Source organism: Leucopleurus acutus (assembly GCF_964270905.1).
Source record: "Leucopleurus acutus genome assembly, chromosome: 9".
Classification (NCBI taxonomy): domain Eukaryota; kingdom Metazoa; phylum Chordata; class Mammalia; order Artiodactyla; family Delphinidae; genus Leucopleurus; species Leucopleurus acutus.
Window position 1 is genome coordinate 63,235,282 of NC_139144.1, and position 60,948 is coordinate 63,296,229.

At 41.6% G+C, this 60,948-nt stretch overlaps 1 protein-coding gene across 1 annotated transcript; it reads left to right on the forward strand.

Annotated features, from left to right (window-relative positions):
• Positions 1 to 20,597: 20,597 nt before the first annotated feature.
• Positions 20,598 to 60,454, forward strand: GARS1 (glycyl-tRNA synthetase 1; the record flags this gene model as incomplete). Its single annotated transcript, XM_082846141.1, has 17 exons — positions 20,598 to 20,819; positions 26,667 to 26,768; positions 27,660 to 27,762; positions 28,791 to 28,932; positions 30,125 to 30,213; positions 30,930 to 31,006; positions 34,358 to 34,503; positions 36,613 to 36,762; positions 39,390 to 39,552; positions 40,907 to 41,071; positions 47,063 to 47,207; positions 47,974 to 48,112; positions 52,992 to 53,077; positions 54,692 to 54,801; positions 57,297 to 57,390; positions 58,400 to 58,590; positions 60,168 to 60,454. The coding sequence occupies 17 exons, from the start codon at positions 20,598 to 20,600 to the stop codon at positions 60,291 to 60,293; spliced, it is 2,250 nt and encodes a 749-aa protein (XP_082702267.1). The 3' UTR covers positions 60,294 to 60,454.
• Positions 60,455 to 60,948: the final 494 nt, after the last annotated feature.

The following is a 60,948-nucleotide window of genomic DNA, read 5'->3' on the forward strand; positions in this document are numbered from 1 at the left end:
CTTTGCCATGCAGATTATTTTGAGCTGAAAACAATCAAGGCCCAATCAGGAAGAGACTTTGATCTGACTAACTGCCTGAAAGAATTTAGATAGAGGCCCTGTTCCTGGAATAGAGCTATCGCCAGGGATATCTGCAAAGAATATGGGCCAGGGGGCTTTCCTGGTGGTGCAGTGGTTGAGAGTCCGCCTACCGATGCAGGGGACACGGGTTCGTGCCCCAGTCCAGGAGGATCCACATGCCTCGGAGCGGCTGGGCCCGTGAGCCATGGCCGCTGAGCCTGCGCGTCAGGAGCCTGTGTTCCGCAACGGGAGAGGCCACAACAGTGAGAGGCCCGCCATCTGGTTATCAAACAGTTGCTTTTCTATCTCCATATGAATTGCCTTCCTCCCCTTTGTAGCCCCAAACCACTTCCCCCAACGTTGTCTTTTGTCTTTAGCTGAAGATAGTACTTAAGGTGAGGCTTTCACTCTTGGAGAGTTACTCAGCTTTCCTGGGGCTCACCCATCTATACATGTTATTAAACTTTTGTTTGATTTTCACCTGTTAATCCGTCTCATGTCCATTGAACTCCTACACCAGCCAGAAGAACCTAAAAGGGTAGAGGAACATTTCTCCCTCCCTGACTGTGGGAATACAGCAGCTCCATAACTGACACTGGCCAGGCCCTTACGGCCCTTGAAACAAAATTGGGTCTCGTTTTCAGCTTTCTACACCATCTACGGTCGAAAATGCAAAGACCGCTGTCGAAGGATCAGGGGAATGGAAAGTGCCCATTGAACTGAGAAGGTATCTTGAGACAAAAAAGTAAGGCAGGCAGCTCCGTATAATCAATGGATCAGTTGATTATAGGGTAACTTACTCACAGGGTGGGATCTGGATCAGGTGGACCACAATCCAGAGCATTTACAGTTGCACTCACACCACCGAGGGGCCACAGGGACAATTTTGTAGTTAACCTAAGATATGGGGGTAGGTGCTTGGAAACAGGACATGCATTCCCAAGGCAAGATTTATGAATGGGTAATTAGTCTCATGGGTGCTAGGAATAGGTCAGCAAAGGTTTTCATCATTGTTTGGGGACTGACTGAGCATAAAGGCCACCTGGTCTTAATGATTATTAAACAGTATCTATTAACTACAAAGCCCTGGATGACACAGAAGTGATTTACTGGACAGTACAGTCCTGGGTAGGGTCAGCAGAAGGAAAGGAAACTGTAAGGTCTCAAGATGGGGTCAGTTATGCTAACAGCCATACAACCACCCAACAGAGGACCCACAGTCAAGGTATTCCATGGACCTCTCCTGCTCCCTCCCATTGACAGGCATCTGGTATGACCCAGCATTGGAATAGCCTCTTCAAAAATGAATCTTCCCAAGACTTCTAACTTTACCTTGTTATCTCCTCCACACCTTGGTCACTGTTATGGGCTGAATTGTGTCCCCCCACGCTGCAGTTTTTAGGATGAAGCCCTAATCTCCCCAATGTGACTGTCTTTGGAGATATGGCCTTTAGGGAGCTAATTAAGGTTAAATGAGGTCATAAGAGTGGGGCCCTGATCCAATATGACTGGTGTCCTTATAAGAAGAGGAAGAGACACAGGAATGGGTGCACACACAGAAGAGGCCAGGTGAGGACACGTTGGGAAGGAAGCCAGCTACAGGCCGGGTAGAGGCTCTTAGCTGAAACCGAATTTGTGGCACCTTGATTGTGGACCCCTAGCCTGCAGAACTGTGAGAAGGTAAATGTCTATGGTTTAAGCCACCCAGCCTGTGGTACTTTATTACTACAGCTCAAGCAATCTATGTAATACAGTCACTGAATTAGATAGATTACAATCTATCTAATACAGATGCCCAGAGAGGGACCATCTCCTCTTTTTGTTTCCTGGGTAATGATCAGAACAAAAGTGGTGGTGAGCCATATAAGCTTATTTTGAAATTTTGAGATTCCACCCTGACCATTCCTAGGCATGATGTTTCTTTTTTTTCCCTAGATGCAACACCAGGCCAGGCTGGTGTGTACCCTCCTGGTGGCAGATCAACCAAAAAGGGACTGAGGGGATCCAAACTGAATTCTGGTTCAGCCACGCAGATTTTCTTCTTGGCTTGAGATGGTCCTAGAGCATAAAGATAATAGCTACTTGGTTGAGAGCCCTGCTTGGGGCTCCTCCTGGAGCAGCCCATGTAAGCACTCTTGTGGGTCTCTGTGAATTTGGTAAAAATGCCCTTGTCCCTCTCGTATGTGACCCTTCTGGACGGAAGGTCTGGGCAGGTTGTGGGGATGACTGAAGGAAAGATGAAGGTATAGGCACTGGAATAGGGTGTGCCAATTTTGCAGTGGTAGAGGAAGAACAATAACCCTGGCATCCATGGAGGGCACGCCTTGGACCCTGGAGCTGTTGAGTTGCAGGGTCAGGGGTGCAATTAATGGCTCCTTGTCCACAAGACCTGGCACAGTCACACTGTCTGCCTAGACCAGGCAGCAGCTATTACTACAACGTGCCCTTCTGTGGGTTTTGTCACCCTGGTCTGAATACAATGAAAATAGGAAAATTCATGTGGGCACGGCCACTTCTGAAGTACCCTTCTGTCCCTGACGCTGCCAGGCGCAGCCCCAGTCATGCCTCCCAGAGCCCCCTCATACTGCTCAAACACCCGGACTGGTACAACCTCGTCTCTATTTGATGGACACAAAATTCACATGCTTCTGATGCCCAACTCGTTATGCCATATGTGGTAATCAAGGCTGCATCAACTTGGTGACCTGTTTATGTTCCTATCTAAACCACCACAGTGGTGACACAAATCAAACTGAACAACTAATCCCAAACTGGAGTGACCCATGCCCCCTTGGATTGTCTCTTTGTATGTGAGGGAGAATGGGTCACAGAATGTCTCTCCAATGGGGTCTGAGTCTCAGTCCTGGAAAAGGCCTTCTCCAAGGTGATTTCTTCCTTGGGTACTCCTTCAGTCCTAGATTCACTCTTCCTGTACTTTTTTTTTTTTCTGTTGTGGTAAAATGAACATAAATTGTACACTTAAAATGGTTAAAATTATGATGACATTCACGACATTGGATTAACCATCACCATTACCTATTTCCAGACTTTTCCATCACCCCAAACTGAAACTCTGTACTCATTAAGCAATAACTCCCCATTCCCCTTCCATCAGCGCCTGGTAACCTCTACTCTTCTTTCTGTTTCCATGAATTCACCTCATATAAGTGGAACCATATATTTGTCCTTCTGTGCTTGGCTTATTTCACTTAGCAAAACATTTTCAGGGTTCATCCATGTTGGTGCATGTGTCAGAATTTCCTCCCTTTCTTCGGCAGAATGATATTCTGTTGTATGTATATACCATATTTTGTTTATCCGTTTCTCTCTTTCTGTGCTCTTCAGAGTTTTTACCCTTTAGTGGTTAACCCTCTGTTATCAGTTAATAATTATTCATATTAAACTTTCCTTGTTCACATAGTGTAGTTCCTGTCTCCTGACTGGGACCCTGACCGACATACCTGCCTTTGGGAACTGCCTTTCTCTTGTCACTCAGTGTGACTTTGATGGGGCCAACCATGGAACCTTGTTTCCCTCATCATGAATCATACTGCCCCATCAATCTAGTAACGGTGATGAGTTTCAGGGCAGGAACACGACCCAACCAGTGCCCATCAGAATCCTTCCCCCGGATGGATGGGTGAATATGGGAATCCCCATGGGATTGCTTCTCTGGAGTTCTTGCAGCCACATTCCCAGACACGTACAGGAGGCTTATCTTGTGGTAGGATAAACTGAGACCAATATTCAAAGAGAACTAGAGATGGAAATGAGAAATGAAGAGGTTTCTGATATACCTAGAGGCAGTGTAGTTGGAGAAGAAGGTCAGCATTTAAGGAAGTGGGGGAGTCAATAAGAATAGTGAGAAAGGGCAGCCAGACAGCAGAGGAAGCATCAGGAGCTGGTGGTATCCCGCTATTGTGATCAAGACAGGATCTTTCCTTTTTCTTCTTTTTTTTTTTTAACATCTTTATTGGAGTATAATTGCTTTACAGTGTTGTGTTAGTTTCTGCTGTTGTGTTAGAATCAGCTATATGTATACATATATCCCCATATCCCCTCCCTCTTGCATCTCCCTCCCACCCACCCTATCCCACCCCTCTAGGTGGTCACAAAGCACCGAGCTGATCTCCCTGTGCTATGCGGCTGCTTCCCACTAGCTGTCTATTTACATTTGGGAGTGTATATATGTCAATGCCACTCTCTTACTTCGTCCCAGCTTACCCTTCCCCCTCCCCGTGTCCTCAAGTCCATTCTCTACGTCTGTGTCTTTATTCCAAGACAGGATCTTTCAAGAGAAAGGAGGGGGTGGGAGTTCCCTGGTGGTCCAGTGGCTAGGAGTTGGGCTTTCACTGTCATGGGCCTAGGGTTCAATCCCTGGTTGGGGAACTGAAATCCCGCAAGCCACGCGGCGCAGCCAAAAAAAAAAAAAGAGAGAGAAGGAAGGGGGTTAAAAAATGGGCTGGAGAATGGCCCCTGGACTGGGCGCTAGCTGATGGTGGACCCCAGTGAGAGCAGTGTGGGCAGAGCACTCTGGTTTGCACCGTGGGCCTCTCCCTGTCTGTCTCTGGGACCCTCGAGGGCCCTAGTCTCAGGCCATGCTTGCTGCTCCTTAAAGGTGCTCTCAAGCTTCCCCAGCTCATCCTTTTGACCAAGTCTGACTGATTCTCCCAAATTCAGCTCGAGCTCAGCTCTTCAGAGAGGCCCAGCAGACCAGCTTCTTGATCCAAAGAGGAGAAGCGATTCCCGCGGCACTCGGTGTGTTCCTTCCTCGGTCAATCACTTATCACGCTGTTGCCATCGCAGGCTTGTCTCCTGCTCCAGCCTGTGGACTCCTTTAAATCGGGGACTTTGGTTTATACATCTCTGTGTTCCAAGCACTCAGCACAGGGCCTGGCCTTGAAAGGAGCTCAGTGCACACAAATGGATCAATGTCTGTCTGCAGGGGCGCACTTGTGATTCTTCTGTGAGAGGAGAATGCGATCTGGTTGCCATGGTGCTGAGAGAGAGATTTCTCCACCTGCTGTTTCCAAAAGGAACAAGGCACAGTGAGCTGACTGCATTTGGGCATCTGGCCAGCAGGATCTGCAAATCCAGCAAGATGGATGCGGTGCTAACCCTGAGATGGCCGAGACACTTTTCCAGCTATGCAGACCTTTCTGCCCTTTTCGCCCAGGCAGGTAAGCTGTCAAGTACCAACAAAGAATTGTCTTCTTTCTGTCCTCGGCAGATTTAAAGGGCTCCTCTTTTGCCAATATTCCCTTAGCGCTCATGGCAGTTTTTTCTCTCCCCTTGCACTGTTCTTTCTACCTCCTTGCCCACTGCTACCCTAAGACAGGGGCTTCCAAACTATAGCCTGTGGGCCAGATCCTCAGAGGACCTCAGTCTTTTCCTAAAGGCTGTCTTCACCTGATTGGATGAGGCCCACCTACATGGTGGAGATTGACTTTACTCGAAGTCGACGGATTTAAATGTTAATCTCATCTAAAAAATTCCTTCATAGCCACATCCAGATGTGTTTGACCAAATATCTGGACACTGTGGCCTAGCCAAGGTGACATAACATTAAACATCACACTGTATGGCCCAGCGCTGGTCAACGGGATGTCAGCAGAAGTTGTTGAGCGGAGAGGGCTCCTGAAGAGGGAGGCAGCTATGCTTGCCCACGTTCTGTTATTTCTTCCTCATCCTTCCTGCCCAAGAGGTGAGCCTGGTGATCGGCACTTCACTAGCCATCTTGAACTCGCCCTGGAAAAGTCACGAGAAGCTCAAAGAACTCAATATCCTCAAGTCTCGCATCTGCCCTGGACTTGTCACCTTTGGGCTTCTTCTCAGATGAGAGAAAAACAGAGCACTGTGTTATTATGCCTGCTTTTCATGTCAAGCGATTCCTGACTAATACTCTCTGCTTCTTGGCCATTCAGACCTCTCTCAGGTCTGAGCATTCTTGAGCCTGGCCCCCAGGCTCCCACTGAGACTCCCGGCTGTCCCTCCAGTAGGTGTCCTGTCATTTGGGCTAGCCTGAATAGGATCTTGTTTGTATGCAAGAACTCTCCCCGGCATAAAGCATAAGCCAGGTGGGAAGGACTAAGGGGATTAGGGGCATGATGGGGGTGAGGGGGCGGTGGAGATGAAAGAAAATGTTCCAGGTAGAGATATGAGTATGTGCAGCGGCCAAAGGTGAAAGACCATGCCTCCTGCAGGACAGTAAGGCTGAATCATAGAGTGCAAGGGAGGACTGGCTAGAGTGAGGCTGAGAGGTAGGCTATGGTGAGAATGGATTTTAACCCCAAGGGTAAGGGGAGTCGTGGGCAGGTTCTATGTGTGTAGGTATAGGTCACATGACCATATTTCCAAACTGGGAAGCTCACTGTAATTGTAGCAAGGAGAAAGGATTACAAGGCGCCAGTCTGAAGACAGCAACCTGTTGCAGGGATGCAGGTAAGGAATGATGGAGGCAGTGGGGAAAGAAGAAACAAATTTTAGAGAGGTTTGGAGATAAAAGAGTCAAGAACTATATTTGAAGGGTAAAGGCGAAAAAGATGTCAAGTTCAGAATCAAGAATTCTGTCTTGATGAATGGATAAAGAAGACGTGGTATATATACACAATGCAGTATTACTCAGCCATAAAAAAGAATGAAATATTGCCATTTGCAATAACATAAGTGGACTTATAGAATATCATACTAAGTTAAGTAAGACAGAGAAGGACAAGATTATATGATATCACTTATATATGGAATCTAAAAAATATGAATGAATTTATTGACAAAACAGACACAGACTCACAGAAAACAAACTTATGGTTACCAAAGGGGAAAGGGGAGGGGAGGAATAAATTAGGAGTTTGGGATTAACATATACACACTACTATATATAAAATAGATAAATAACAAGGATTTACTGTATAGCACAGGGAACTATACTCAGTATCTTATAAACTTACAATGGAAAAGAATCTGGAAAAAAAAAATATATATACACAATTGAATCACTTTGCTGTATACCTGAAACTAACATAATACTGTAAATCAACTATACTCCAATAAAATAAAGAATTCTGTCTTGAGCACCCAGATGGATACCATTTTTTCCTTCCAGCAGGCAGTTTAGCATCCTCACACCACACCCCTGTACCTGTGGAAGTGTTCTCAGACCAAAGAACACACCGTCTCTCATCTCTCCCCTGGAGTCACAATGGTCACAGCCTTTCAGATGGTCTCAGGCTGCATCATCAAAGGTACTGAGTTCAGAACAAGGCAGGTGATGCTCCTGCCGTCTTGACTCTGGTTAGAACATATACCAGGTGTATTGTGTCTAGTCGTGGTCCCTAACCACAAAGAGAAGTTTAACAACTGGAGCTTGTCCAGGTAAGGCAACCGTCAGGAAACCACAGCAATGAGGGCGTTCTGAGGGACCGGGGACCATACAACCTTTAAGGGGATGAGCCTCCTGTGCGTAAATGTCTAAAGGCGGAGGGAGCAGAGGGTTCTCAGTGGCCCTAGGACACAGCAAGGACTGCTGGGCCGAAGCTGTAGGGATGCAGATTTTTGCAACGTAAAAACCCCATGTGGACAGGAAGCCTGGGGATGGAATGAACAGCCCATGCTGAGAGGGGTCTGGAGGGCAGCCGAGGGGTTCCCCCTCCCAGATGCCAGGGACATGTGGAACAGAGACCACAGATCAAATGCCCACAGGTGCCAGGTGAGGCACTCAGAGGAGCGGTCCAGCTAAAGGTACAAAAATTCAAAATTAAAACCAATGGCAGCAACAGCAAGCACTGTGCACGTGGAACGAAGTCTGCTGCAGAGGTGGGACTGAGTGGATGCACAGCCTCTGCGCAGGAATGCGGGGCGGCGTGTGTTATTTCCTGGGGCTGCCATAACCAAGTCCCCCAAACGGGTGGCTTCAGAGAAATTTATCATCTCTCAGTTCTGGAGGCTAGAAGTCCAAAATCAAAGTGATGGTGGGGTCGTGCTCCCTCTGAAGCTTCTGAGGAAGGATCCTTCCAGCTTCTAGCAGCCCCAGGTGTTTCTTGGCTTCTGGCAGCATGACTCCAATCTCTGCCTCCGTCTCCACGCGGCCATCTTTCCCCTGTGTTTCCTTCTTCTTACAGACACCAGTCACATTGGAGTAGAGGTCCACCCTACTCCAGTAGGAACTCATCTTAACTTAATTAGTTACATCTGCCCTGACCCTATTTCCAAATGAGGTCATATTCTGAGGTGACCTTATCCTTTTGAGGGACACAATTCAAACCATAACTGGGAGTCTGAGGTCCCGTCCAGCTGGAGACATGTCAACCTAGAGGTAGCCACTAGCTTTGGTGAATTTGTGTGGTTTTGCTGTCTTGTCTTCCCAGCTTGCGTAAGCTTTCTCCTCCCCACCTAACTGGCAAAGCCAGAGCCCCACTGATATTTAGGGACTGACCCACCCTGTCTCTGCCGGACAGGTGTAGAGGGTCGGGATGCCTTAAGGAAGGGCTGAGAAGGGGCTCCAGGGCTTCCGTGTGGTCACTCTCTGGGGCCTGGGTCTCTGGGGCTCAGAAGTCTGGCTCAGAGGCTACTTCCCGCACGAAGGCCCCAGAAGCTGGGCCTGCATAGGGCTGTCACAGCGCTCACGCTGCTTAGCTGCTGGTTTGTGCGGAGATGCTCCCCTCTGCTGGGCAGAGGGAAATCTGCTGTCCTTCCATTTCTTAGCGGTTTGTCTCCCTAAGTCGCAAGTTCACAAACCCACAGTAAACACAGTCAGGGGCCAGAGGCCAGCAGGGCCAGTTCCCCCATTTTTCAGTGGGGGAGATTGAGGCTGGAGAGGGGAAAGGCCTTGTGTAAGGCCACACAGAGACCAGACGTGTGCCACCTCCCTCCCACACCAAGGTCTGGGAAGCATCTCTTAGGATCCTGGAGGCGTGGGCTCGAAGAAAGCCAGGGTGGGGCTCCTGGGAAGCCTGCATACAGCTGAGCTTGGAGGAAAAATGGCCAGAGAAGGAGAAGGCAAAGAAGGTGGGCACCTTACTTCAAGTACAGGCCTCAGAAAGCTGGCCAGGTACTGACCCGGCGAAGAGAACCAGGACCGCCAGTCAGTCCACTCACTCTGGACGATTCCCCATCAACCTGTGTGAGTGATCCCAGCACAGCCTAACTCCATACTCCTAAGAAGTCATGTACATACAGAACTTTTGTAAGTCAGATGCTCTTTATACCCTCTCCCTCCTTCTCCTGTGTCCCAGATACCCTGACCATCTTTCTCATACGTGGCCCAGTGGTAGCACAGTAGTTAGGGCAAGTTTACTGCTCTAACAGGTAGGCCAGAAGGCATCATAGCTCAAACGCAATGGAAACTTACTTTTTGCTTGTGTCAACAGTTCACGGAGTTTATCAGAAAGGGTTGGGGCGAGGGGCTCTGTCCCCCATAGTCTCTCAGGGACCAGGCTCTGCCGTCTTTAACATATGGACATCGAGAGACAAGCAGCAGAAAAGGGAAGAGCGTAGAGGATGACACACAGGAGTTCTCCTAAGCCAGGCTGGGAAGTGCTGTACAGTACATTTTAGTCATGTTCCATAAGCTAGAACACAAAGGATCCAGAAAGGACAAGAACAACCTGGGTTACATGGTGGTCTGATGGGAGGTGTGGCAAGAATACACCTCACAGACCTCCTCCCACAGCTGCTGCTCTTTGGAATCCATGACAGAGCTTGTGCCAAAGCACGCCTCCTACAGGCTGCTCCCTGCCAGTGACTGAGTGCAGCTGATGCACTAAGGCAGCAGGTTCCTTGAAGTACAGCGGACTCCTGTACTGTCAACTTTCGCTCCAGAACTCCCAGTGGCTTTGCTGAACCTTCCTTAGACTATGTGGCAGGTTAGGATGCTTCACCCAACTGTCATTCCCTCTTTCCTTCCCTTGGGGTCAGACTTGCATCATGGTCTGGTGGTTCTCCCAGTCTCCCTGGCTTCCTCCCGCTTTCCTTTCACAGAGGTGTTTCTCTTAATAAAATCCTTGCACACTCAATCCCATCTTGGTGTCTGCATCTTGGAGGACTCAGTCTAGCACAGGAGACTACTCCCTGGTATTCTGACTACCCCAACTCTCGTTGGGGTCACTTAACCCAGGTGGTGAAGATGGACCAGACTTGTTTGAACAAAAGATGCTCTGGGTAATCCCAGAACCTGCTAATTTCATATAGAGAGGTACCAGGGGTTAGGATTTCAACATACTTTTTTGCGGGGAGGTGCAATTCAACTCATAACAGTCTTCACCTTTGGTTGGGCCTCCAGTACCAGCCTGACTCCTGTCCACATTTCCCCAACAGGGTTACTCAAACTGTTCTTCACAAGGCCTTTTCCAAACCTTCTCCACCCTCTTCAACATTTCAGCCCTGCAACTTTCCCTTTCATATTCAACAAATGACTTTACCTACCCCTTCACAGAAAAACAGACACCGACAGAAGGGGGGTCCCTTAACCTCACGCCGTGTCTGCCTCTCACTGTCTCCATCTGAAGGCTTTTCCTGTCCTACTCACCGTGTTTTTCCTCAAGTCTAATCTATGTTCTCTTTTTTGGATCCCTTTCCTCTGATGCAGGAGCCCTGCATGTCTCCCAATTTTCTCCACATCAGGAAATGACACCACACCACAATCTACCCCACTGGCTCATGCTAAAATATCTACAAGCCCATCTTTTTTTTTTTTTTTTTTTTTTTTGCGGTACGCGGGCCTCTCACTGTTGTGGCCTCTCCCGTTGTGGAGCACAGGATCCGGACATGCAGGCTCAGCGGCCATGGCTCACGGGCCCAGCCGCTCCGTGGCATGTGGGATCTTCCCGGACCGGGGGAAGAACCCGTGTCCCCTGCATTGGCAGGTGGACTCTCAACCACTGCGCCACCAGGGAAGCCCAAGCCCATCTTTATTATTTGCTTTTCCTGACTCTCCTTCATCCTCCAACACAACTAATCTACAGCATGTATGATTTGCTTTACCTTCAGAATATTTCCTAAATCCAACCCCTTTCAATATCACCACTATTACTACTCTGATCTAGGCAATCTAATGGGCAACTATGGGTAACTACCTCTTAACTGGTCTCACCACCTCCACTGTTAAGTTATTTCAGCCCAAGCTCCACACACAGCCAGAATGATCATCTTAAAAGACACATCAGACCATTCACTCCCCTGCTTCAAATGTTTCAATGACTTCCCTTTGCACTGAAAATAAATAATTTTTTTTTTAACCATGGCCTACAAGGTCTATATGATCTGGTCTCTGTTTACTTCTCTGATATTATTTCATGCTTCTCTCCTCTTCACTCACAACATTCCAAGCGTGTGGGTTTTCTTACTGTTCTTTACACAGGCCAAGTAGGTAATGCTATTACCTCAGATCTTCTCATGGTTGATTCCTTGTCAGCTTTATAGCATTCAAATGTCACCTCCTGAAAGAGGCCTGACCATCTATCTACAGACCACCTTGACCTCAGATCATGCTCTATACAATTTCTCCACTTTGTTATTTTTAGAGTCTTTATCACTGTCTGAAACTATTTACGAGTCAGTTCATTTTTATCTTGCCAGTCTGGTCCCAAAGAACGTAAGCTCCTTGTGAACGGGAAGTCTGTCTGCCTTGTTCATTGCTGTCCCTCCAGTGTCTAGAACAATGTCTGGCACCTAGTAGGCACTCTGTAAATGTCACTGCATGACTATGTGACAGGTGCCAGGGTTTTTAAGCAGCATGAAAGGTTCAGGTAGGCCACTGTCTCTCTGCTGGGACATTCACTGAACGAGTCCTAAGAAGTCCCTTGAAGGCCAATCGTCTGGTCACTTGCATGCCAAGTTGGAACACAGGAATCCTTTCAAAGGCCAGGAGTCCTGGCACTTGGATCCAGCCTCCCTAGTGGTGCTGCATAAGCGTTTCTCACCGAGACCCTGGCACTGTGGCCAGAACGGTGTTTCGGAACACTTGCTGGTCTCCGTTCCTTGAGATCTGCAGACCTTGGTTCCCTGTCTCAGAGAAAATCCTGCCACTCTAGCCACTTCTGCTCCTCACTTTCCAAGCCCCTGGTTGGGCATCTTTCCCCATGCCCCCTAATTTCACAGTGTTAGAAGGTAAAAGTCTTCCTTTAACTATGCCCTGGGAATCAAGGAGGGAAGAAAAGGGAAGCAGTTTTCTTTCCTCCTGATGCTTCTACATCAGTAAAATCAAAATAGAAATTAATCTGATGATAAACTAATCTCCCTCAGCCACAGACGATTTCACTCAGGTTCAAAGGATCTTGCCTCCTTATTCTCAGAGGACAGAAGCTGAAATAAATCTTTGCTAAGGCAGGCTGGAGGTTGAGGCAAAACTTTGTTAATGACCCAGGAGCCAGAAAAGCAAGTCAGTGAGAGAGAAGCAGGGAAGCTAGATCAGCTGGAGCACAGGGTGTGTTCACTCACCCTGCATTTAAAATCTTTTTCAGGCCGTCTCCCTGCTTTAGCCCCCACTTGAGCTGCCTGCACCTAAGGGAAGAAGACCCAAAAAATCAAGCCTTGGAGACCTCTGTGTCTCAAGTAAAAGGTAAATGTTTACTGAACAACTGTATGACAGGTTCCTGGCTCTTCTGTACATAGTAACGAGATTCATGGAGGACACTATTCTTACTGCTGTGACACTGTCACTGCCAAAGCCCCACAAGGTCTCTTGAAGGCCAACAGTTTGGCCACTCACTTCTCAAGAAAAGGGATTGTATGGTCAATTCAGGGGAGAACTCTGTATTAGTTATCTATTTTTTGTGTAACAAATGACCCCAAAATCTATCAGCTTAAAAAACAACAAATATCGGGACTCCTCTGGCAGTCCAGGAGTTAGGTCTCCACACTTGCACTGCCGGGGCCTGAGTTCCATCCCTGGTCGGGGAACTGAGATCCCACAAGCCACAGGGAAGGGCCAAAAAAAAACCCCCCAAACCCCCAGAAAACCAACAAAAAAGAAAACCAACAAATATTTATTACCTCACAGTTTTTGTAGGTCAGAAATTTGGGAGCAGTTTAGCTGGGTGGTTCTGGATTAGGACCTTCCAGAAGGTTGCAGTCAAGATGTTGGCTGGAACAAAACAAGGCTGCCCACTCTCACCACTCTTATTCAACATAGTTTTGGAAGTTATAGCCACAGAAATCAGAGAAGAAAAGGAAATAAAAGGAATCCAAATCGGAAAAGAAGAAGTAAAGCTGTCACTGTTTGCAGATGACATGATACTATACATAGAGAATCCTAAAGATGCTACCAGAAAACTACTAGAGCTAATCAATGAATTTGATAAAGTAGCAGGATACAAAATTAATGCACAGAAATCTCTGGCATTCCTATACACTAAGGATGAAAAATCTGAAAGTGAAATCAAGAAAACACTCCCATTTACCATTGCAACAAAAAGAATAAAATATCTAGGAATAAACCTAACTAAGGAGACAAAAGACCTGTATGCAGAAAATTATAAGACACTGATGAAAGAAATTAAAGATGACACAAATAGATGGAGAGATATACCATGTTCTTAGATTGGAAGAATCAACATTGTGAAAATGACTCTACTACCCGAAGCAATCTACAGACTCAATGCAATCCCTATCAAACTACCACTGGTATTTTTCACAGAACTAGAACAAAAAATTTCACAATTTGTATGGAAACACAAAAGACCCCGAATAGCCAAAGCAATCTTGAGAACGAAAAACGGAGCTGGAGCAATCAGGCTTCCTGACATCAGACTATACTACAAAGCTACAGTAATCAAGACAGTATGGTACTGGCACAAAAACAGAAAGATAGATCAATGGAACAGGATAGAAAGCCCAGAGATAAACCCACGCACATATGGTCACCTTATCTTTGAAAAAGGAGGCAGGAATGTACAGTGGAGAAAGGACAGCCTCTTCAATAAGTGGTGCTGGGAAAACTGGACAGGTACATGTAAAAGTATGAGATTAGATCACTCCCTAACACCATACACAAAAATAAGCTCAAAATGGATTAAAGACCTAAATGTAAGGCCAGAAACTATCAAACTCTTAGAGGAAAACATAGGCAGAACACTCTATGACATAAATCACAGCAAGATCCTTTCTGACCCCCCTCCCAGAGAAATGGAAATAAAAACAAAAATAAACAAATGGAACCTAATGAAACTTCAAAGCTTTTGCACAGCAAAGGAAACCATAAAGAAGACCAAAAGACAACCTTCAGAATGGGAGAAAATATTTGCAAATGAAGCAACTGACAAAGGATTAATCTCCAAAATTTATAAGCAGCTCATGCAGCTTAATAACAAAAAAACAAACAACCCAATCCAAAAATGGGCAGAAGACCTAAATAGACGTTTCTCCAAAGAAGATATACAGATTGCCAACAAACACATGAAAAAATGCTCAACATCATTAATCATTAGAGAAATGCAAATCAAAACTACAATGAGATATCATCTCACACCAGTCAGAATGGCCATCATCAAAAAATCTAGAAACAATAAATGCTGGAGAGGGTGTGGAGGAAAGGGAACCCTCTTGCACTGTTGGTGGGAATGTAAATTGACACAGCCACTGTGGAGAACAGTATGGAGGTTCCTTAAAAAGCTACAAATAGAACTACCATATGACCCAGCAATCCCACTACTGGGCACATACCCTGAGAAAACCATAATTCAAAAAGAGTCATGTACCAAAATGTTCATTGCAGCTCTATTTACAATAGCCCGGAGATGGAAACAACCTAAGTGTCCATCATCGGATGAATGGATAAAGAAGATGTGGCACATATATACAATGGAATATTACTCAGCCATAAAAAGAAACGAAATTGAGCTGTTTGTAGTGAGGTGGATAGACCTAGAGTCTGTCATACAGAGTGAAGTAAGTCAGAAAGAGAGAGACAAATACCGTATGGAACACATATATATGGAATTTTAAAAAAATGTTATGAAGAACCTAGGGGTAAGACAGGAATAAAGACACAGACCTACTAGAGAATGGACTTGAGGATATGGGGAGGGGGAAGGGTGAGCTGTGACAAAGCGAGAGAGAGGCATGGACATATATACACTACCAAACGTAAGGTAGATAGCTAGTGGGAAGCAGCCGCATAGCACAGGGAGATCAGCTCGGTGCTTTGTGACCGCCTGGAGGGGTGGTATAGGGAGGGTGGGAGGGAGGGAGACGTAAGAGGGAAGAGATATGGGAACATATGTATAACTGATTCACTTTGTTATAAAGCAGAAACTAACACACCATTGTAAAGCAATTATACTCCAATAAAGATGTAAAAAAAAAAAGATGTTGGCTGGCGCTGCAGTCGTCTGAAAGCCAGACTGGAGTTAGGAACTTGTTTCCTAGGTTGCTCAGTCACTTGGCTTATGGTAGGAGGATTCAGCTCTGCATTGGCCATTGGCACTAATCATAAAAAAGCTGGACTGCCTATACTCACATGAGACTAAATAGGTTTAAAGATAAGAGGTATATTTAGAGATGAACATTTCAGAATAAGAAAAATGTCATTTGGCAAGAAGATGTAACAATTACAAATGTGTATGTGCTGAATAAATTCAAAATATGTGACGCAAACGTGACAGAACTAAAGGGAGAAATAGACAAATTCACAATCATAGCGATTTTAACATCCTCTTAGTTATGGATAGAACGAGTAGACAAAAAAATTAATAATGAAGAGGATCTGAACAGCATCATGAACCACCTTGTCTAGCTGACATTTATAAAACACTAAACATAACAACTGCGTAATGCACGTTCTTTTTAAGGCATGGAACGGTCACCAAGTTATGCCATATGCTGGGTCATAAAACTGATCGGAGTCAGCAAATTTCAAAAGTTTTTCCCAGAGCACAGAAGAATTAAACTAGAAAGTAATTCTAAAAATAATAAGATATGTTTAAAAGCCCCAACTATTTGAAAATTAAATAATGCTCCTCTCAAGAACTAATAGGACAAGGAAGAAATCATAAGGAAAATTAGAATTTTGGTCTAAATGGAAATAAAAACAATCAAATTTTGGGGATTCAACTAGAACAGTACTTAGAGGCAAATCTATAGTTTTAAATGTTTGATTTAGGAAAGAAGAAAGGTTTACAATAAATTATCTAGGTTTCTACGTTGAGAAGCCAGAAAAAGAAGGGCAATTTAAACCCAAATTAAGTAAAAGGAAAAATTATAAAGATAAAAGTAGAAATCAATGTAATAGAAAATGGACAAAACAATAGAGGGTATTAACAGAGCCCAGGAGGGAACTTTGTGAGGTGAGGGAAACGCTCATTATCTTGTTTGGGATGTGGGTTATAAGTGGGAATTCCTTTGTTAAAATCCATTGAACTATGCTTAAGATTTGTCCATTACAATGTATGCAAATTTCACTCCTTCAAATAAAGAACTTTAATAAAGAAAGAAAAAAATATGACCATGTGTAGACAGTGCGAGGGCCTCTTCCAGAGCCTTGAGAGAGTGCATCCAAACGAGGAGGTTCCCATGCTCACCAGCTTCATGAGTTGCATGGCAAAACTGCCACTCCCCTCCACTCCCTGCCCCAGCCTCATATTCTGGTCTCCACTCTCAGTAGTTGTGTGACCATAGCTGTTTAATATCTTAGTGTCTTGAATCCTGAATTTGTAAAATGGGAATTATTATGTAGCCTGTCTCACTGGATTGGTGAGTAAATTACACGAGATAACTCAGAACACTAACTGGTACCTAGTAAGCGTTCAAAGAATATAAGTCATTATTACTGTCTTGCAGAAGTAGTTTCCTAAGGAAAACCACTTAGGAAATTCTACTAAGGGCCATGTGGACCTAATGGGGTGTCCTGAGCAGAGGTGCAACAAGCACAGCTTTGTCTTTTAGAAATACTCACTGAGGCAGCAGTGGGGAGGATGAACTGGAGCAGGGAAAGGATAGATTTGGAGACTAGTGATGAGACTATCCTCACATGAACACAGATGAGACATTACTGACCTAAAGAATTTTTAAAAATAGGTAACTGTATTCAAAGTGTACAGAATTTGAACATACACAAAAATGTAACTAAGAGTATGTGTAAAAATTTTAACTGCTTTTCATATTGAAAACTATTAATATAAATTCAAAAATTACCTTTAAAATACAGCCAAGGGGCGTCCCTTGTGGCACAGTGGTTGGGAATCCTCCTATCAATGCAGGGGATACGGGTTCGAGCCCTGGTCTGGGAAGACCCCACATGCCGTGGAGCAACTGGGCCCGTGAGCCACACCTACTGAGCCTGCGCGTCTGGAGCCTGTGCTCCGCCACAAGAGAGGCCGCGACAGTGAGAGGCCCGCGCACCGCGATGAAGAGTGGCCCCCCACTCGCCACAACTAGAGAAAGCCCTCGCACAGAAACGAAGACCCAACACAGCCAAAAATAAATAAATAAATAAATTTAAAAATACAGCCAAATAAAAATTACGGTTAATAAATATCATATTTTGAAATAAAAGTTTTAAAAATGCAAATAATTGTAAAATTTGTATGGAAATACAAAAGACCCTGAATAAACAAAACGATCTTGAGAAAGAAAAACAGAGCTGGAGGAATCATGCTCCCTGACTTCAGACTTTACTATATAAAGCTACAATAATCAAAACATAGTACTGGCACAAAAACAGACAGATCAGTGGAACAGGATAGACAGCCCAGAAATAAACACACACACCTACGGTCAATTAATCTATTACAAAGGAGCCAAGAATATACACTGGAGAAAAGATAGTCTCTTCAATAATGGTTCTGGGAAAATCAGACAGCTATATATAAAAGAATGAAATTAGAACATTCCCTCACACCATATACAAAAATAAAATCAAAATGTATTAAAGACCTAAATGTAAGACCAGAAACCACAAAACTCCTAAAGGAAAACAGAGGCAGAACACTCTTTGACATAAATTGTAGCAATATTTTTTTGGGATCTGTCTCCTAAAGCAAAGGAAATAAAAGCAAAAATAAACAAATGGGACCTAATTAAACTTAAAAGCTTTTGCACAACAAAGGAAACCATCGACAAAACAAAAAGAAACCTACTGAATAGGAGAAATATTTGCAATGCTATGACTGTTAAAGGGTTAATATCCAACATATATAAACAGCTCATACAACTCAAGATTAAAAAAAAAAAAAGGCAAAAACCCAAACAACCCTATTAAAAAAATGGGCAGAAGAACTGAATAGACATTTCTCCGAAGAGGAAAAGCAGGTGGCTAACAGGCACTTGAAAAGATGCTCAACATCGCTAATCCAAGGAAATGCAAACCAAAACCACAATGAGATATCACCTCTCACCTGCCAGAATGGTTATCATCAAAAAGAACACAGGTAACAAGGCTTCCCTGGTGGCGCAGTGGTTGAGAGTCCGCCTGCCGATGCAGGCGACACGGGTTCGTGCTCTGGTCCGGGAAGATCCCACATGCCGGGAGAGGTCACAACAGAGAGAGGCCCGCGTTCTGCAAAAAAAAAAAAAAAAAAAAAAAAAAGAATACAGATAACAAATGTTGGTGAGGACGTGAAGAAAAGGGAACCCTCATACACTGTTGGTGGGAATGTAAATTGGTGCAGCCACTGTGGAAAATAGTATGGAGGTTTCTCAAAAAACTAAAATATCACTTATATGTGGAATATAAAAAATTACACAAACTAGTAACTATAACAGAAAAGAAATAGACTCACAGATATAGAGAACAAACTATTGGTTACCAGTGGGGAGAGAGAAGGGGGAGGGGCAATATAGTGGCAAGGGCTTAACAGGTACAAACTATTAGGTATAAAATAAGCTGCAAGGATATATTGTACAACACGGAGAACATAGCCAATATTTTATAATAACTATAAATGGAGTATAACCTTTAAAAATTGTGAATCACTGTCTTGTACACCTGTAACATATAATATTGTATATCAACTATACTTCAATTAAAATTCTTTGGCTTCCCTGGTGGCGCAGTGGTTGAGAGTCCGCCTGCCGATGCAGGGGACGCGGGTTCGTGCCCCGGTCCGGGAAGATCCCACATGACGTGGGGCAGCTGGGCCCGTGAGCCATGGCTGCTGAGCCTGCGTGTCCGGAGCCTGTGCTCCGCAACGGGAGAGGCCACAACAGTGAGAGGCCTATGTACCGCAAAAAAAAAAAAAAAAAAAAATTTTAAATTACCTATTAAAATAAAGCCAAACAAAAATTCTGATTAGTAAATATCAAATCTTGAAATAAAAGTTTTAAAAATACAAATTGTTTAATATTGCAGAAGGTCCTTCTGTACCTGCTCTGCTTATGGGAAATTGTGTGTACTTCTCCAGAACCACAAACCGGAACAGGAAGAGAAGTAATATGAAATTTCACAGTTCTGGGAAAGGTGACTTCACTCTGTTGAGCTTGTCTACTCTTGTATACTCCTAGGGTGGAACTGCTGGTCACCCATAAGGTGTGTATGGTTGGCTTCAGTAGCCACTGTCAAAGAGTTCTCCAAAGTGGCTGTACAAATCCACATTCCTCTCAGCTGTGTGCGAGAGTCCCAGAGCATCACTTTGCACTTTCCATCATTTCCATTTTAGGCATTCTGGTGGGTGTGTGCAATGCTATTTCTATAACTAATACATTCTTTATTTTTCTATTCCCTCTGTAGAAAGGGAATCCAGCTTTTGCAGCCAACCCGCCCTTGGGGCAGGAGGAAGGGAAGAAGCCATTTCCGGAGGGTCCATCAGCGGGGGCCTAACTACAAGAGGGAGGTCAGCTGAAGCAAGGCCAGGCAGAGGGAATCCCAGGCACCTGGACGCTCATCTCCACTCTCTGGCACATTATCTTTTCCCAGACTTTCCTCATCTCTGCTGATTCAAATCTTGTTCGCCCTTCAAAGGCTGGTCAGCACTGATCTTCTCCAAAAAGCCCGTCATTCTTCCCCTTCCTTTCCCCAACTTTTGTCTTGACATTGGAAGGCATGGATGGGTGAAGGTGGGCAAATCATTAACCTCTCGATCTGTTTCCTTATCGGAGGATCATCTGAGCTGAGCAACACTGAGTCTAAGTCCTTATCTGATGTGATGTCTAATGAGCCTTTAAGAACCAGGGGGCGAAAGAACACAAACAGAAGTGTGTACTCCCGTCGGTCAGCCAGGGCGTCAGTGCCCCTGTACAAGCCTGTGTTCTGAAGGTCCTCGTGAGTTTCGGTCAGCATGTGTCGGATGGAGCTGCGTCCTTGAAGGCCCACTGACGCATAATCGTGCAAATCTGTTCGCTGGTGGGGGGGGGGGGTTCTACCTGGGACCTCGCAGCCCTCCTGTGCGCCCACTGTGGGGTAAGCCCTCTCGGGGCTCTGAGGGACTCCGGGTCCTCCCGGGATTTTGTGTCGAATCGGCTGGTGGCGACCCAACGCCGCGTCGGGGGTGGGGAATGTGCGGCTGCGCGCGCACCGCGGCGTTTACGCGGCGATTTCATCATGCACCCGGCCTGGCCGCGCGCGCCGCTTCCGCCGCCGCCCCCTCCGGACTTCCCAGGGCAGCGGTCTCATGCCCTCTCTGCGCCCGGCGCTGCTTAGAGCCGCCCGCGCCGCTCTGCTGCTGTCGCCGCTGCCCCGGCTCCCGGCCCGGCCTCCTCTTCTGCCCTGCCGGCCCATCAGCAAGCCAGCCCGCGCCCCGACCTCGTTCCCCGCTGCCGCCTCCCGGAGCAGCATGGATGGTGCGGGGGCTGAGGAGGTGCTGGCACCTCTCAGGCTAGCGGTGCGCCAGCAGGTACCGGCATTCTTCGCCTTCCCCTCAGCCCCGGCTCTCCTCTCCTCGGTCCCCTCCTTCTCCTCCTCTCTCTCTCGTCCCCGGGCACCGGTCCACCTCACCGATTATCCCTCTCCTTCATTCTCTGGAAGCCCTTGGTTTCTAGGCATCTTCCTCGCCTTCCCCACGTTGGACCCAAGTCCCCGCGTGCGCCGGCCACCTTCCCTCCGGTGGACCCCTGTCCTCCCCTCTCTTGGGGTGATTTCCTCGGATCCCTCGACGTCTGCCTCCCTCCTCATGCGATCTGTTCTCCCTTCCCAATCCTTGTTACTGCCCGTACCACTTGCTTCTCCGATGGCGCTGGGATCTGTGACCCTTTGCTTCTCCTCCTGTCCTAGCTCAATAGCCTCAACTGAAGATTTCCAGTCCCTGCTGTGTTCTTTGTGCTTCCTGGGTGGCGAGATTCCTAATTCTTCCCTGATCAATTACGTGCCGAAGCTGCGGGTTCTCCTCTTCTCACTGCCTGACTCTTGTTTTTTAATCTTCAGGATGCTTTGAATAGTGTTTCCTCCTTGACATCTTCCTTCATTCGGTGCTTAGTTAGCAGAATGGTCCGTTGAGGAAATAAAAATAGTTGAAACGTGGATGTGGGGAGGTGCTGAACTTTTTTTTTTTCGTCTCTAATAATGTGAGTTCATCGTCCTTCACTTCTGTCACCTTTTCTGGGTTCCCCAGAATGAGTGAGCTTTCAGATCGTAAACGTGGGAAGCTGTAAATGTCCCTGAGTGACTCGGTGAAGTCAGCCATCCTTCGTATGGAACATTTTGAAATTTGATTTTGCGGAAGGGAGGGAGGTTTCATGGGCTGGAGAGCTTGGTGATTTAATACAGGCCTTCTTTTCCTAGGGCACTGCATGAGTGTCAGAATTTAGGGAGGACAAGGAAAAGATTATTTCAAAGGGATTCTCACATCCAGTCAGGTAGAGCCGAAAGCTCGGAATAGGACCCCGAGGATTGATGACCTAGTAGTGAACACCGAATGGGTTTCTCCTGCACGGGCGCCTGATGCAATAACTTGCCTTAGCTATGGAGGGTGGATCCCTCCCTCGGAAATAATTCATTGGGGCAGAGCTGCCGAAAATTCGGCAAATTCTGCCACTTTATCTACTTCTTTCTAGTTTGAGCCTGACTGATTCAGTAGTGTTTTATTTTGAAATTTCACTATGGGCTTAATTTTTTCTTTATTCTTGATACCAAAGCTCTGTGAATGCTTATTCTCCATGTCCCTCCACCCACCCTTCCCAAATGAAATTAGGTGTGGTTCCTTTGTCTTTTCTCTCTCAACTTTTTTTTTTTTCACTTCACTTTAGAAGGGAGAATACATCTAATTTGGAAAAACATACACCCAAACCCCTCCCTCTGCCACGTTAGCCTGGAACTGCAGTGCAAATTATCCATCTGTAGTAAGACTGTGGAACTAGTTAACCGAAGTAAACTTTGATGATGGAATAGCCTTCCGATGTTATTACTATCTTGTGTATTGTTTATGTTGGCTTGATTGTTAGTTTTTTGGTACTTCAAGGTATTTTTTGAATATGTAAGTTAGTTTATGTAAGTTAGTTTTTGTTTTTTTTCTGTACTTTTCCAGGACCACACATATATTAGTTAACTACCTGGAACTTGGAATCGCACTGATTCCAGGGTCAGTTGGAAGGGAATTTAAAGATCATCTAGTTAAACCGTTTTTTTTCCCTTGGTTTTTTTGTTTGTTTGTTTGTTTGCTTATACAAGGAAATGAGACACACGGTCACTTCTTCTCATTCTACATACTTCCACTGTGAAGTTTGCGCAGTTGAAGGCATCCTTGGAGTGGGATTTTTTAAGGTGCTTAATAACTGGTCTTGTTAGTGGCATGTGTTTCAGATAAATATGTATTTCATATAAATTTCCCAATCTGCTATGCTATGTGGATGCTGTTTTTTAATGATTTGGTTTGTTGATTGACTGAAATGTATCAACAAACTACCATCTTATTTCCCCTTTCATTTCATAAAAGAAAGTGTATTTTAATACCAAAGAAAGGACAGACCATAACTCAGAATAAAGAACAGTCTTTTATATTTAGCAGGTTTAGCTTTGAAAAAAGGTCTAATACATTGTCTTTTTTTTTTCTTTGTTTCCCCCCTTTTACTGCATATTTGTGAAAACTTTGTCCTGGAGTAGCTTGTTTGGGAACTATTGCTCTAGGGCAGTGGTTCTTAAAGTGTGGTCTGCAAATTCTTGGAGGTCTCCAAGGTCAAAACCATTTTTATAATAAAACTAAGAATGTTATTTGCATTTTACACTGTGTTGACATTTGCACTGATGGTGCAAAGCATGGTGAGTAGAACTGCTGGCCCTGAGCACTAATCAAGTCAGGGATACTAAGCAAAGTCATTATATTCTCTGCCACACTCTCACATGTTTTAAAAAAAACCAAAACAAAACCTCAGTTTTGCTTTAGAGTATCCTTGAAAAAGCAGTAAGAATTATTATTATTATTTTAAATATTTATTTATTTATTTTTGGCTGCATTGGGTCTTCGTTGCTGTGCGCGGGCTTTCTCTAGTTGCGGTGAGCTGGGGCTACTCTTCGTTGCGGTGTGTGGGCTTCTCATTGTGGTGGCTTCTCTTGTTGCAGAGCACAGGCTCTAGGTGAGTGGGCTTCGGTAGTTGTGGCGCATGGGCTTAGTTGCTCCGCGGCATGTGTGATCTTCCCGGACCAGGGATCGAACCCGTGTCCCCTGCATTGGCAGGCTGATTCTTAACCACTGCACCACCTGGGAAGTCCCAATAAGAATTATTAATTTTATTAAATTCGGACCTTTGTGCACACATCTTTTTAATATTCTGTGTGACTAAATGGGAAGTATGCATAAAGCGTACCCACATATGATGATTGTCTGAGGAAGAGCACTTATGATTGTTCGAGTTGCAAGAATGAAACACTCTAAAATGTCTGGCAAAAAATTGTTATTCAGTCTTGGGTTCCGGAAAATGAGTGAAGTGAGACTGTCACTTCAAAAAGCAACTGATAGTATTTTGGCCAATAATAAAATTCAATTTTGGGAAATTTTAGAGCCCTGGATTTTTCTCTGCTTTGATTTTCTGAACTGAGAGTGCCCATTAAAACTGCTGCTTAATCCACAAAGGACAACTGATAAGTTTATGAAGTTTTTGTCAATGGTTATAAAACTTGGAAATCTGAAATTAACTTTTTAATCTTAACAAGAACCTTCTAGGCCCATATGTGTAAAGCCAAACATCTTAAAAAGGTGAGGAAATGTTTTCTTGTTTTTCCTTGGCCAACTGAGTATGCATCATGGTATATATGAAGGATGCATGAAAAAGATCCCTTGAAGTGATTTCTCACCTAATAAGTATTCTGCTTTATAATCACAGACTCTTAGTTCTAATATATGTCTTTATGGTAAGAATTTATGCAGGAATTAAGTTTCTAGATGATGTTTCTTAAAGGTAATTTAGAAATATTGATGATGTTTCACATCGGTTTCGTTGAACACACACACACTATAGTTGGTGGTGAAGAAAGAGGGAAGAAAATAATTAGAAATTAGGAATCCGTAAGTACTTACTTTCCGTGTTTCGATCACCTCCAATTCTTTTGTTTACACAATTAAATCATTATAAATCATGGTTTTAATTATTCCATTATTCAAAATAAACACAATTATTTCCTTAATTCACTGAGATTTTTTAGAGATGATAACTCAGTGTAGGAATCCTCACTTTCCCACTGCTTCTGTTGATAGCTAGCCTATCCTTGAATGTATGTGTGCCTGATTCTGTGCCTGAACTTTAAGAGACAGAAAAATGATTCAGGAAAACTAATTTTAATTTTAAAAATTTTAAATTCTTCCTACCTTTACCTTTACCTACTTGTGGCCTTGCTTACCCAGTGTCCTTTGAAAAGCTCCAAAAGAAAATATGGGAGTGCCAATACTTGACACATCAGGGTAGGTATTCAAAAGAACTGCTTGCTTACTTCTTTAAGACAGTCAAAAAGAACTGCTTGCCACTCTCTTTTCAGAACACAGACCCTCACAAGGTTCTTATCCCCATCAAAAAGCACTATCAGTGAACATTTATGAGATAAGTGTTCTGACGGGTAGAGGAAGGGAAAAGAACCACTGAATGAGTAAAGAATAAGCCAGTAGATATTTACCAAGTACTAAGTGCTTAGCGTTGTGCTAGGTTTAGGTTGTGATAGCAGGCAACAAATATTTGAGTGCCAGAATTGACATGCCAGAGTTCCTGTCTTAAAAGAGCCTGCTTTATAATGACAGGGACAGATAAAATGTGTGTAAATAAAGAAGCCAATCAATTGATAGGGTGATTTCAGGTATTGATTTCTGCTCATGGTATATAAGCAGAGTTAGGCTCTAGGTTGAGATCATTTTAAACAGCTTTTTCACCTCCTAACTAGGACATTCTAAAGTAGAATGAATTGCAGGAGAGGGGGACTCATTGAATGAGGGAAAATAGGCAGGAGCTTAGAAAATATCAACAACAGGGAGAAAGGTTGATGACAGGCTCCTCAAAGGAGCTGGAGTTTTAGAAGGAGAAAAGAGGAATTAGTTTGAAAGTACAGAGGGGAATAAGGAGGACATCTATCCCATTTCCATTCTCTTCTCTGTGTCTCATTACCTCATTTGTATTTTCAACTTTGTCTCTCTGCTACATTCCATGGGATGGAAATTATCCACAGATAATTTCTTTAGGTCGTTCTTCTAGGTCACTAATTCTCTCTTCAGCTGTGTCTGATCTGCTATTTAAACTGTCCAGTGAGTTTTGAACTTCAGTGATTTATTTCCAGATCATCTGTGTGGTTCTTTTTCAAGTCCCCTGATTGTTTCTGATATTCTCTTGTTCTTTGCTCATGTTGTTGATTCCTCCTTTTATTTTAGTTTAAACATCTTGAGCATCTAAAAAGTATATTTGGTCATTCTAATACTTTTAAAGGATCTAATTTTGTTATTTGTCATTTCTGCTGAGTCTCACACATGGTGGCTTCTTTCCTCATGGATTTTTAAATTTTGAGTTTAGTGCTTATTATTTTGGTAACCCTAATCTGTGAAAATCCTGAAAGGCCTATGGAAGGTCTACTCCTTTAGAGAGCAGTTGCTTCTGTTGGGCACCCAAGGGCTCTATTAATTTGATAACTTTAATTTCTCATCTTGAAGTTTCCCAGACCGTGTGATAGTGTTTTGTTTTCTCAGATTGCCTATTCCACCACATTGCTGTAATAAAATCTGTACAGGGTTGTTGGAAGTGAATAAAGTAGTCTAAAGAAAGTAGCAAGGAAAAAATTCCAACAATAAAGGGCAGAGGAAGATTAGCCAGTAGTGACTGAGAAGAAATGGTCAGAGAAGTAAGCGGAAAACTAAGATAGTCATTTTTTTGTATGCAAGAAAGGAGAGGGATTCAAGGAGAGGGTAGTCTATTTATTGGTTCTTCTGTGTTCTCAGTAGTTATATTGCTCTTTACTTTTTTTTTTTTTGCTCTTTACTTTTTATCAATGCTTTTCTCTCCACCATCTGTCTCCTCCCCACAAAGAAAACAAGCAAACACACCAGTAATAATCACCCTGCAAGCATAGTTATTTATGTACTTGTATTTGGATATTCTGCTAGATTATGAATGCTGAGGGCAACGACCTACAGTTATTCATAATGACCTTTCACATAATAAACATTTGAATTTCCTCATTCTTACACGGATACTTTTTAAAAGGCATGCTTAAAAACCCATTCCTAACTTTTCTTGACTTCTGAAACCAGTTGTGAATACAGATTCTCTTTGTTGGCTAGGGAGATCTTGTGCGAAAACTGAAAGAAGATAAAGCACCCCAGGTCGATGTAGACAAAGCAGTAGCTGAGCTCAAAGCCCGGAAGAGGGTTCTGGAAGCAAAGGTGAGTCTCAGGATCCTCAAAAAGGAATGTAAGTAGGTATAGGATTGTTTATCTTTATTTAGTCTCTTTGGGCAGGAGAGACCTAGAAAAGTTTCTGAACAAATAACATTTGCTTTATCTCTATTTATCCAGTATGCCTTCCTCTCCTCCCCCTCTACTTGGCAGACTCCTTCTTCATCCTTTCAACGTGTAATTCAAAATTTCTCTACAAAGCCTTCCTCAACCCTGACCTACCCCTTCTCCCCCCAGACTCAAATCCTAGACTGGTTATGTTTCATGAATTTCCCTGGAAGGCATTGTGTTCTTTATGAATTCTCCTATACCTGCAAATAATGGTTATGCTGCTTTAAATTATTTTCTTTTAAGGAAAAGTTCTAGTCACCTGATACCTGCTTCCAAACTTTTCAAATTATAAACGTCCCATCAACAAACTGAAATCGTTTGGAGTTTTTTCTTTTTTTGGCTGCACTGCATGGCTTGTGGGATCTTAGTTCCCCAACCAGGGATTGAACCCAGCCCTGGCAGTGAAAGCACCGAGTCCTAACCACTGGACCATCAGGGAATTTCCTGTTTGGAGTTTTAAGTCGCTATTTTGCTACAGGGATCCACTAAAAATTCAGATATTGCTTATCAGTATCTGCATCTAAGTAAGCTTAGTCTTGTAATCTTGGAAATGATCGTATACTTTCCTAAATAATTAATTAAAAGTATCTTTTCTGTAACTCAAAGGGGAAAAAAACCCTAAGGTTTCTTTTGTTTTAAGGGTATCAAAATCTTGTCTGATAAATTTATAGTGAATTCTGCTGAGGAAAAAAGTAAATTCACATGTATAAATTGAAATTCCCACTCACTCGTTCAATCACATACTTTCTCTTTAAAAATCCCTTACAGGAGCTAGCATTACAGCCCAAAGATGATGTTGTAGACAGAGCGAAAATGGAAGATACCCTGAAGAGGAGGTTTTTCTACGATCAAGCTTTTGCTATTTATGGAGGTAGGGGATTAATGAGAGAAAGAAAAACTGTGTTGTTAGTGGCTTTAATATTGTTCTTAAATCAAAACCACAGCTTGCTTGATATCTAATAGGTTCAGGTCACACAAAGCAGGGGATAGATATCTTGCTTTCATTTGTTTAGAGTCATTCATTTGGCGTGATATCAGTTCTTATTTCCCTCAACCCTATTTATTTTTGGAGATAGCGTTTTTCCATTAAGACTTAGGGAATTTGGAGAGGCCCAGATATTAACTGTTTGATGTGTCCATGTACAAATCAGACCCTTCTTAAAATGCCAGTGAAGACCTGAGAGCAGTAGAGGGCCATTCTAGCACTGGCTGACTGTACTGTGCCGCTCCCCACAAGGGCAGTGGTAAACCATAGTTTCTAGATTATTCATTATGGCAACTGCCAGGAGAAAACGTTCTTCATGGCTATGCAGATAAATCTCTACATCTTTCTGAACACTGTATGAATTTATGTAGACGAGTATAATTCACTGATATTTTTCATAGTTAACAGAGGTTACTGCAACAATATTAGACTTTGAGTACTTTGCCACTGAAACTTGATTTGAGTTTTAGTCTGAGCAGATCTCTAAATGTCTTACTTCTTGAGGTTTAAATAGTGGCTCAAATACCCAAGAATAAATTAGAGAATTGGGTGCTAAAATTTGAGATCATTGTTATTCAGCTGATGCAGCAAATTATTTTCTAATTTCTATAATCTGCTTTTTCATTTTGTTTCTTACATATGGAGGAACTTCTTTTGTTTTTAGTTTTTTGCTAATCCTACTTGAAATTTCAAATATGGAAATACTGCAGTTAATGGAGTAAGACCATTTTAGTTTTACTTCTGTCAGCTACCTGGAAATAAGGCGCTTCAGTGTTAAGGGATTTGAAGTGTTGACTTGAATACATTTTTAGGGAGTATGTGAAGTCTTACAAGTATCAGTTTCTCCCATCTGCTTGCTTTGATTCGTTCAGAGTGACAAGGTAGAGTACCCGTTTTCCTGTCATATTTTGCAGGTGTTAGTGGTCTCTATGATTTTGGACCAGTTGGATGTGCTTTGAAAAACAATATTATTCAGACATGGAGGCAGCACTTTATCCAAGAGGAACAGATTCTGGAGATTGACTGCACCATGCTCACCCCTGAGCCAGTTTTAAAGTAAGGTCTCTACTTTGAGGGTTGACATTCTTGAATATGCATACTTAAGTAACTTTTTGATTCAAAAAAACTACCCATGTTCATTGTGAAAATCTGGAAAATAAAGAAAAACAAAGAAAATATATACTCATTGCCCACAGGTAGCCATGTTAAAAATGTTGTATTTATCCTTTCTGTCTTTTTAAGTTCATGTGCGTTTAGTAGCACAGTGCTTTTTTTCACATAATATAGGTGAACATTATATCATTAAGTATTCTTCTAAAGTATTTTTAATGACGTGCCATAATTTACTCAACTAGTGCATGAGGGTAGGCATTTAAGTTGTTTCTTATGTTTGATTACATTGAACATCCCAATAGATGAGTTTTTATGTATATCCTGATTATTTCCTTAGTATAAATTCATAGAAGCTCTGGGCAAAGATGTGTATATATTGTAAATCAAATGCTACTATTTTTATTGATGTTTCAATGCAGAAATTTAGATTATTCCTACCAACATTGTTGAAAGCAGGTCAGGATTTCTCAAATATGAAACTGAAAGAGGAATTCTTACATTTTGTATCTCATCACTTAGTTCATTTAATGCTGCCTGTTAAAGAGCTATTTTTCGCTATTTGTGTAGTTTAGGCTCTCTCCTAATTTCAGCCAATTAAAACAAGTTGAATTCTTGATGATGGATCAGGACAGCCTATTCTTTAACTACTTGCCCCACTAATAGCTGTACAGAGGTGATGCCAGTGTCCAACCAGGTTTCAGTGGCAGAAAACTCTTTCCTTAAGGTTCAGTGTCTATACTGAGTTATCACAAAGTCTTGGCTAGTCAAATTCCCCATGGTTTTGGCCTTTGCTTAGATCAGTAATAATAATGGGATAGGCATGGATTTATTGATTCTGCAAAGTAGCACAGACTTTATGACAATTTGTGGAAAAGTGTAATCTAGTTAGTATTTTTTTTCCTAAGGGGAGGAAGAAGTTGGGGAGAGGGTGGGAATAGATTTGAGGAAGAATTTTCTTTGGTGTACATTTTTATCTACCATGGGATATATCATAATAGATATGGGAGCTTCCATCTTTCAGATATACAGATGGAAACTTTGGATAAATATATAGAAGGGAGATTGTCTTATAAGGTAAAGTTTATGGGTTAATTTGTATGAAAATGACTAATTGGCTTGGCATTTATTAACTTAGGACTTCTGGCCATGTAGACAAATTTGCTGACTTCATGGTGAAAGATGTAAAAAATGGAGAGTGTTTTCGTGCTGACCATCTATTGAAAGGTATGGTCCTTCATCTCAGATAAATAACCTTTCAAGTAGGATTGATCAAAACAAAGGGTTTGGATTAAACTTTTTTCTCAAGTTTTTAAATTTTTTCTTGGGACATAACATATAAAGAGTAAAGTGCACAGATCTTAAGTATACAGAACAAGTCTCTTATTGAAAAAGAAAGTTATATACAGATAATTAGAAGTTCTAAGTCATGGAAAGAATCAAGACAATATCATGACTGTCCCTGTAAAATCAACCATGGGATTCATATAAATTAAGAACATTATCCTTAGTTTCGTTTTTTTACCTGCCCAACATTGAAACTCAAAAGTACATTGTCCTGGGGCTTCCCTGGTGGCGCGGTGGTTGAGAATCTGCCTGCCAATGCAGGGCACACGGGTTCGAGCCCTGGTCTGGGAAGATCCCACATGCCGCGGAACAACTAGGCCCGTGAGCCACAACTACTGAGCCTGCGCGTCTGGAGCTTGTGCTTCACATCAAGAGAGCCCGCGACAGTGAGAGGCCCACACACCGCGATGAAGAGTGGCCCCTGCTCACCGCAACTGGAGAAAGCCCTCGCATAGAAACGAAGACCCAACACAGCCAAACGTACATACATACATACATACATACATACATACATAAATAAAATTTAAAAAAAAAAGTACATTGTCCTTTTTCCCATTGATTGAAATTGACATGTACTAATACTTGTTCTTATATAGCTCATTTACAGAAATTGATGTCTGATAAGAAGTGTTCTGCTGAGAAGAAATCAGAGATGGAAAGTGTCTTGGCCCAGGTGAGTACTTGAGAGATCGCAGTAACCCAGGTAGGTGCTGTCTGTCTTTCAGCATTTGATAACTGTTGAATTCCATATTGTGCTGACCTGGTCACAATAGTAAAAAAAGGAGAGTTTACCTTCTGTCCCTCAAATCATCTCTTTTTGCATTTTTATTTTCTTCTCTGTCAGCCTTTTGTGGCTAACCTTTATTTCTGTCAAACTAGCAAGTCAATGTAAATAGGCGTGAAATTAGTTCTCTCTCCTTGGAAACCAGTTTTCTGGATTTAATAGCAAAAACCAGGACAGTGTCTAATGATGGATAGCGTTCAGTGTGGAGATTTAGGGCAGATATCTATATGAGCACTGTCTCATCAGCCACTTGATCTGCTTCTGGTTGCACTGTCCCTGACTACATGCTTCTTTTTAGAACCTGATGGAGCAGACCCCTGCTTTTCCTGTAGACCTTTAGTTTTATAACTTGTATTAAAGTTGACAAGTTTTAGGAAAGGCATTGAGATCATCTATTCTGACTTTTACCAAGTGCAGAAATACCTTCTATATCAGAAGTAGTTCTTATCCTTTTTTTAGGTCACATACTACATTAAAAATATGATGAAAACTGCACACCTTTGCCCCAGGAAGTTGAACATGCCTGTATGTGAATGTTGCTGATTTCTCACCTCATCCATCCTTTTAAGCAAAGTACATTTCTCCAGCACCATATTTGATCATGAGGTCCACCAGGGCTCACCTCTTAAACTTTTTTTACTTCCTTGGATAAAAGAAAACAACAACCAGTGCTGTGTTTATATAGTTTTTCTTTACATTGGTATATAAATGAGGCTGAATGTAGGACTCTAACTCTGCTTTTCTCTCATGAAAATTACTGGATACTTCTCCACTGTTGCCCTAATTTTTTTAAACATGCTGATTTTCCTCTGTGGTATCTAGCTTTCCAACATTAGCTGAGAAATTTTCTCCTTCCTCATTTAAATTGAAAAACCTCTTAATCTGGCTATTGACTCATCTGCCAATTTATTTTGAACCTTGTGAAGTATATTTTATCCCTTGCTTGAAGCTCATTGCTTTAGTGTTGTTACTCACGATTTAGAAAATCAATTCTTGTTCTTTGATACTGTTATGGCCACACCCTCATTTCTCATTTCCTTCCTTTTCCAAAGGTATGACCTTTATAAGAAAGAAGAAATGAAAAGCACCTCAAATTACCCTTAAATTATTCTGTTTCCCGTTCAGAATTTTAGACTTATTAAGGTTTTGTGTGCACATGTCTTTGAGTGTCTTTGATCTTAACAGTTTTGTTCATTTCCAAATAAATTGTCAGAGACAGGAAGTAATTGGTTGTTTTGTTAAGTCATAATTTATAGTTTGAGCACTTTCTGTTTCATCTCAGATACGTGTTCCAGGAGAACAGTTTGGGTTTTGATTTGCCATGTCGTATCATTTGTTGACCCTTGAACAACGTGGGTTTGAACTGTTTAGGTCCACTTACACTCTGCTATTTTTCAGTAGCAAATACTACAGTACTACACGGTTTGTGGTTGGTTGAATCTGCAGATGCAGGGGAACTGCAGTTACAGAGGGTCAGCTATAAGTTTTATGTGTTGTTCAAGGGTCAGTTGTATATAGCTGTCAATTTAATCTTTAGTGAAATGTTAGGAACCCATAGAAACGGCCTGATACTCAGAAATGGCCTCAGTGGATTCCCTGGCCAGAGATGCAATCTGTTGCTTCAGCACATAATGGCATTTTCTGGACCTGTTAGTGCCTGTGACTCCTTGTTAGCTTTATGAAGCATGATAGTTTATCTAAAAGGCATTGAGGGGGCTTCCCTGGTGGCGCAGTGGTTAAGAATCCGCCTGCCAATGCAGGGGACGTGGGTTCGAGCCCTGTTCTGGGACAATCCCATATGCCGTGGAGCAACTACTGAGCCTGCACTCTAGAGCTCGCGAGCCACAACTACTGAAGCCCATGCGCCTAGAGCCCGTGCTCCTCAACAAGAGAAGCCATCTCAATGAGAAGTCCGCCCACTGCAACGAAGAGTAGCCCCTGCTTGCTGCAACTAGAGAAAGCTGCACGCAGCAACAAAGACCCAATGCAGCCAAAAATAAATAATAAACTTAAAAAAAAATTAAAAAAACATAAAAGGCATTGACGGACTTCCCTAGTGGCAGAGTGGTTAAGAATCCACCTGCCAATGCAGGGGACATGGGTTCAAGCCCTGGTCCGGTAAGATCCCACATGCTGTGGAGCAACTAAGCCCCGTGTGCCACAACTACTGATCCTGCGCTCTAGAGCCCACGAGCCACAACTACTGAAGCCTATGCGCCACAACTACTGAAGCCCACGTACCTAGAGCCTATGCTCTGCCACAAGAGAAGCCACGGCAATGAGAAGCCCGCGCACTACAACAAAGAGTAGCTCCCCGCTCGCCGCAACTAGAGAAAGCCTTTGAGCAACAATGAAGGCCCAATGCAACCAAAAATAAATAGATAAATAAAAAATTTAAAAAAAATAAATAAAAGGCATTGATTCACCCTCTGTGGTTAAGAAGTGAGGTAGAATCTGTTCTCCCCATTTTACAGATAAGCAAACTGAGGCTCAGAGAGATTAGGTTGGAACTTGATCCTGAATCACACAACCCATAAGTGGTAGAGTTGGGTGATTTACCCTGGTTTTTCTGACCCCACGTGCCATCACTCATTAGTTGATTTATCTAATTATTTTATTTCTATTAGAAATTTTTTTTTTAAGTTTTAAATATTCTTTACTATTAGATGGTTTGTCATAGTCATTTGAAGGTTTTGAATTGGAGCTCATATATCATTTTAGAGGGTTTGGCATTGATATCAATGTATAGGATGTGCAGTGCCCTGGAAAATGCAGAAGTGAATAAGACACGGCTTCTACCTTCAAGGAACTTAATATCTGGTGGGAAAGGAAAGTTACATGCACATTTAATTAATAGACAGGGAAGTGCACCTGGCTCTTAAGTGTACAGAGTAGTAAAATTCAACTGTGAAAACTTATTTATGTGATTCGGATTCTTGCCAACCAGTAACTACTATAATTGAACAAGAGGCATTTTACCTTATCTTTCGTTGTATCTTTCAATGGTATGTGTGTGAATTTTAGGTCGGTCCCAGAAAGATACTCCATTTCTCTGTTGGTAAATGGAAAGAGTATAAACTGTTTATGGGTTTAATGTAAATATCTTGAAGGTTAGGTTAATTCTGATGGTTTTATTTTGGGTGAATTTTAATGATGGATGGGGTTTTATATATAATACTTTATTGTATGCCTTGTTTTTTCTGTCTTTTACACTAATCATTTTCTTGATGTATTCTTTAGCTCGATAACTATGGACAGCAAGAACTGGGGGATCTTTTTGTGAACTATAATGTAAAATCCCCCACTACTGGAAATGATCTTTCCCCTCCAGTGCCTTTTAACTTAATGTTCAAGACCTTCATTGGGCCTGGAGGAAACATGCCTGGGTATGTATCACTTATTGTTTATGTAATGAAGGTATTAAAATTACTTGTAATAAAAGGTAAATATCAATATCAGCCACGAAGGAAGATGTTTGAAAAGTGATTTGTAGAAAGTATAGACAAATATATTAAGGAGAAATAAGGACAGATGTATTCTTAAATTTTATTTCTTCTAATTCTTTCTGAATATAGTTTTTATTTTTTAGTATATATGATGATTTTTTTTTGGTCACAAAATAAACACAGAAGTCTGTGATCATCACATCTTGTAGTTTTAGCTGCATAGGGCAGGAGAGAGGGTTGAAGAACGATTTTGAAAGACATTGAACTTACTGTCGAAGGAGACTTTGGAAACCATTTGCTGTAGATCAGCACTGCCCAACGGAGCTTTCTGCAGTGGTGGAGATATTCTATCATCTGCTGTCCAGTATGGTAGCCACTAGCCACATGGGGCTGTTGTGTACTTGAAATGGGGCTAGTGCTTCTGAGGAACTGAATTTCTAAATTTATTTAATTTTAAGAATTTAAATAGACATGTGACTAGTGACCTACCATGTTGGACAGGATACGTTTAGTTTGTTGATTCAAGCTAAAGTGTGGTTTTCACAGATAGAGTAAAGAAAACCTGAACAGTTTACAATATGATTCAGAAGAAGAATCGGTATGTCCAGATTCCTTGTCCATTGTTAACAAACTTAGTCAAAGTATTCCATTTCATAGCTTCAGATGTTTTTCTCATGGTCTCATTTTAGGGTAAGAGGATGGGTTTTGCTGGATGAAGCTAGATAGATCATATTTCCTGGAGTAGAAGCTAAAGAATAATAAAAATTAATTGTGACAGAATGTATTATTGGAATTATCTTAATAAGACAGTGGGTTGATTTAGGATATTTTGTGGAAAGAGGCCAAGGGTGAACCTTTCATTTTGGCAATACATACAGAGAGTCATAAAATGGGCCATGCCCTCTGACCTGCCTTCCCACTCCTGTGAATTTATCTAACGAAATAACTGAAAGGAAAGGAAGCTATAGTTATCAAGAGTGTATAAATGAAAAGTAGAAATAACCTATTTATCCCATAATTTCAGGACGGTTAAATAAATTATAGTAAAGTAGTTTATTTTAGTAGAATACACTGCAACTGTTAAATAATGAGAAAATTTTACAATTTTTTTAGAAAATACAAAAGTATAAAGTATAATTTAGTACACTCTACTTAATAAATATACATATTAACTGTAACTATACTTATATGTGGATAAAAACCACAAAATGAAAAGAGTTGTTGAAGAGAAGAGTGAGACGAGAGTAAAATTTTAATTTTTCTTTACTTTAAAGTTGTTTTCATAAAACGTTTCTTTTGAAGTAGGCTGTTGGGAGCGCTTTCTTATGTGATGTTTTGCCCAGAATATTGTCTCTGAAATTGAGAAGAAAACAATGGCTCTCAGGGTGTATTTGAGTGACTGTAACTTTTTGAAATGTGGAGAAATACAAAAGGGGCCTCTGGCTGAAGATATAAAGTACCACAAAGAGTCGATCATTCTGGACTTCTCTATGTCTTTGTGTCTCTGGGTACAAAGAAGAAAATGATATGAAAAAAATGATATGAAAAATATGAAAATTGCTTGCCATGGTGTGATGATTGTGATGAGCGAGCTCTAATGTTAACTGTCAGCCCATACCGGCTTCTTTTTAGCTCCACGGTTATGCTTTAATATGTAGGTTAACAGCAGAGATATACTTACTTTATTTTCAAAAGGATCTAAAATTGTCATCTGCCTCCAAAGTAAATGATTAGTCAGGAGAATATCAGAGGTTTTAGAGATATTGTAAGAGAGGTCATGTGTGATTCACTGGAGTGATGAAATTAAATGACATGTCTAACAGTGGTATTGCCCTGCCAGCCACCTGATACCTTCTCTATTACCTGTTTGAGAATGTTTGCTACTGAGGAAAATTTCTATTTCGAAAACTTCTTTTTATTTTTAGGGCCCATACAGCTTTGTGTGAAGATAGTATATTTAGGACTTTTAGGATTTGTATCTAGAATTTCAGATTTATTGGAACACATAATTTCCTCCTTTATAACAGACTGATTTGTTTAAATTTCCAGATACTTGAGACCAGAAACTGCACAGGGGATTTTCCTGAATTTCAAACGACTTTTGGAATTCAACCAAGGAAAGTTGCCTTTTGCTGCGGCCCAGATTGGAAATTCTTTCAGAAATGAGATCTCCCCTCGATCTGGACTGATCCGAGTCAGGTACTGCCCATGTTATTCTTCTGGTGAAATTAGTAAATGATTTTGGCATTGAAGTGGAAACAAAAGCTTGCTGTTTCAACAACCTTCTTCCTTCTTACGTGATTATATACTTGTTGTTTGTTTGTTACCTCCAAATGTAATCTCTGGGATGATGGACAGTTTTGAGTGACTGAAGTGGACTTGAAGGGAAAGGAAGGAGGGTGAAGAATAGCTGAAGTTTCACATCTGATCCAAAATGATCTTTTCTCCTTGTTCATCTTATGTTTTGAGGATGGCAAGATCTTGATTGTCTACACCGAGGCATTTTCTGGCGGTGGTGGTATAGATGAATGTAGGATGAGGTGGGGAGGAAGTGATGGTTAGGGCAGGAGGGCCATTCTAGGTGTCCAGGGCAGATGGCATTGCTGGTATTGGGGTGAGGGAGCCAGATGGTGTTCCTCCAGATATTTGGGGCACCTTTATGACAGTGTCCAGCTAGCAAGCTTACTGCTATCTATGCTAGTTCAGATGCTCTCTTGTCTCTATTCTAATAACCTCCCTTCATCAGGTGTATCCAGAATGTGCAGGAAGGCATCCTGGCACTTCTGAGTTACGTTTTTCTTTAGAAACTTATTATGACTTAGATATTTATGACTTAAGTTTTTTGAGATTTCTATACATTTTCTTACTGATATCATCTCTTAAGGTAGTAAATTCGATATAAAAATAGGATATATAGGTAAACTTAACTTTCTTAGACTCCAGAAGTATTTCCCACAGCCCCAGTGACCTTCATGGGGAAGGAGCTTGCACAGCCTAGAGAAATGGAGTGGGGAGGACCCTCCTGGACCTTGCTGCAGAGAGAAGAGATAGTTCTAAACTTTAACTAGGTGTTGTAACAATGAAAAACTTGTCAGACTTAAATCTGTTTTATTTCTCAGTGTCTGGGTTTCTTCGTATCTCTTCTCGTCTTGCTTCTGGGCTTCCCCTCTGTCCCAGTAGTGTCTGCACGCATGCTTTCAGAATACTGAGGAAGCTGTGTGAGACTGAGCTTGTCTAAAGCCACTGTTTTGGAGACGATTTACATCAAGTGGAGTAGCTGTTGGATGATTATAAAGGACCGTGAAGTAAGGCAAAACCTGGGGCCTGTGGAATAAGAAGTGGTAAATAGCAAACCCAGCTCAGAACAGAGGAGCAATCCCAGGAGTTAACTGGGGAAAGTCTCTTGGGGCTTCCTGACATTTTATTCCTTGGTCACTTTCAGTTCAAAGTGTTCCATCTGGATTTTGGTTGGTTTTGTCATGTGCCTCTGCAAGATCCTGGCTAGAAATCCACTCATCCTTCCACGAGTCAGTGTCCCCATGGCTTTTGTTTCATGGTAGGGCTAGGACTTGTTTGTTTAGCGTTTCTTCTTGACATAGAGTTATCAGGTGATACGTCTTTGTATAACTATGATTCCTTTGATTTAGGTTGGGAGCATTGGATTGTTCATATGAAATTTTTTTTAATTAAATTTTATTTTGATTGGCTGGCTCTGTCTTCTAGTCCTGTGTCTATTTTATATCTCCAGAGTTCCAGGTAGACTCTCTGAACTCAAAGACAACAGACAGCTGATACAATCAGTATTAGTGTTGATTTCTATCTCCTGTCTTTGAGCTGCGATTACTTCCAGAACAGATGGAAAGACTGGCAGCAGATGATTTGGGGATTCTGGACAAGGTCCTTATTTTAGATGTTCTGTTGCTGTCATCCCACTTGGAAGCTGTGTGAAGACAGACATCATGCTTCTCTCTCATATTTCTATGCGCACAGAATGTTTGATAGCTGTTGAAAGACAAGACATAGGTGGTGCTGGACCAAATAAGGGATACCATTAAAAACTAAAATTGAAAAAAAAAAATCAAAGCTCTTTTGCAATGCATTTCATGTATTTTTAGGAGCCATTTAAGCAATTTTTCATTACTTCTTAAACATCTGAGATAATCATGAAAGTGCACTAGTAAATTGTGTGTGTGTTTTAAAGAAGAGAGACTTGATTTTGATTCCTAAAATTAACTTAAAACTCTTTTCCACCCAATAGCTACTAAATTACCATTCAGGGAAATCTCTTTGGGGAACCATTACTGTGTGCCTACTTATTTCATCATTATGCAGTTAGCTTGATGTTAGCTTGTTCAATTCATGCCTTATGTCCTCTGCCTTGAATAACACTTTATTTGAGAAGCTGCTACTCTCAAGGCACCAGCTGTATGGTGCCATTAGCAGTCATTTACTTGTTCAGAGCAAGAAAAAGGAAGAAATCACACTGTTATAAAAGCTAAAGGATAATTTCAATTCACTTTTAATTTCCCATTCTATGAAAAGTAAATAATCAGGACTTCATTTCGTGTACGTCTATAAAGACTTGCTAATGCTTTAAGGAAAATCATTTTATTTGGAAGCCATTATTCAGTATCCCATTTTTTGTGTGTGTCTGATGTTCGCTCAGGTTTTCCTAACTTTAAAAAACTGTATCAATCTGTTCTCTAAAACTGTTTTCCATATCATTCTATATCATTGTAGAATGAAGTTGAAAATAATGGCTTTTGTTTATTGTCTTTTATAGTAGTGAAGTGTGCAACTTTTATCCCTTATATTTTGGCTTTCAGAGAATTCACAATGGCAGAAATTGAGCACTTTGTAGATCCCAGTGAGAAAGACCATCCCAAGTTCCAGAATGTGGCAGACCTCCACCTGTATTTGTATTCAGCGAAAGCCCAGGTCAGCGGACAGTCTGCTCAGAAAATGCGCCTAGGAGATGCTGTTGAACAGGTAAGATTCCATAGGTAACTTAATTTAGATTATACCTATTCCAGGTTTTCGGCACTTAGCAAATTCTGTGTACTGGATGACAAAATATTGTATTTCGGCAGGCATTTTATTTTGATACAGTATGTGTTTTTATACAGTATTTATTACACACTATTATAGTGGGAGGAAATTACCTGAACACGCCACTGTGTGGACCATTGGGGCTAACATGAAAAATATGTTTAGCAGAGCACTTGGAAAAAAGTTCTTGGTTTGAACTGTGCCCCGTCAATCTGACTGTTAACAGTATATATACTACTACTTTGGGGGAGACATTTTGACTCACAGAAAGCAAGCCCTCTGGATTTTTTTTTTTTTTTTTTTTTTTTTTTTTTTTTGCGGTACGTGGGCCTCTCACTGTTGTGGCCTTTCCCGTTGCGGAGCACAGGCTCCGGACGCGCAGGCTCAACGGCCATGGCTCACGGGCCTAGCTGCTCCGCGGCATGTGGGATCTTCCCGGACCGGGGCACGAACCCGCGTCCCCTGCATCGGCAGGCGGACTCTCAACCACTGCGCCACCAGGGAAGCCCAGCCCTCTGGATTTTAAACTCTTCTGCATTACCCATAGCAATTGGGGTAAGGCCTTGCCTGTAATAGAATTTCTCTGATCATTTGCTTGGAGAGATAAGTGAGTGAAAACATTCCAACAGTAGCTGCTGCCTAAGAGGGGAATGAATTGCCCTGGGAACAATGAGCTTCCTGTCTGAAAATATTCAAGTAGCGGCTGAGTGATAACTTGTCAGTTATTTTGCAGAAAAGAGCCCTTCAGGGACTAGGAGATGGGGCTAGACGATTTCTAAGATCCTTCTGTACTAAAAATATAAGATTACATGTACTATATGGGATTCACAAATTTCAGTGGGTAAGAGTACATTAAAATCCCCTCAACATGTCTTATGACTTTTGCTAATTCAGAAGGAATATATTTACAATTCCTTAGGACCATTATTATGAATGTCATTTTTAGCACTGTAGATTTAGAAGGTGTGAGGTATTAGGCTGAATTTTTGCTGACCCAGTGAATATGGTAGAAAGATTTTGAATGACGCCATTATTATCTGCTTGTTATCTTGACAGTTAAACCTTTTGAAAATAGCCAAGATCACATTTTGGGTATTTAAGATTGTTCTGAAAGCTGGATAAATTGGCTTACCTTGTGTTTCAAAAATGTTTCAGTAGATGATGAATAACTCGATGGAAAATGGTACCTTGGCCTTCAAAAGCATTAATGTTTGTGTTTTTGTTCGTTCCTCTATGCTTGCTTGCGTGATGCTTGCCTATTTATCTACTTATTTGTTTATTCATTTATTTTTAGGGCGTGATTAACAACTCAGTATTAGGCTATTTCATTGGCCGCATCTACCTCTACCTCGTGAAGGTTGGCGTATCTCCAGATAAGCTCCGCTTCCGACAGCACATGGAGAATGAGATGGCCCATTATGCCTGTGACTGTTGGGATGCCGAATCCAAAACATCCTACGTAAGTAGAATGCAATGGTTTTTACCATGTGATTTTCACATTGTTAACCTAGAAGCATGGATATCAGAGTTGCCTTTTGTGTGCTTCATGTCAGAGTGGAACAAAAAGAAAAAAACAGATTTCTTCCTGAGCTAAATGGAAAAAGTAGTTGCCCCCCTGTGCTCTCATAAGTGGGGGTCTACTCTTGTGTCCCAGAAGCCCTTTGTAGACTGGGATGGCTTTTACAGAGAGAGTAAGAGTGAGAGAGAGCGAGAGAAGACCACTGATGGGGCAGTGCTGGTGTGTCCTTTCCTGGTGTGGGCAGTGTGATTGGTAATATCCCTGAGTGCAGCTAAGATGGGGTGGCCTTCTTCCTGACAAGGACCCCGGCAAACGTTGGAAGTGGTGGTGAGGCTGAGTAAAGAAGGTCATAGTGCTCTTAGTTTCGAGAGTTACTTGGTAGATTTGGGGGATAGACTAGTAGATTCTGATCTCTTGTGTGGGAACTACCTTTTCTCAAATTCTGTGTATTTAATAATAATTCAGAGAAGACCTCCAGGTTACCTCTTCACTGTTGCTTCCCACCCCCAACCCTCAGACATGAACATTAGTGCTGAAACTTAGGATTGAAAGGCATTTGGATATAGGAGATGCTTCCTGCATTGGTGGCAGGGGGAACAGGGTGGCATCCAAAACAAGGGGGCCAAGAGCCTTCTGGCGTCTCCCTCGTTTGGTGCTAGGGAGGCTTCTCACCCATATGGAGACTTTAGCCCAGGAGTCCGTGGTTCCCACATGTCCTTGGTTGCACTTTTTACTTTTTAAAGTGACTTCCTTTTAATGGATACATTTTTTTTTAATTAAAAATAAAAGTCATGGGAGGGAGACGCAAGAGGGAAGAGATATGGGAACATATGTATATGTATAACTGATTCACTTTGTTATAAAGCAGAAACTAACACACCATTGTAAAGCAATTATACCCCAATAAAGATGTTAAAAAAAAATAAAATAAAATAAAAAATAAAAGTCATTAAAAAAATGATGACCCTTTTTTGTAAAACAGAAAGCAAAAAATAATTCTTAAGTGTGTTGTGTAGAAAGGGAAACTTCCTATTGTATGCTCCCCAGAAGTGTTTCATGTCTCTTTTCTAGATCAGGCATGAACAAATGTTTTCTTTAGTAAATATAGTAAATATTTTAGGCTTTGTGGATCTCTGTTGCCTCTCTTCTTGGTTGGGGGGTTTTGTTTTTTGTTTTCGTTTAACAACCCTTTAAAAATCTAAAAACCATTCTTAGCCTATGAGCCTTGGTTTGTCAACCCCTATTCAAGATAATTTTATATGCTTTACAAACATATACACATGTGTACATGCATAATGATATGCATATACCTGTAGTGGCTGTTACTGATATTGTTTTTAACATGTTCTCTTTCCTTTGTGGAATTAGGAAAGAATCTGTTAGGTTTTTCTTGTTACTTTACTTTCTTCACAAGCTTACTTGACATATGCTAAAATGATAGTGGTAATTATTTTTGGATTGTAGGTGATCATTAACTTCAAAGTGTATTACATTTTCTGGAATTTCTTTTCATTTTCAAATTAAGCCAATAAACTATTTTCTGTTTTGTATGAGAAGATTTCAAGCTAAACTGGACACAAAGTCTTTTTTTTAATAGATTTATTTTTTATTTTATTTATTTGTTTATTTATTTATTTATTGGCTGCGTTGGGTCTTTGTTGCTGTGCGCGGGCTTTTCTCTAGTTGCGGCGAGCGGGGGCTACTCTTCATTGCAGTGCGCAGGCTTCTCATTGCGGTGGCTCCTCTTGTTGCGGAGCAGAGGCTCTACGCGCGCAGGCTTCAGTAGTTTTGGCACGTGGGCTCAGTAGTTGTGGCTCACAGGCTCTAGAGTTCAGACACAGTAGTTGTGGCACACGGGCTTAGTTGCTCCGCGGTGTGTGGGATCTTCCCAGACCAGGGCTCAAACCCGTGTCCCCTGTGTTGGCAGGCAGATTCTTAACCACTGCACCACCAGGGAAGTCCTGGACACAAATTCTTGCTATCTCAATTTAGATCCTGAATCTACATTTCATTTGTTTGTTCATTTAATATTTGGAACTGTTAAGGGCTGTATACCGTTCTAAGTGTATTATTATCTTATGTAATCCTCACAGTGATTCTGTACATTGGTCCTATTTCTGAGGAAACTGAAGTGCTGAGAGGTTAGGTAATTTGCCCGAGTCTCACAGCTAGTGAGTGGTGGAGCTGGGATGTGAGCCAGGGCTATCTGACTCCAGGCCCCTGCTCTTAACCATTGTGCTACACTGCTTTCATAAACCCTACTGCATTCCTGCTCATCCTTTCCTGAGTGTCACTGTGAGCTGTGGCCAAACCCTCAAGGATGAGAGATCAGAAAATGTGAGCCTAATAAGTCCTGAGGATGTGATGTACAGCATGGTAACTATAGTTAATAGTACTGTATTATATATTTGAAATTTGCTTAGAGAGTAGGTCTTAAAAGTTCTCATCACAAGAAAAAAAAAATTGTAACTGTGTGTGGTGACGGATGTTACCTAGACTTACTGTGGTGATCATCTTGCAGTATATACAAATGTCGAATCATTATGCTGTACACCTGAAACTAATATAATCTTATATGTTAATTATACCTAAATCTAAAAGAATTTAAGAAAAAAATTTAAAAACAGAAATGTGGGCCTAGCTTTGAGATTAGGCTACAGTGTTTTGTGTAAGGTCATTGGAAGACTGGACTAAAACAAAACCAGAAGCTCCGAAGTAACAGACTTCGAAGGAGAGGGGAGAACTCCTTTAAAGCCTTTAATATTTTCTTTTTGTGTGCTTCATATTTTATTTTTTTAATAAAAAAGTTACTGATATAGCTAACGTTCCACCCTTTTCCTCTCTCTGCTCAGAGGTAACCACGATCCCAAAGTTGTTGTCTACCATTCTTAGGCATGTTTTTGTAGTGTCACCTTTCAGTACATAAATATGTTCATTGACATCTTTAGAAAATGATAATGAGCATGTTTATATGTTTAAGGGCATAGATATACTAGTTGACATCTTTAGTGACTGTCAAATGATCAAGTTACATGTTTTTAAGCTTTTTTCTTTAATTCCTGTTTTTTTGTTGTTGTTAAGTGTTGGGGTTTCTGAGCTTATATGAGTTTTATATTTGCCTCTTTATTTGAAATACCCCATGTGGTAGCTTGTTCTTGGAAAGCTTAGTAGTTGTGATGGTTGAATTTTCCCAAACTCCTTTGATTAAAGGCAAAAGTAAGTATTCATGAGAAGGACTAACTAGATATCTACTTGACTAAGCTTTTTACCTCTTTTGTTCTTATTCAAATAACAGGTTCTTAAGAATTTTTGAAAACACTTTGCTTTTGAAAAGTAACTTAGGCGTTAACAAGAAGTGGAACCTGCCACCCCTGTGGTAGTAATGCTGTTATTAAGTTTTATTCTGTGACCGAAACAGTACCTGTTCTTCACTGAGTTTTCTTTTGTTGGGTTGGAAACTGAATTGAGCACAAATGCCCACATTTGTGGCCGGCTTAGCTGTGTGTTTACTACAGCTATCTGATGCCAAGTTTTGAGAGCAGTAGACCCTTCATACAGAGGGAGTACCGTCATCCCTTGGTGTCTGCTGAGGCTTGGTTCCACAATCCCCACGGACACCAAAATCCTGGATGCTCAAGTGTCTTATATAAAATGGCTTAGTATCTGCATAGACCCTATGCACATCCTCCCGTATACTTTAAATCATCTTTAGGTTACTTAAAATACCGAACACAATGTAAATGCTATACCAGTAGTTGCCAGATTCGCAGCAAATTTAGGTTTTGCTTTTTGGAACTTTCCGGAATTTTTTTTTCTGAGTATGTTTCATTCACAGTTGGTTGAATTCGCAGATGCGGAACCCACAGATACAGAGGGCTGGCTGTATTATTGGGTGTTAACACTTAAATACACCCTTCAGAATCTACTTAACAGTTTTTTCAAAACTTTTTAGAGGCAGAAAGTCAATAAAACAATGAAATAGCAACATAGAAAAAGTTCCTTTTTCCTCTTTGAGCATCTGTCCTCTGTCCATTCTATTTACCTTTCAAGGCTGATGGGATGCGTTAGCACTCTATTCATTTCCTCCTTCTTGTGATGCATCGTAATCTATTATTTTTCTTTTTCTTTCCTTTTTTTTTTTTTAATTAAAAATTTGGCGGGGGGGCACGCAGTGTGGCTTGAGGGATCTCAGTTCCCCAACCAGGGATTGAACCCGGGCCCCAGCAGTGAAAGCCCAGAATCCTAACCACTAGGCCACCAGAGAACTACCTTTCTTTCCTTTTTTTTTTTTTTTTTTAATTAATTTATTTATTTTTGGCTGTGTTGGGTCTTCGTTGCTGTGCGACGGCTTTCTCTAGTTGCGGTGAGTGGGGGCCACTCTGCATCGCGGTGCGCGGGCCTCTTACTATCTCGGCCTCTCTTGTTGCAGAGCACAGGCTCCAGACGCACAGGCTCAGTAGTTGTGGCTCACGGGCCCAGTTGCTCTGCGGCATGTGGAATCTTCCCAGACCAGGGCTCGAACCCGTGTCCCCTGCATTGGCAGGCAGATTCTCAACCACTGTGCCACCAGGGACGCCCCTCTTTCCTTTTTAATGGTTCAGAAAAATGCATACACACTATATTGTTTTCTTTGTAATTTCTCATAAGAGTCTTCTGGCGAAGAGTTATGAACCTGAGTGACGTAGGTGTGGGGCATGCTGTGATATAACTAACTCCCGACGGATTTCCCCGCACACGTGTTGTCCTTCATAACTTTGTCACCTATGTTCAGACTTACCATCACCACAGCATCATAATAGCATGTTCTTACTTCTGCTGCTCTTTTATTGTAATGTCATGATTTCTGTTGTAATATCTCCTCTTCTCACGTTGCTAATCCCCTTGGTGAATCCTTGCCTTCCCACCTGCTGCTGTTGACCTTATTTTTTGTCACCTGTTTTGGTCTCTGAACCCTAAAGGGATTTTCAGGTGGCTAATGGGGTCACTAACCCATGAACTGTTGTTATCTGTGGTAAAGACTGGTGAAGTACTTCCTCCTCTTAACTATCTTCCATGCTTTTAAAAGATCACAAAAGTTTTTCTTCCTGTTTTCCTTCTCCACAAACCTTTTTTTGAGGTGAGCACCAGGTTTAGATTTGTGGGTGCATATGTTCTGTGTGGACTCACAAAAAGGATCTTGGTTGACCCCTCAACCCTTCGTGTGTGTGGCGCTAGGAAGTCTCTGGGAATGTGCTGTTTGTGCGCTCTGTGGAATTCAGGAGGTCGAATTCTGGCCAGGGATGTGATTTACTTGCCCGGTGTAGGGCTCTTCCGAAACAGCCATGCCCTCCTCTTCGGCAGTTCTTAAAAGTGCACAGAGAAGAATGACTTTGCAGGTTTTACTTCTTTGATTTGAGCCAGAGTTTTAACAACATAAATGTATGGGTGTGAGGGGGGAAGAACCATTACAGTGGTCCCTCGGTATCTGTCGGGGATCGTTATCCAGGAACCCCCCTGCAAGTTTGCCAAAATCCATGGATGCTAAAGCCCCTTATGTAACACGGTGTTGCCCTAGCGGTTTTTGCCAGATTCATTTTGAATCCTGGTCACAAATTTGAAACAGATCTGCTGCCAGTTTTGTCTTGGTTCACATTTTATTTCCATAACTAAATCCTAGAAAATATTAGTTTACCCCACATTCACAATATGGCAAAATATTTCTGTCCAGAAAATGAAAAGACTACTTTGTGTACATGTGTGAATTATATTTTGTAAGGGTGTTACTACCCGATGTATAAAACTATTCCCATTTCAAACGTTTATAAAAGTTGAGTGAAGATTCTGTAATTGAATTATTCTTGAGTATGTGAAAGAGTTACCTATGATCCGCATGCATTTGTGAATGAACCTCGTGTGACTTAACAAATGTTTTTCTCTATTATGTCTCCTTAGGGCTGGATTGAGATTGTCGGATGTGCTGACCGTTCCTGTTATGACCTTTCTTGTCATGCGAGAGCCACCAAAGTCCCACTCGTAGCTGAGAAGCCTCTGAAAGAGCCCATATCCTTTCTGGTCACTTCAGCAGCTCAGGACTACAGTGTAAACATCTTGGAAATGGATAAGTCCAAGTCGATGCCTTGTTCTATGGATAAACTGAGATGTTTGTGCACTATTTAAACCTACTATTTTACCCATCTCATTGCTCCTTTCCTATTCTCTTTACTTGTAATCTGACACGTGCCCGCTCAGTGTCTGGTCCTTAAAAGAAAAATGCTCTGTATGTCTTTCAGGATGTTGACCAATTTTTCTCAGCCATTTCCCACACCTTCATCTACATACATGCTCTTTAATTAAAGGGTGCCTGGTGAATACTTTCTCTATTAAAAGATGAGTGCCTTTTATGGTAGATGAAATAATTTAGTTCACTTGATCTGTAGATCATCAAAGGAGAAATTTTCTTCTTTTACAAGCCAGTGAGATTGTGAGCCGGTCTAAGGGCTAGGCCAGTGACAGGAAATAGATCCTGTCATGTTGAGATATTTGAGGGATGAATGAATTGTTTTCAGAGGTTATTAGGCTATGTATTGGGTTATACTGCTGATTAGATAATATCCCTTTATCTCACTGTAACTTTGAAAAAGTCTTTCTTGATGATGTTTACTTATTTTGACTGAGGTTTATCTGAATGATTCTGTGGGTGGTGGTTTCATCTTGCACTGGAAATCAACATATAGAGGATCTCGGACACCAATAGGGAACTGATAGCTCTTTTAAGTCGATGATGGCTTGTCCTCAAGATCATTTCCCGAAATACGAAGGCAGTTCTGTAGTTTTGTATTCCTTGACTACTTCATACAAAACAGTCAATGTTGTTCAGTTTGAACCTAATAAGGGAGCAATTGGCAAGGCATATAAGAAGGATGCAAAGCTGGTGATGGAGTACCTTGCCGTTTGTGATGAGTGTTACATTACAGAAATGGAGAAACTACTGAATGAAAAAGGGTAAGATTTAAGATGCGTACTTTTACATGGGCTCCAGTCAGCTATGTCTTCTCCGCCAGGTTTTGAAAGTTAGGGTGAGATGAGTTTCTTTAGAAATGTTTTGCAGGTAAGTACTATCTCTTGGCTACATTTAAAGGACTGTGTTTGTCTAGATTTTGGCATTATGGCCTGGAAATAGACTTGATATGGACTATAAAGATTTTTTTTTTCCCCCGTAACTTTCTTAGAGGAGGAGACTTATCCAAGGTAATTAGAAACTACATCTATCTCTTAAGTCAGTGCTCTTTTTTTGAACTTTGGAGTCGTCTGTGTAATTGTCGTAAGTATAAATGTAAAAATGATAGAGAAGAATCTTTAAAGGAATTCAACAAAATCCATCACTAAACAGTGTAAAATTTACTGTGTCTGGCAAACAATAAAAAATTTCTAGACATATGAGAAAGCATGAAAATATGACTCATAAAGAGGAGAAAAATCAGTCAAAAGAAACACCCAGAAATGACAAACGTGATGAAAGTAATACAGAAGGATGTTAAAACAGTTATTATAGGGGCTTCCCTGGTGGCACAGTTGTTGAGAATCTGCCTGCCAGTGCAGGGGAGACGGGTTCGACCCCTGGTCCGGGAAGATCCCACATGCCGCGGAGCAAGTAAGCCTGTGAGCCACAACTATTGAGCCCTCGTGCCACAGCTACTAAAGCCTGTGCGCCTAGAACCTGTGCTCTACAACAAGAGAAGCCACTACCATGAGAAGAACGCGCACCACAGCGAAGAGTAGCCCCCACTCGCTGCAACTAGAGAAAGCCCACGCGCACAGCAACGAAGACCCAACGCCGCCAGAAATAAATAAATTTTAAAAAAACAACAGTTACTATAAATATGCTTCCTGTGCTCAAGGACGTTAAGAGAAAACATGAACATATGAGGAGAGAAATGGGAATGCATATGTAAAAAAGAACCAAATAGAACATCTAGAGGCAGTATCTCAAATGAAATTGTGTGTACTGACCCACAATACAATAGAATGAAATCTTTTTAAGTGCTTACAGACAAAAGCCGTATACCCAGCAAAAATATCTTTCAAAAATGAAGAGAAAATATTTTCAGACAAAAACTCAAGAGGATACATTGCCAGCCAGACCTACACTGCAAGAAATGTTAAAGAAAGTCCTTCAGGCAGAAGTGTGGAAATTTAGAGCTACCCAAAGAAATTAAGAGCTCTAGAAATGATAAATATGTGGGTGAATATGAGTAACGTTTTCTTTCATTTCTTTAAAATGACATCTCTGAATTTCTTTAAAAGATAATGGGTTGTTTAAAGCAAAAACAATAACAATGTATTGTGAAATTTATAATGTGTAGAAGTAAAATGTATGACATCAGTAGCCCAAAGGATGGGAGCGAAGACTTGGGAATACGTAAGAATATGTATACTGTTTTGAGGTGTGTACGTTACGTGTGGAGGTACACCATGGTAAGTTTAGAAAAGGACATACCGTAAACTCCAGAGCAATTGCCTGGATAAAACACACAGAAACCAAAGGGATATAACTAATAACCCAATGAGAGGGCTAAAATAGAATAATAAAAAATGCTCCAGAAAAAGACAGGAGAAGAGGAAAAATGAACCACGAACAGATGAGACCAATAGAAAATAACTCAGGAAATGGTAGATTTCAACTCAACAATATTGATAGTTATATTAAATATTATGATGTAAACACTCAAATTAATAGCTTTTAACTGTCAAACTGGTTAAAAGATTCGAGACCCAGTTAAATGCTGTTTCCAGGAAACTGACTGTAACTGTCATATACGGGCATACCTCGGACATATTGTGGGTTCGGTTCCAGACCACTGCAATAAAGTGAATGTTGCAATAAAGTGAGTCACACAAAATTTTTTTGGTTTCCCAGTGCATGTAAAATTTATGTTTACACTGTAACCTACTCTATCAAGTGTGCAATAACCGTTATATTTTTAAAATAGGGGGCTTCCCTGTTGGCGCAGTGGTTGAGAGTCTGCCTGCCGATGCAGGGGACACGGGTTTGTGCCCCGGTCCGGGAGGATCCCACATGCCGCGGAGCGGCTGGGCCCGTGAGCCATGGCCGCTGAGCCTGCGCGTCCAGAGCCTGTGCTCCGCAACGGGAGAGGCCACAACAGTGAGAGGCCCACGTACAGAAAAAAAAAAAAAAAGTAGGGAATTCCCTGGTGGTCCCGTGATTAGGGCTCCATGCTTCCACTGCAGGGAGCATGGGCTTGATCCCTGGTCAGGGAACTAAGATCCCACATGCCATGCGGCGTGGCCAAAAGAATAAAAAACAAAAACCAGTGTACATACCTTAATTAAAAAATACTTCATTTCTGAAAAATGCTAACGACCATCTGAGCCTTCAGCAAGTTGAAATCTTTAGTGACGTCAAAGACCACTGATCATAGATCACCATAACAAATATAATAATGATGAAAAAGTTTGAAATTTTGTGAGAATTACCAAAATATGACTCAGAGACATGAAGTGAGCACATGCTGTTGGAGAAATAGCACTGAGAGATTTATCGATGCTGGGTGGCCATAAACCTTCAATTTGCAAAAAATGCGGTATCAGTGAAGCACAATAAAACAAGGTATGCCTGTACACAAATAGGCTTAAAAGGAAAAGGATTTTAAACTATTTCCCATACAAACATTAATCAAGAAGGTGGAGTGGCTTATTAACATCAGGCAAAGTAAACTTCACAACAAGGAGAATTACCAGGTAGCATTTCATAATGGTAAAGGGATCAGTTCATCAAGAAGGCACATCACCTCTAACCTTGTATGCCACTAAAAACAACCTCAAAATATATAAAGCAAACTTAACAGAACTGAAAGGAAAGTTAGACAAATCTACCATCACAGTTGGCGATTTCTACACCCCTGTCTCAGTGATCAGTAGAGCAAGTAGACAGAAAAGAATCGACAGGAATTTGAAGATATAAACACTGTTAATCAACTTACTCACCATTTATGGAATACCTGATAACCAGAGTATACATTTTAAGTACACTTGAAACATCTTTCGTATTGTTTTTTGTACCACTATCTAGCTAATAATGACTTGCATTTTCAAAGCATTGTTTAAAAAAACAGAGTATGAGAGTCTGCATGTGGCCTGCAAACCCTATTTCATACACAGAAATTTTGCCAAACTCCTTTTCCACAAAGGATTATACGCCAAATTCTAGGAAAGACAAATCTAGTTTAGAGCGATAGAAACAGTGAAGGGGATTGAAGGAGAAGGGACTTAGGGGAACATTTGGGGCGATGGTGGTTGCATGTGTATGTGTATTTGTCAAAAGAACTATCATAAGATGAACTCTTGTAAGTTAAAGGTAAAATTTACTAGAAATTTTAAAACATTTCTGGTCTCCCAGAATTAATGTCTGTTTATGCTAAAATAACATCAAATGCCAATAAAGTAAACATAGGTTACTAGCAGATATCATTATCTACAAACAAGACAGGTTTTAAAAAATTCTTCTCAAATAATGGCTATCTCCTTGCTAATTTCAGCTTTTTTATAATTATTACCTCCTCTACACTTAGATTGTGCTCACAGAGACAATATATATGATACTGTTTATATGGAGTCTTTAATGCATGTGTGCACAGACTTCAGACAGAATAGTAAAAGTGGAGGCAATCAATGAAAACCATTCATATGATGCATGAGATTATCACTGCAAGAAACTAGCAAAATGCAGTGTACCATGTATCAGCCGTACAGCTTCAAGGACAACCACATGAGGGCACTCTTTTCCCTGCCCTGAGCTGCTTGTGAGATAAGACACATCCAAATTGATCTTCATAATGTGAGGAAATACTTCATAAGCTGAAATGCAGGTATTACACGAAGTGCTTTATAAAGGTGAATTTTTAAAAAAAAAATTTTTTTTATTCATTTATTTTTGGTTGTGTTGGGTCTTCATTGCCGTGTGCGGGCTTTCTCTAGTTGTGGCGCGCGGGCTTCTTATTGCAGTGGCTTCTTCTGTTGCAGTGCACGGGCTTTAGGCGCGCGGGCTTCAGTAGTTGCAGCACGTGGGCTCAGTAGTTGTGGCTCACGGGCTCTAGAGCGCAGGCTCAGTAGTTGTGGCGCATGGACTTAGTTGCTCCACGGCATGTGGGATCTTCCCGGACCAGGGCTTGAACCCGTGTCCCCTGCATTGGCAGGCAGATTCTTAACCACTGCACCACCAGGCAAGTCCCAAGGTGAATTCTTATAACCTGAAATGGAATGGGCGTATCTCAGGATGTGAACATATGGCATGCAGGCAGTAATTTTTGTGGGGATAGTATTTTATATTGACATGTCAAGCAGAATCATTAAACTTCTTTTAAGCTGATCTTCATCAACGTAAGTGTCAAAGTTTATTTTGGAAATAGTGTGGGAGTTTTAAAATTTCTTTCTGTAAGATGACAAGTTGGTCATTTTTACATTTGTTGGGACAGTAGTGAGAACAGTGGTCTTTTTGCCAGCAGGCCTGTTTTTGACAAATTTATTGTAATTATTCTAAAACTGAATTTTAAAAAATTTTTCTTTGGTTTTACCTTGATCTCAAAACCAAAAGAATTGGTCATAAGTCACGTGTGGAATTTTATAAGACTAACCACATTTTTGGGTGCCTCCCCAAATACTGTTTGGTGCCGTTGTTAGAATAATTAATTTGGTGTTCCTTATGAACTAATTTAAATTTGACTTCAGCTGTTATATCTGGATTGTTGACCAAGTTGTATTACACTTAAAATGAAAAACAGTTTGGCACTCTGTATAACTTCTTTAAATTAAGGCATAGGATATGTGTTTTCACCAATATGTAATGTGCCTTGTTTCTTTGCAGGGAATTTACTATTGAAACTGAAGGGAAAACATTTCAGTTGACAAAAGACATGGTCATTGTGAAGAGGTTCCAGAAAACACTACATGGTAAATTTGTAAAAATAATTAAGGAACAAACAAACAAAAATCATTACTCCTTGAAGGCATTTTGTTTTTTTTGTTTTTTAAGTTTCATAGCATAACCATTTTATGGAAAATTTGAAGAAGAAAAATAAATCCTTAATGCTATAACACTAAATTTGATGAATATGTTCAAGGTATTATCTCAGGTTTTTTTTTTAAAAAAACATAATTGTACTCATACTGAAGAATAATTTATAATGCCACCTTTATGTTTCCTGTGTGACCTGAGGTACATATGAAGAATATCTCTTTGATTAAAAACATCTTTTTTTTCTTTTCTCACTTTAAGGAAAAGTCCTTTTGTTTCTTAAGCAAAAGAGAGAACTCATCCCTTCTGTCTATTTTAGCAAATTAACTTGTTAAAAGTAGTTTAGATTAGTGATCTTTCATGCTTTTTTAAAAGCCGAGGAGATGATTATTTTTGGTAGAACAAATTCCATGAATTGGGAAATGACTATTTTGGAGAATATACGAAGGATGCTTGTGGTTAACTGGCTGAATTGAAGCTTCTGGAAACTAAGAGTAGTGGGTATTTGAGATGCTACTGCCCATGGAGCAAGCAGGCCTCCTTTTCCATTTGTCTTTGGCCTGCATCGTTGTCACCAGGCTGCAATGAGCTGTAAAAGGAGTCTGAAAAGTGATAGGAGGAAGCAGGGGATCCTTCTTCTTGCTCTGGGGCTTTTTAGCCACTATCCTGGCAGCTGGCTCAGAGCTGTACTTCGCCATTGCTTGGATGCCAGGAAAGGATGGGCAGGAAATGCCTTGATCATATTTCTGAAATGTTATTCTCATGTGTAAGTTTTTGGTTCCAATTATCTCATTTCTCTTGAAACATAAATTCTCCAAGGTTAGGGTCAGTTACCTTAGACCTGGATAGTGCTTAGCCATGCTTCCTTTCTGAATAATAAGTAACAATGAAGACAGTTCCTGTGTATGCCACAGGCATAGCCTCACCCATGGGAAGAGCCGTGGCGCCCCACGTAAATGTATTGGATTGAGTGCTGGTCCCTGAGCCAACTCTTCTCTGAGGGGCTCCTGACCCCAGAACCTTGGAAATACGATGGCAGTAACTTGGCTCTCTTAAGGAGTTCTCATCCAGATAGCAAGATAAAGAGTAAAACACAAATCAATGACACTTGTTGTATGTAGGAGTTGTTTTTGTTAATTTTGCCAGCTGTGGTGGTAGATTTTTTAATTCTAACAAAGTCTTACAGATGCTCTAGAGTTTTAATGCTTTCTGCATAGCCGAGGCAGATGATAGAATGTGGTAGCTATTGTTCATAGCTTACCAACTGGGGAAGGAATACCCTGGTATCTTGTTTCATTTTTATGCTGTATAAACAAAATTAAATTTGGTAAAAAAATTTTCACTCCGGTTTTCTCTTTAAAGGCACTGTGTCTTCTACCAGGAAATAGTTTTTAGGATTGTTCTGATTTCTTTGTCCTGATGTACAAGGTCGATCACAATCTATCTAGAATAGAAATATTTTTAGGGCCAGTAAGAATTGTTTAGAGAGGACCTGAAATGCATTATGTGAGGTTTGAGAGAATGTTATTGAATTTCTCTCTCTCTTGCAGTGGAAGAAGTTGTTCCGAGTGTAATTGAACCCTCATTTGGCCTGGGTAGGATCATGTATACAGTATTTGAACATACATTCCAAATACGCGAGGGAGATGAACAGAGAACGGTGAGTTGTCACGTACAGTGTACTGTTTGTTCTCTTACAGTGTCAGAGAACAACATTTACTGAGTGATGTTAAGACAACTCTGAAACAATCAGTTGTTATTTACTGTAATGTTAACACCTTTGCTTAACTGTTTACAAAGCAAAGCACTTTTTTATCTCATTTGAGCTTGGATGTGTAGGTTATTCTAGATGCCATTGTTTTAGTTGCATTTGAGTTCTGAGACAGAACATATTACTTTGGGAGAACTGTCTGTATTGCATCAATGAAAGGAATGGTACTTTCTGGATATACTCGTGTTTTCAGAAAATTGGGAAGGAGGAGATAATTCATAGAATTTGGTCAAACCAAAAATCTGTATTTATACATTGGTAAAGCATTGAAAGGAACCTTCTCAAATTGCATAAAATAGTCTGGGGTTTGTTGGGGGTAAAAGATGTAAATTCCTAGGTTCTATTCCAGAGATACTGATTCTCACTAGGTCTGAGACTCAGGGATCTGGTTTTTTGGTTCTTTTTTAAATAAGAACCCCAGGTGATTCCAGTGTGGGAGATTGACAGATACTAAATTGGGCAGTAGCATGTGAGGTGTAGCCTTTCCTAACATTCAAGCCTAGCTAAAGATAAATGTTTTTAAGAAGTTTTCATCCACTCCCTCGAGTTTTCTTTTGGCTCGGATGCTTTTGAATCACTGCTGCATGCCTACCACATATCTCTTCATTCTGGCTAATTTCACTTTTCTCACCTCGCCTCTGCCTGTGGAAATTATACTCCTTTAATTTATAGCTTCAGGTTTCCAGGAAAGGCACTCAGAAGAAGAATGCTAGGGAGGAGAGGTTGTATAGGTCAAATTAACTGAAAGAAGCATTGTTACCTGCATGACCAGCTAAAGCTGAGTGTGTACCCAATGTTGGACGTGAGCTCTGTAGTTCTTTCTAGGGTGTTTCATCTTGAAAACGGACTGATGAGTTCTTGGCACCAGTATTTTTAAAAGTCTGACGTACCATGGGTAATGTGTAGCTAACAAAGCTACTCTTTTATTCTCTGCCGTAAAGTTATATCTTCATTTCCTGACATTGAAGGAGCAGCTTTTCATTCATTAACAGATAGTAAGCACCTGAGCTGGACACCAGACATGCAAACATAAGGCATGGTTCTTCCTGAGGAATGATGTCATACTTAACGGAATGTGCTCTTTTTAGAAGTCAAGTTTGCTTCAAGCTTTTCCTGCTATTTTTCTAATGAAAAGTTTTTGTAAAAATCTTTTAGCTGTTCCTTTGAATCTAATGATATTGATATAACTAGAATTTTAATAAAAATTTCATAAAGGCTAGGCAAGAATAAATTAGTTATAGTGTTTTATGAATTGCATAGAGATTCTCATCATGGAGAGAAATTTGATTAGGCTGTGGGAAGCCAAATATGTTTCTAAATTGTTAGCACATAGTCCCTCGATCCATCTTCCTGTAAATTTGGTATAAAAGCATTGCTAGTGAGATAAAAAAAATTAATTTTCTATAAAGGCAGGTCCCCACTTCTCTCTCACATTAAATGAAATTATCACAAGATGGAGGAGAGGAGTGGAATTCTGAGTGTTCCATGATTCAGGTACTATGTTGGTAGAGTCTAGGGTTTACTTACAGTGGAATATTCACCATTGCTTGGCATTTAAGATTAATCAGGCTTTGGGGGGGCTAAACTGGACCCTGTGTCATTCATTATTTTAATGGGACCTATTCATTCTGAGTCTCATATTCTTGCCTTCAAGTGAACCTTTTTTACAGATATTATTTAAGAACTATCTTCAGCTCTCATTTCCACCCCCAAATGGTAGACTAGTTTGCCTTCAACGGAGTATCTTTGTTTTATTTCTGAATAAATCTGAAACCTGTTTCAGGAGCAGTTTAGGAGGGCTGTACTTTTCTATGGGTATACAGAGCATCTTTCTTGTTTGTTTTCTACTATTTCTCTGGGACACACATTTGTGAGCTAATTAAGCTTTTCTGTTTTACTTAGTCACTAAGCCTCAGAGAGCCTTCACCTATGCTGTATCTCTTAAAGGACAGAATGGAATTTTGTCTTTTGGCACTACTTCTCTGATGATTTGGGAGGAGGTTCTTTAGGGATCTCCACGGAAAGAAGTAAGGCTTTTAAGTGGTACCAGATAATTACCATCTTAGATGGTAGCTTTCAGAATGCCTTTACATCATTTAACTTTCTTACAATAGACCTGCCAAGTAAGCAGAGCAGATGGTAGAGATCTACTTTTTAGATGGAGAAACTAAGCTCCAGAGAGGGAGAGTTCACTGAGTTGGTCCAAATTCAGAACTGAGAACGAGATCTTTCTGATTCTAGTTCTGGATATCCTGCTCTCTCTGTTCTGTCACACTGCTTTTTCATATCACGTTTTCTAGTAGTTTAACAGTGAAGATTGGACATTAATGTTTAGATCTTTATACACTAACGTGTTTGGATTTCTTTCTTTCCAAACCATCTAGTTCTTCAGTTTCCCTGCTGTAGTAGCTCCATTCAAATGTTCCGTCCTTCCACTGAGCCAAAACCAGGAGTTCATGCCGTTTGTCAAGGAATTATGTAAGCAAATCCAGTTGGGTAATCTCCGTGGGAATACTGTCAAGTAGACTGAATTTTAGGAAATGTCTCTCTTTGTTTTATATATATATATTTATTTATTTATTTATTTATGGCTGTGTTGTGTCTTCATTGCTGCGCGGGCTTTCTCTAGTTGTGGCGAGCGGGGGCTACTCTTCGTTGCGGTGCGCGGGCTTCTCACTGCGGTGGCTTCTCTTGTTGTGGAGCACGGGCTCTAGGCACACGGGCTCAGTAGTTGTGGCTCACGGGCTGTAGAGCGCAGGCTAAGTAGTTGTGGCACACGGGCTTAGTTGCTCTGCGGCATGTGGGATCTTCCTGGACTGGGGCTCGAACCCGTGTCCCCTGCATTGGCAGGCGGATTCTGAACCACTGCACCACCAGGGAAGCCCCAGAAACGTCTCTTTTCTTCAATAAAAATACATATTGAATGGAGACTAAATCTAAGGGATTTTAGCATCTGGTCTTATTTCTAAGAGAGAGAGTATGCTTGCTCGGGATGTGTTCTCCTGCATTTGAATGAGTCAGCGTAGGACCCAAGAGTCAGGTTGCAAACATCCTTGCTTCTCCTGTTGACCCTGCTGCTTGCTTCATCAGGGGAACCCTAGTGGAGGGTAACATCCCCAGTGGGTCTACAGCCACTGGACCCACAGCACTGAAAGGGATCCTAGTGGCCACCTGGTGTGGCCCACATATTTCAGAGTTGGGAAACAGGAAGCGTTCACTGAGCTGCTCAGGGTCATGCAAGCCTCCTGGCCTTGGCTCCTAGTCTGATGCTCGTTCCCCTGCAGCTGAATGAGACGTTAGGTATGAGTGAGGGGTTGGGCGCCAGCAAGGGATTATACTTTTGGAATTTTTCTTTCTCTTGCAACTGCAACTTACTGCTCTTTGGTGTTAGTCCCTTTTATAAGCGTCCTGAGCTTGTACGACATTGAGATGACATTGGGACTTTCTCATTTTTAAATTTTTAATTTACTTAATTTATTTTGGATAGCGGAAGCCTTGACCCGGCACGGCATCTCTCACAAAGTAGACGATTCCTCGGGGTCCATCGGAAGACGCTACGCCAGGACTGATGAGATCGGCGTGGCTTTCGGCATCACCATTGACTTTGATACAGTGAACAAGGCCCCTCACACGGCAACCCTGCGGGACCGAGACTCCATGCGGCAGATAAGAGCAGAGGTGGCTGCCTTCTCTTTGGCATTTTTAATCTTAGAAATGTGTACCGGTTCCTTCTGATTTGAGATGGATTTTGTTGTGTTTATGCTCCCCTTTTTTTCTTTTTAATTTTAATTATAAGTTACTATCAGAGCACAGATTCCAAATCTCCTCGGCTTAATTATGAAAATATTCGTTAACACTTCTCTAATATATATATGTATATATATATATATATATTTTTTTTTTTTTTTTGCGGTACACGGGCCTCTCACTGTTGTGGCCTCTCCCGTTGTGGAGCACAGGCTCCGGACGCGCAGGCTCAGCGGCCATGGCTCACGGGCCCAGCCGCTCCGCAGCATGTGGGATCCCCCCGGACTGGGGCACGAACCCGCGTCCCCTGCATCGGCAGGCAGACTCTCAACCACTGCGCCACCAGGGAAGCCCTCTCTAATATTTTATAGCCATTTAGATCACTCTGGGCTCATTCTCTCACAGTTCCCTTTTATAGTTATTTATTTGGACAAGGGAAATATGATCCCCGGTGGTGGTTGCCATAGTTTTATTGGTAGGCTTTGGGGGGCTTAGACATTTTTATCTTTATATTTCTGTATAAATGTACACATGAGTACGTATAAACTTTTTCAATTAATCAATTCAAAACAGTGAATAATGTTTCAGTAATTTTACTTGATGGGAAGGGAACAGTGGAGATGGGAAAAGTACAGGAGGGAAAGGAAAGAGTGGCCACTTTAATTGACAGCCGCCTGACTATCTTGAGCAGGTTTTTATTTAGAGTGCCTATCGTGTGCTCTGCTTGTTACAGAGAGTAATAGGGAAAACATAAGTGAAAGACTGCTTTTTTCCAAGGGAATTTTTAGTCTACTACAGAGGTCACAGATTTCTGGCTCATCTTTTTACAGAACCAGATCTGGCTACTCTGAACCGATGTTCCGGTCGGGCAGGGGTTCTCAAAGTGTGGTCCCTGGGCCAGCAGCACCTGCATCACCTGGGAACTTGTTAGGAAAGAGAAGTCTCCACCCCAGACCTACTAAATCAGAAACTGGGTTGGGGGAGAGAGAGAGAGAGGTCGGGCAGAACTGGTTTAACAAGCCCTCTGGGTGATTCTGATGGTTACTCAAGTCTGAGAACCCCTGCTGTGTGGCAGCCAATGTTCGGTTCTGGCTGAGGAACAGCTGGCCCCCTTCATGGGAGCTCTCCAGTTTCCCAGCTCCCTTCACTCATGTTACTTGATTGACCCCAGTTTTAAGAGTTAAATTTTACACACATGAAGTAACTTCAAGTGGCACAGAGATTTGGAATAATTAGGAAAGGCTGTGCGGGAGAATTGAGTTATCCAGGGAGCAGGCAGCCGTTCTGGGCGGGAAGAAGAGCCTGAACCCAGGCCTGGGAAGAAGGTAAAGAGGCTTCAGTGGGAGTCACAAGAAACATGGTGTGGGGACCAGTTTGTAGAGGGATCCTGTCATTGTGTAGACACTGCCTTGGCTCTCTATATAGTTTCCTGAGTTCAGGGTGAATCCTCTTTTGGACAATCTAATCGAGGTGGTTGATTCTGGGACTTCTCTTTCCTTTTACCCCAGGTCTCTGAACTGCCCAGCGTAGTTCGCGATCTGGCCAATGGCAGCATCACGTGGGCTGATGTGGAGGCCAGATATCCTCTCTTTGAAGGTCAAGAAACTGGGAAAAAAGAGACAATCGAAGAATGAGGACAGTTTTGGCAACTTTTGACCATTTGCGCTAATAAAAGAATAACTCTCATCATGTCCACTTTACAAAAAAAAAAACAGCATTGCATCTCCTCCCGGGGACTGCATTTTATCCTCAGTGGCTGCCTGATCTTACTCCCACAATTAAAGCTGAAGGAATTCTGAACAAACCTGTAATCCGCTTGCTCATCTTTCCGCGTTCTCAGCAAAGCTATTTCTCCTACCTTTGGGTAGACACTCACGGCTTAATGTTAAACACAGTTAATACATTTTAAAGTTAACTTTATTCAGAGAGCCGTAAAGTTCACCTGTTTGAAGCTTACAATCTGATGGCGTTTAGTGTATTTACAGAGCTGTGTAACTGCCTTCCAATTTTAGAACATCTCCGTTGCTCCAAAAGGAGCTCTCATGCGCCTCCCAGCCCCAGCTGCAAGCAGCCACTCATCTGTCTGTGGACTTGCCTTTTCTATCCTTTCTCTTTCTCCGAGAAGGTGGTGATGCACTGTGCCAAAGAGGCAGCAGTCTCTGAGTAGGTGGGCGGCTTCTGAGAGGAGCTGAGGTGCGGAGGAGGCTTGCTGGGGTGGGGTCAGGGCTGCTGACCCCATTCTCCTGCTGACAGAGTCTCCGGGAGGGGGTGCCTTGACAGAAAGCCTCC